Source organism: Salvia splendens, unplaced genomic scaffold, assembly GCF_004379255.2.
Source record: "Salvia splendens isolate huo1 unplaced genomic scaffold, SspV2 ctg232, whole genome shotgun sequence".
Classification (NCBI taxonomy): Eukaryota; Viridiplantae; Streptophyta; class Magnoliopsida; order Lamiales; family Lamiaceae; genus Salvia; species Salvia splendens.
The window spans coordinates 79,201-150,501 of record NW_024598869.1 but is presented as its reverse complement, the minus strand read 5'-3'; the positions used below and the strand labels follow the sequence as shown (position 1 = coordinate 150,501).

The window sequence follows — 71,301 nt, the reverse complement described above, 5'->3', positions numbered from 1 at the left end:
AGGAGGCACTCCGGTGACGTGAGAGACCATTCCCCGACCACTTATTGCCGTCTTTATCAATACGGACCAAAGGGCGTAATTTTCTCCATTTAACTTGTTCCCACCAATGTGGAGGGGCTGTGTGTCGATTCTGAATGGCACGACAGCTGTTTCTGTGGATTTGGTTGGTTCATCGCAAAACTATTGCGCATAAAATTGGCAAACTGCCGGGCAAATTCATCTGCCATAGATGAATCTGAGGTTTCGGTTACTATATAGTTGTCATTTGACATTTTGGCTTATGATTACAGGTACAGCGGAAAAAGGAAAAAACAAAAAAAAAATAAGAAGGGGCCGAGAAAGGTATCAAGGACGATGATGATGCCTTATCTGAGTCCAAACCCGCTCTGATAACATGTTAAATGGTATAGACAACATATTTAGAGAAGAAAGCAATGAGAGAAGATAATTATATTTGATTGAATGATGAAATGGTACTCAACACCCATATATTTATAGGGATGTTGGTGACCTTTGAGATCCTACAATAAATGTATATTCATGAAACTACAATATTATTGGAACAAGGCATGCACATCTTCAATGCTTCTTGGAACTCTATTCTTCTTTAATGCTTATTGATACTTCCCCTTTTCTCAACAGACTAAACTGGGCTCATTGAAATGATAAACATTGAGAACTAGAAACTCGGTCAAGTAATTGGTGACACTAATAAGTCGCAAGTTTTAAAAGTAATTGAAGTATTATTAGTGAATGATAAGTCTTATATGAAGAATAAGTCTTATATAATGTTTTTAATATATTATAAAGTTTTTATTTTTAAGGGACAAACTAAAACGGAAATAGCTTCTATATTTAAAGGACGAAGAGAGTATTTCTAACTGTCTATAACTAAATTGAGCTTAATTTAGACATGTCCGAGTCTCATTGAATCCTCAGTCAAACCTATTAGAGCATCCCCAACCCGGTCCCCAATTCAGGCCCCAAGTCTTCTCCACGTCATCATTCCCTTAAATTTGAGTCACAGGCCACAACTCCTCTAACCCTGCATGCCCCATCACAAGCCACAACTATTAAATTGCACTATTCACAACTCCAACTTATTTTACTCGTAAAATAGAATACGTTGAACAATTAAAACCGGGAAAATTCATTGTTCGAAAAAGAAAATTACAAATTCTAGAAAAAAAATTACAAATCCCAGAAAAAAAATTACAAGTCCTAGAAAAAAAAATGAAAAAACTAGTTCTTCGTTTTGGCGCGAAGGTAGACGATCATCTCATGGTGCAACTCGAGCTCGAACTCCGACATTGTCGTGATATCCCTCAATGTCAACTCCATCAGGTGGCTCATTCGCAACGTAATACTCATATCCGATATAGGCAAATAAAATGAAAAAAATGGAGGGGACTTGCAGCCCGGCCCACAAGACATCCAACGCCTGGCCGAGACTCTTCGTGTGCATCATGGGCACGCCTAACGCCAGGCCGGGACGGACCCCGGGCGTGGCCCTGGGACGCAACTGCGTCACCGGGACCGTCCTATGCCGGAAGTTTGGTGCATTTAACGCGGTGTGCCGCTGGCCGAGACCCAAGTACGGTCTGGCCCGCAGCGTTGGGGATGCTCTTAGTACTATATACATAAGAGAAATGAATCAGTTCATAGTATCTGTTAGAGTATGAGGGGATCGAGTGTGTGTGTGTGTATCGGAGATGAGGGCGATTGAGAATTGAAAATGAAATCTTATTCAATCAATTGAGAGGAAACGAGCTACAATAATCTATCTAACTGTTTCAACTAAACTTCAACAAACTATTTATACAATTTCAATCCCAAGGTCATATGCAATCAACGGCTGAGATTAAAACATCTTTTGGATCAGAGATTGATCCGACGGTCCCTGAAGCTCATCATATGAAATGATCCCTCGATATTCCTTTCCTTCATATATGCAGCTGATCCATCAACACTCTCACAAACTCCACCTTGATGGTTCAACTGCCAACCAACTAATCTCTATGAAGTTTCACCAAACTCATGCACAACTCAAGTTTTGCCTTTGGTACAAGCTTTGTTAGCATGTCTTCGGATTTCCAGCAGTATCAACTTTGAAGACCTTTATCTCTCATTCTTCAATCTTCTCTAGGATGAAGTGTAAGTGCACATCAATGTGCTTACTTCGCTCATGGTATACTTAATGCTTGGCCAGACACAATGCACTATTTGTTGGGGTTTGGTGCCCTTGCACAGCGGAAGTCATGCATAAATAAATAAATCAGATCAACAGATCTATTTGACCGATTATGAGATTAATTAACCACATGTTAAACATTTAATTGCATACAAGAACGCACATAAATCATGCTTAAGGAATTAAAACCTAATTCATGATATTCTACTGTCTAAGGTTACCGATCTGATTCTCCAAAGAATCATCGATTGGTTGCGCCTTCTCAACGTGATGTTCTTTGTACTCAACCACGAATCTTCTAATCTGTATCCCGAACTCAGATAATGACCTTTGGGTGGGCAAAACTTGTTAGAATCGAAAATGACTTGATTAGAAAGAAGACAGAACTTCTTTTATATAGAGTTATGATGAGCCAGATTAGGGATCCATGGAGGTTGGACTTGGGCCAAACCTGTTGGACTTGTATTAAATTGAGCCACAATTTAATACAAGTCCAACAGAATATTATTATCATCCACTATAGTATAATAATATTGACTGCCCATTCAATCCCAAATTACGAGTAATCCGAGCTTTACCTCTTTAATTTATTATTTCCCGTGTTTTAGATATAAATATCCATTAATTAATTTAAGTCTGCTATTTGACTTTATTTAATTAATACCTTTTTCCAAGAGTTGTCTAGTTCAAAATCTTTATTTATTATTCTGGAATAAATTCCAACCGGCCGGGTTTCTGAATAATAAAAAATTTTTCGAACACCTCTTGTGGATATTATCAAACTGGACTCACCCAGCACACGATTCATTGCAATAATTATACTATCACCTCTAGACATTGATCACCACTACCCAAGATATCAGGATTCTTGGATTGCGAAAAATCCGCACCATTTGATAAATCAAAGTAGTGCATAATCAATATCGTATGCTCAATGTTATATCAACAATGATTAAGAAATAACAATCACCGAGACTTCGCCTTTCAGTAAATAGCAAGAAAGACTTATCTCAACTGTTAGATCCTTCAGTGCTGTCACGACCGCCCTCACTAAGGATAGTAAAGACGGGGAACTCGTGACTAGGGGAGGAACTAAGAAGCGGGGAAGAAATGGGGGAAGCAATAAAAGACAACAATAAAGGACGATATTTAATATGAAACTCAATTAACTACCAAAAGAATTATTTTAGTCTATCAAATAGTTAAGTAGCGGATAAATGTCACAAGGTACTTAATGGCATAAAACTGTATAGAGTAATACGGAAAACTTTTAGAAAATACTTTCAAATAGGGCAGCGGAAAACAAGTATCTAGGGAGAGTCATAGGACGACGCCCATGTATGAAGACACGATGCATCAAGGAATTCCTAAGGCTCAACTCAACATCCGCCGCAACATCACTGCTCAACCTGCACATTTTAAAAAGAAATGCAGGGCTGAGTACTTAATATACTCAGTGGGCTCATGCCGAAAACATTTTATAAAAGTTATGTCATCCATACCATAGTGAACTCGAGTTTTATATTTTAGAAAAGAAATATCATCGAGTATCACAAAAACAGTTTCATAGTCTGGCCAGACAAAACAATCTCCCCACTTTCTCAACAATCAATCATTCACATCCTCATACCATAGTGCGACGAAAGTGTGGCCACACTATTCGCCCACGAGACCGGCCGACTAGCAAGGACGGCTCACGATTCCACCAGTGTACACAGCCTGATAGGGTTTGCGGCCCTACTCAGACCCGAATTCGTTTAACACAGTCCTATAGCCTAACGGAGCAAGCTCAAACGAACTAGGCATCAGGCAACAATCTCAACATCAAAATAATCATGGCATGAAACAACACTTTAAACCACCCTTATAACACTGTATCATACTTTTGAAAGCGTAAAAGAGTTTAGTAAAATAAAGCACACCTCGCTTGCTTATACACACAATTCACAACTTTAATGCAGCCTTTGTTCTTCGTACCCACGTACGCACAACAACCCTTGTCAACACCATAACACCATCAGTTTTCCATCAACACATTTATCATGCATGCCCTATCGTTCCTTTCATCGTTTTTCTTTTATTGCCCATCCCAAACGTTCACCAACATAAACCAAACGAACACTCTAGTATACAAAAACGTGCAACACATAGCCACATCATAGGATATGTTCCTTATTCACACATGTATCATGTAATTCACTCAGAACTTGTCAACAAAGCTTATTTCAACAAAACTAGAATCAGGCAAAACAGCGCAGTCTTTTTGTAAAAATCATTAAAATTCCATCCGACCTCATATGACCCTAAAATTTGGTCACCACACAGTAGACACATAAAGGTTTATTCAGTTAAAATTTCACACCAAAATCATGTCTGTTGATCAGTCAAAATAAAACGAAACTCACTGGACGGAACACACAATTCTGGCAGTATTGCGCAGTTCGATTGAAAAATTCATTAAAATTTCGTCCTTCATCAAAAGAAGATGAAGTGTTGACACAACACAGAAGACATCTAAAACTTCATCCAGTTAAAAATTCGTGTCAAAATAAGATCGTTTGATTGGTCAAAAGTCGTCGGAACCTACTGTCCGAACACAACAGTTTTCATGCTCAACATTCACAAACTCTAGTTTGTCTATCATACATTCACACATACATATTAATGCTTCCAACACATATTCATGCTTCAAAATGAGATTACAACCATGCTTTCATAATCACACATAATCATTCACCAATGATTCAACCACACACTTACACACAAGCATACACGCACACACATAAACATTCTTGTGCAATCATCCTTCCCAACCAATTAATTCTTAGATTTACGATTCTCCACTCACTATATGCATGAGGGGTTCAAAAATTATGGATTCAATGGGAAGAATGAGAGGGATGAATCAAAGTATACCTTTCCCTTGAAAAACAATCGGTAGGAATGACGAATGATGCGATTCTTCGATGAATCTTGAGTTTCCAACTCCAAAACGACGCAAGAACAAGGAATTGGTGAAGGATTTGTTGAGAGGGAGAAGAGAGGGAGGGATGCGTGTGGGAGAGGAGAGGGAGAGAGGGAGGCGTGAAAATGAGGGCTAGGGTTAGGTTTTTTTTTTCAATTTATAGTCTAGGATTAAACCCACAATTAAATAAAACAATTAAAATTGTGGGAGAATAAAATAGAAGTCAATGAATAAATCCCACACTTTAAATGAGAATAGGCGTGTAGTGTGGGGGAAAGGGTTTTCGAAATTATGCTATTTAATTAGCATAGAAATTGATTTGGTATTTACTTGAAAGGAAATATACTCACAAAATAGGTAAAAAGATATTGGGCATCCCATAAATAAGGTAACAAAATAATTCAAGAATTCTCCAAGAAGGAAAAGGGAGGGGGGGGGGGGGGGCATTTTTAGGGGCGGAACAACCATAGAAATTTTTTTAAATCCTCAATTAAATAGGAATAGGATTTAAATTTGGTAATTTCTTGTAGAAAAGACTCTCATAAAATAGGTAACAATTAATTTAATCCCACAAGGAAAATGAAAGGCATATGGGGCGAAAATTATATGGTCTTAAAGATGGAAAGAGTCAAATCCTAATTAAAATATGATGTGGAGAGATTTAATTAGATTTTAATTCAAGGAATGAAATAAACAAAGTACCAATTAAATCTACAAAATAATTTCTTCTCCTAAATAATAGGAGATTTTCAAAAATCCCAAGGAATGGGGCAAGGGTCGAAAATTATGTAGAATAAATTAGGGGTATTTTGGTTTTGGATTTAATTTGGATAAATATCCCAAAACAATTAATTAAATCTAAGAAAGAAAATATTATTTCTAATAAGTAAGAGGGCCGAAAATTCCAACAAAAATGGCTAGAACAATTATGCATGATCCCATTTAATTTAATCCACACATTGGAAAATAATTCACCCTTATTCCACATATCTCACAACAACTTATTTCACATAATTAACTCAATTACCTAGAAACAAATAAATTTCATAAAAGAAATTCCCATTCAACATCCACATTAATTAAAACAAAAGTCGCAAATTTTTCGAGGTGCTACAAGTGTTATACCACACCAGTGTCGTTTATTTCCTAAGGTAAGGAAACATGCGGATTGACACTACAACCTTTCACGATAGGTAGCCAAAGCCTATCTAGGTTGTGAAATTCTATTTCTCTTCTGCAAAGGACCGATTGCGTCACCTTCTGTGAACGTCGCTCACGACCAGTCTACTATGCAGAAGAATCAAACTTGTTTGCTTCTTATACATTTAAATGTTTGGGAAACATCTTATAAATGCACAAGCAAACACCAATGCGATAAAATTACTTCTTCTCGTCTTGGGTCAAAAGTGGATTGTAGAGTTTATTGTATACAAGCAATTCTATTCGTGCAACATACTCGAAATATGCTTTTCAGTATACCTATCTTAACACTAGTTTTGTCGCAGCCAATGCTCACATAATCTTGAACTACTCCAAAATCCTTCAATATCCCCTTGAGCCAAGAACTCTCATTTACTGCTGATGTTAGTGACATGAACTCAGCCTCAGTAGTAGATAAAGCAACTACTCTTCCAACTTATCTTTGAACCATAGAGTGTGAATAAGTAGCCTGATTGTGACCTTCTGGTATCTAGGTTCCTAGCAAAGTCAGAATCACTCCATCCCTTCAGTGCATCACCCTCATGTTCACTATTTCCATCAAACAGAATACCAACATTTGTGGCTCCCCGCAGATACCTCACAAGCCACTTTAATGCTGACCAATGTTCCTTTCCATAACTAGTCATATACCTGCTAGTTATTGATATAGCATGTGCTATATCAGGCCGTGTACTAATCATAGCATACATTATGCTACCAATAATATTTGCATATGGCATGTTTTGCATCTCTCTTTCCTCAACTTCATTCTTTGGCTTTTGATCTGCAGTTAACTTGTAATGCTGGCCCATAGGAACAGAAACCTCTTTCACATTTTCCATCTTGAACTTCTTGAGCTATCTGGCTACATAATCAGCTTATGTCAGCCATATTTGTCTCTTCTCTCTCTTTCTTATTATAGACATGCCAAGAATTCTTCTAGCTGGCCCCAGGTCTTTCATCTCAAAAGCAGCTCTGAGGTCTCCTTTTACTTTCTGAATTTCCTCCAAATCAGCCCCTGCTAATAGCATATCATCTACATATAGAAGTAGATAAGCTACAACAGCTCCACCTACACTCTTTATGTAAACACATTCATCATAGCAAGACCTTAGGAATCCACTTTTGATCATATGAGTATTGAATTTCATGTGCCACTGACGGCTAGCCTGCTTTAAACCATGGATGCTCTTCTTCAACAAGCAAACTTTGCCTTCATTTCCAGGCTTCACAAAACCCTTTGGCTGGGCCATATAAATGGTTTCTTTCAGATCACCAAGCAGAAAAGTTGTCTTGACATCTAACTGCTCAAGTTCCCGATCCTTTCTTGCCACTATTGCCAATAGAATCCTTATTGAGGTATGTTTCACCACAGGGGAAAATACTTCATCATAGTCAATCCCATGCTCCTGTGTGAAACCTCTAGCCACTAATTTTATATCTAACCTTATCTTCATCAGCAACTTCTATCTTTTTCTTAAAGATCCATTTACAGCTCACTATCCTTCTTCCATCTGGCTTCTCCACCAGCACCCATGTACCATTTTTCAATATTGAGTCAATTCCATCTATCATAGCTTGCATCCATTTTTCCCAATCTTTGCTCTCAACTGCTTCCTCATAGTTTCTAGGCTCTGAGTATTCAACCTCCTTTGCCACCATCAGGCAGAAGAACAAGAACTCAGCATCAGAATATCTAGAAGAAGGCTTTATGTTTCTTCTAGCTCTGTCCGTGGCTAATTTCCAGCTACTTTAAGCTGCTGGGCTTGGTTGTTGTGGCTGCTGTGGTGACTGTGGGGCATCAGAGACCTCGGATTCTTGATTCTGCTGAGTCTCTTCATGCTCCACCTCAATTTTAGAAATGTCCATATTCTTAGTTTCTTTATTAGTTTCTGCATCTGCCTTCTTTTTGAAATGGAGCATGCAGAAGATGACATCTCTGCTGATGATGACCTTTCCATTCCCAGACTCGATGCACCAAAGCCTGTAGCCTTTTACTCCTGGATGATACCTTATCATGATGCATTTAACAGCTCTTGCTTCCAATTTTCCTTGTTTGATGTGTGCAAAAGCTTTGCAGCCAAAGGTTCTCAAATTCTCATAGCTGCTGTTCCTACCAAACCACTTATTGTTTGGTATATCCCCATTCAAACTAGATGAGGGGCATTTGTTCATCAATTTCATAGCAGTAGAGGCTGCTTCTGCCCAGAACCTCTTCTCAAAACCAGCTGCCAGTAGCATACACCTGGTTCTTTCTACGATAGTGAGGTTTTCCCTTTCTGCCACACCATTTTGTTGTGGATTCATATGAACTATTCTATGTCTCTTGATGCCTCTAGACTTGTAAAACTCATCAAATTCTCATGACAAATACTTCAAACCATTGTCTGTTCTCAAGCATCTCAGACTTATGCCTTTTTTTGCCCCCACCTCAATGCACCATTCTTTGAACTTCATGAAAGCCTCTGATTTCTCCTTTAGTATGTAAATCCATATTTTCCTGGAGAAATCATCAATAATGCTCATGTAATATCTTCCACCTCCAATGGACTTCACCTGAGTAGGTCCTCATAAGCCACTATGTGCATAGTCAAGTGGCTTTGTTGATGTGTGTATGGCCTTCGGGTAACTCAGCTTCTTTGCCTTGCCCAATACACAATCCTCACAATTTACTGAATCACTATCAGCATCATCACAGTGCACAAGTTCCCTTTTAATCAGCTCTTTCACAGTTCCAATGGCTGGATGACCAAGCCTAGAATGCCACACTTTCAAACTTTATGTAACAAGAGCACAAGCTCTTCTGAATCTGCTTTCAACGCAGTGGTTGTCATGTAGTACAAACTACCCTTTCTTTCTACCTTCATCAATATTTTCCCTGATTTGCTGACAGTCATCACCCCAGCTTCAGATACAAACTTACACCCCTTTCTTTCAAGTGAGTCCAATGAGATTAAATTTCTTTTAACTTCTGGGATGTATCTGACTGAATAGAGCGTAATACTGCATCCATTCTCAACTCTCAGCTTGATAGTGTCAACTCCTTTTACTAAACATATCTGATTATTCCCTAGGATAACAGATCCAGATATTTCTTTTATGTCTTCAAACCAAGATAGATTGTGACTCATATGGAAACTGCAGCCAGAGTCCATAATTCAAGACTCATTTTCCTTCCTGTCCATTACATTCAAGGCTACTGGAACCTCATCATCTTCAACCTCCTCGGCTGAATTCACCACCTTACCCCCACTTTCTTATTGTTTCCTCTTCCAGGCATAACAGTCCTTCTTTAAATGGCCATGCTTCTTGCACCAATGGCAAGAACGGGTCTCCTCTTGATCATTGGAGGTGTTCTTGGAGGGCTCATTGAACTTCTTGTATGGCTTCTTCCCCTTGAATTTCTTCACATTCAAGCTCTCAGACATTGAGCTACCTGACTTCACCTCCATACTCTGCAACTCCTTTGATCTCAAGGCCGACTGCACCTCAAGGAATGCCACGGTTTTCTCACGGCCATACAAGATCACATCACGAAGTGGAACATAATTTGATGGGAGGGCATTCAATAACAAAATTGCCTTGTCCTCATCACAAATAGACACATCAATATTCTCCAGATCATCGACGGTTTTATTAAAATCCTCCAACAGTTCTAATACCCCCTTTTGTTCCAAAAACTTATAGGAATACAGTCGTTGCTTCATAATCAACCTATTTGCAAGTGATTTAGTGACGTACAAATCTTCCAGTTTAGCCATTATACCTGCAGCGGTCGTTTCTCTCGCTACTTCCTACAGAACTTTATCACCAAGGCTGAGAACGATCGTGCTAAAAGCCTTCGCCTCAATATCTGCACGTTGTTGAGCACTCTTCTCACCAAGATCCACAGATTCGGTTTCCTTCCCCTTAATCGACAAAGCGGAAGCTAGACCTTGTTGAGTAAGCATCGCACGGATTTTCATCTTCCAAAGTGCGAAATCGTTCTTGCCTGTAAATTTCTCCACTTCAAATCTTGATTCCATCGTTGTTGCAGATCCGTCTCCACCAGAAAAGATTTATCCCCAAATTGATTTTCCCACCGGACGGCGCCAATTGTTAGAGTATGAGGGGATCGAGTGTGTGTGTGTATCGGAGAAGATGGCGGTTGAGAATTGAAAAGGAAATCTTATTCAATCAATTGAGAGTAGTCTATCTAACTGTTTCAACTAAACTTCAACAAACTATTTATACAATTTCAATCCCAACGGTCATATGCAATCAACGGCTGAGATTAAAACATGTTTTGGATCAGAGATTGATCCGACGGTCCCTAAAGCTCATCATATGAAATTGATAGAAATCCATGGGTTCCATCCTAAAACCAATTGGTGATAGGAGGAGGGGCCCATGAGACTTATATACTAGGTTCAGTTTTTATCTTGACACCGATGTGGGACAGTTATATGTTATATTTTTAGTTTCAATTGCCAACACCCTCCCTCAAACCCTTCAAGGTGAACCTTGGAGGGGTTGGACTTTTTTCTAATCGATTGGACAATCGGTCCAATTTTTTTCGATCGGTTGGGACCACTTGGCCCAAATTTTCAGCCCAGTTATACTGCTGGGTCAGTCATTTTTTTTCGGTTTCAGCCCAGATATACTGCTGGGTCAGTTAAATATGACCCACAGTCGGCGACCCGCTCTGATACCATGATAGAAATCCATGGGTTCCATCCTAAAACCAATTGGTGATAGGAGGAGGGGCCCATGAGACTTATATACTAGTTTCAGTTTTTATCTTAACACCGATATGGGACAGTTATATGTTATATTTTTAGTTTCAATTGCCAACATGATCCCTCGATATTCCTTTCCTTCATGTATGCAGTCGATCCATCAACACTCTCATAGTATCACTATCCAATACACATAATTTTCCTTCTCTGTAGTAGGAGAATTCGAAATTGTCACGCTCTCTACAGTAGCTGTGATATATTGTCGTAGAGTTTGATAGGTATGCAATAATCAAACTTTTGTGCAAGTATAATTACCTAAAAGTATTGAGGTTTAAATCTATTGTTGGAGTTATGAGAGATTCAATCTCTCGCCTACAAAAAGAAGAAGATTTTCAAATATGTTGCATGTCTTGTGCGGTTCTAAAATAGAATTAATTTTTGTGAATTAACTTAGGCCATTCACAATAGAAATAGCTCAGCCATAGCCTAGCCACAAACTCCTCCTGCCATATTATCAACACTAAAAATCCTTCTGCCACATCATTAAAACAAGCAAATAGCCCAACCATAGCCCAGCCATAGCCTAGCCACATCACTAGCCATATCACTAATAACAATTATATAAAAATGAAATAATTAACAATCACACAATATACGGAATTTAATTTACGAGACATATACGGGAAACATTAATAATACTATTAAAATTTTAAAAAGTACAATAATTTAAAAAAAGTACAATAATTTTAAAAAATTACAATAATTAAAAAAAAGTACAATAATTCACTCCTCGTCTCTGTCGTCGTCTCCTCCGTCGCTGTCGCCACCATCGCCTCCGCCTCCGTCGCCACCGTCGCCGCCGCCTCTTCTCCCGCCGGTCTCCCTCTGTGCCGCCTCCAAATCCTCCTGCATGCTCAGGAGCAATGTTTGAAGCAATCTCTTCTCCACGGGGTCCACCGCCGCCCGCCATTCGACCATCGTCTTGACCATCTGATTGCGCGTTTGTTGACGCGCGAAGAATTTGAGATCCGCTGTGGATTGGCCAAGGGAGGATGCCGACTGGACCTCTTGTGAACCCCCGGCTGCCCCCCTCGCCTCCCGTTGAGCCCGCTTGTGCCCAACCGGGCGAGTTCGGCGAGCGAACGAACGAGGGGTCGGGACCCTCCTGGGCCGTCTCGGGGAGGTCGTGGGAACCACCGCTGCTGCCGCTGAAATCACCGGTATAGTTCAGTCGTTGCTTCTTCGGCTAGTCAGCGTCGACACCTACTCGGAACTTCTCGGAGTCGTTCAACACAAGATAGCAGTTCCAGTAGGTGAAGTCCTTATACAACCCGGGCTGGGGGAATGCTTTCTCCGCTATCCTCATGTAGTCTTCCTCTGTTTGGCCATTGCTCTGCATGCGGAGGGCGTTGGCGTACAAACCAAAAAATCGGGAGACGACAGCCCTGATTCGGTCCCACCCCTTCCAGCAATCCTCCCCGTTGCGTCGCCTCCCCTCCGGGCAAAATCTCTGGTAGGCTGCTGCTATCTTGCCCCACAAGTTGACGATCCTCTGGTTGTTAGAAACGAGAGGATCGTCGCAAACACTCACCCACGCCTTGGACAGCTCGACGTTCTCCGCATCCGTCCACCTTCTCCGTACCGAGCCGTCGTCCTCACCCGGCTGCGACGACTCCCCGACCTTCTTCCTCTTGCCCTTCTTCTTTGGGGCGCCATGACCCTGCACTGCTCCCTCTTTTGAACGGGAGTATCCGGAACTCCGAGAATATCAAACCCCAACTCCTCTAAGGAAAAAACATCAAATTGCGTGAACTGCGCATCCGTTGGGGTCGATGTGTGCGAAGAAGCAGTCGAAAAATTAAAACTGGGGCGATAGACGTCCTCCTCCCCCGGCGTCCCCTGCGTCGCCGGTACCCCCCTGTCGGGGGTTGCATCGCCGTCCCCCCTCCCCCCCCCGCGGCATCATCTGCATCCCGGGCACCCCCCCGGCATCATCTGCATCTCGGGCGCCTACCCCGACATCATCTGCATACCGGGTTGCATCCCCGGTACCCCCTACCACGCCGGCATACTCCCCCCAGCTGCCATCCCGGGCATATTTCCTTCGGCTGCCATCCCGGGCATCATCCCCTGCCACGGGTACATGTTGTAGTACCCTAGCAACGGACCCCATCCACCTCCCACGGGTACCGGGGGAGTTTGAGACCCGCTCGTCACTGGAGTACCTTCGTTGGTGTTCTCCATTTCTCGGTGTTGATCTTGTACAGAAATTAAGATAGAGAGAGTACTCGTTAAAACAAGTGGTGCGAATGAAAATCACGTGCAAACCGCATATATATAGTGTTTCAAAAAAAAATTCTGCGCACCGCCTAGCGCTAGGCGATTCGGGCGCTGTAATAGCGCCGAGCGCTAGGCGATTCGGGCGCTGTAATAGAGTACTCGGCCGTGCGCTAGGTGATTCGGGCGCTGTAATAGCGCCGAGCGGATCGCCCAGCGCACCGCCTAGCGCCGCAAAACCGCCGAGCGCTCGGCGGTTTTTAATTCTGAAATCCGTTGGGCGGTTGCAATGGACCGCCTAGTGCCGACGCTCGGCTAGGCGGTACGCTAGGCGTCATTGCGGATGGCCTTATAAATTTTGGAATGTCATCCTAGGATATTATCTGGAATTAGGAATATTAGATATATCCCCAGTAAGAGCATGTTACATGATTTTAAGATTGAATTCGTGTGATGGAGTAATAAATTGTTCGTAAAAATGCTTATTAATAAAAAGTACTGTACTTTTGGGGCGTTCCGTTTGTAAGATTGTATCTCGCGATAAAATATGTAGTGTATTTAGTTCATGAGATTCAAATCCAACAATTCAATCATAGATGGATAATTATGGGATAATTAGTCATAACTAACCCCTATGACTAAAATTATCTCACAACTCAATCTTAAATTGCATTTTGATACTCTCTCCGTCCCATAGAAATAGGTTATTTGAGTTTGACACGAGTTTTAATATGTAATTGATAAAGTAAAAGAAAAGGAGAAAAATTAGTTGAAATTGTGTAGTGTATGGTGTGGCCATAAATGATAAAATAAAAAAGGAGAAAAATGTTACCATAAATAGTTATGAACTATTTGTATGGGACGGACGAAAAAGAAAATATGACATATTTCTATGGAACCAAGAGAGCATTATTTTCTAGGAAATCAAACACCACCTCACACTTACTATATAATACCATTACCTATGTTTAGTAGAGCTTTTTTTGGAAACCACTAAATTGTTTGTAAAATACTACTACTAGTAATTATATTGCCATTAAATTTTGTAAACAACTGTATATATGAATAAAGATAAGTCAAAAAATAAAGGAAAATGCTATGCAGCCATAATGTGGCTGGCCATACAGTGGCATTTTAGTAAATTTTGATATTATTGGCTATTAATGATTCAAATAGGTTATTAATTGCTCCAATAACTTTACACTATTACCCTTTCTATTTAATTGTAGTTGTTTTTTAGTTTCATTTCTTTATTCCGATTTTTACATTTCTTTCTTTTATTCATTTATTTTTTACTTTTCTGTTTTCAGTAATTTATTTTTAAAATCAAATAGTCTATAATATTTTTATTATGTTATAGTTTAAGATTATCAAATATACTAAAATTATAGGGTGTATTATAATATAATTATATAAATCAATATACTAATTATTTTGTATATACTATGATATAGTTGTGTTTACATAGTTATTCTTTTCTTTTATTTTAAACACATTACGTAAATTCTAACTTAAATTTTATTTTAAAAATAATAAATCTTAAAATAGAATAAATATTTTTTTAAACATGAAATTCCCATTCCCATAAGTCTCTGGCAATCTCCCACTCTCTTATAAAAATCAAAATCATTCCCATATTGCATTTGTATATTAGTAATCTATAAGCCTATAATATTCTTTCTTCGTCCCTCAATAATATGCATTTTTTAGTTCGTCTCACAAGAATATATACTTTCTAATTTGGAAAACTTTTTTCTTTCAATTGAAGTGAGAGTGTGAGACTCATTCTTTTCTAACAATACTTTAATAATTTTTGTCTTCTTCTTCCTCTCTCTCTCTCTTTCTTTCTCTCTCTTACTTTACCAATTGTGCATTAAAATATGTACAAAAATGTAACGTTATACATAATAGTTTATATGTTTATATACTTCCAATTAAGTTGTGATATAATCTAATTAATAATAATAGCAATTAATATTATTACTGTTAATATAGACTATAATACTATGTGCTACTCAGTTACTACATAACTTAACATCATTACCATCACCATCACCATCACCGTGTACTCCATAAGTATTAGCTTACAACTTTTACTTATTTCAATAATTTAATTTAAAGAATAAAAAAATATTTAAATAATACAATGACACATATATTTTATATTTGAATAAAAAGTAAATCCTGATTTCATATTTTATAATTCATGTAAATATGCTAAACCACTAAATAAAATAAATCATAATAATATTACCTCTGAGAATCCACTCACAGTCTACATATTAATGCATTTATCTTTTATGTAATATTATTTTCATATTTTAATATATTTACTAACAATTAAAGCTAAAAATAAAAATTTGAATTTATCATTGCAATATGCCAATATTTCAATATCGGACCAATACTTTTATTCGTGCGTAAATACTTATCACGATGCGTTGGTATTATAAATATAAGATAAAATTGAATTAATCATGTAACATTATTAAATTTGATTTTGTTTATATAAATTTGATGCAACATGAGTTAATGTATAATCCAATTGAATAAATTATACTAGTTTCTTCATATTTATAGTATGTCATAATTAAGGGTACATTTGTCCAAATAAAATTTATACTTTTTAGAGGTATTTGATTTCACCGAAATGACATTAAATGCACTAACTTTTATTAATTTTTTATTTTTATGGCTGGCTATAACGTGGCCATTTAGCACTATTCAGAAATAAAACCAACCTAAAGTGCCACTTTTTATCATGTAAATATCTTTATGAATGTGCGTGCCCGTTTTAAATGACGAGAATAACCCTCAGAATTAAGAGGAAAAAATCTGTATGATTGTTGCAGCACGTAGAAACCTCGTGGTGAGGAACACAGTGAACACGCACACAAACGCAAAAAATCCATCATTTATTGGAATAAGCTGTAGAAATTTGGAACTAGTTAATTCAGTAATGGATAGACAAATCCTAGCTTCGTCGTCTTCGTCTACCAGCGGTAATTCTGCCAATCCTCCTCCGCCGGAGGATGCGTGGTTCAACACTTATCTGAAGCTAATTCCTCAATGGCAATCTGTTCACACGGTAGGTAATTGCTTTTGGGGCTTTTGCTTTCTTCATTTTTATTTTTTTCGAGGGAAGGAGCGATAGAAATGATGTGCTGAATCGAGGGAAATTTGTAGCAGTAGTCTGCATCGATGTGTGCATTTTTGAAGAATCTGTACCTGTTGGTAGTTTTTTCTTACTAGTGAAATTGCGTTAACTTTTTGTTAATTGTTTGTGTTGGGAAAATCTAATATTTAATCTATCTTCAATCCAACAACTGAATTCTGAGATGTTGGGCTAATTGATGTTTGAAGAATCCCATCTTTATCAGTTTGCTTGTTGCTGAGAGGGGTAGAATTTGTTGACTGAGCTGTCTAGGACGCATAATTCTTCTTGTTTACTTCAATTTCATCACATTTTGACTCTCCCAGTATGCAGGAGTTGACTGAAATTAACAGTTTTTCGATTAATTATTAACTTTTCCAATTAGTTTACATCAGTTGGATAAGCTTGTTAAATATTTGGTGTTGCTTCTTAAGAGGTTTTCTTGTGAATTCTTGACAATGCATATAGAATATAGATGTAGGAAAACACAAGATTGATAGAGCTTGGTGATTCTGTGGGTATTAATGTTCTTAAGAAAAGTAGTGAAACCCTAACGGCAAAAGATCACACCTCGATGTTTTATTTTCCTACCTTCAAATTATTCCGCAAAAGAAGTTGGGAGTTTCAAACCCATTCAAATCAAGAACGTAAGACATTAAAACACTTGACATTCACGGTCTAAATGTTTTGGTTGTTGAAACTGAATTACTTTTAGCAGATCAAGACCTACTGGTTATCAAAAGATATCCTTATTGGATGCTCCCAGCTTTCGCCCTAATGCTGCGATTGTGCTTTTGTGGTTTCTGATAGGAGATGATCCCAGTTGAAATATCTAGAGTTAATCAGGTAGATGCTGGAAGGCTTGACGTTGAAATGTCAGCCATGTTAAAAGAACAGTTGGTTAAAGTTTTTTCTTTACTGAAGGTAAACACCATGCTGTTAATTGAGTTTTCTTGGACCAGAAGCTTTGATAATTAATTGAAAGTTCACAGGCATTTGATTTCCATTCCCTTTTTTGGGGTTAGCCAGGAATGCTATTCCAATACGAGCCTGAACTCGATGCATTTCTTGAGTTTCTTATATGGCGATTTTCAATATGGGTTGATAAGCCTACACCTGGTAATGCTCTCATGAACTTGAGGTATAGGGATGAACGTGCAGTTGAGCCAAGGGTAAAAGGTCAGTGACTATTTACTTATTTTCTTCTTCCGGTACTTTATCTGTTGTTCTGAGTATCCTTATATGGTGATAGTAATTATCCTTATATGGTGATTGTTTACTGCATATGGAAAATGTGCAATAAATTGGTGACTGAATGCTTCAAGATATTGGAGAAATTCACTTATATTATGAGAAGTAACAGTGTTATGTATTACAAAATCGCAAATAACTTCACCCTGTCCCTCAGGCATGTTAGGCTGATTATTAACAACTTCAACCTGTCCCTTATCCTCAGGCATGTTAGGCTGATTAATAACTTCAACCTGTCCCTTATCCTCAGGCATGTTAGGCTGATTAATAACTTCAACCTTGTGATACTAGACTATGTTTACATAATTGTGTAGCTAGTGGTAAAATAGCAGCCTCGTCAATAAGTTAACTACTAGCTAGGAAAACCTTATATTCCTTTAGCCCCTTCGAAGTAGGGCTTAGAATTAATCTTTAGTAAGTGTTTATTAAAGTTGATGTGTTGAACTTAGGGGTCTTGTTGTCTCCCATTTTGATAAAAATACATATTCAGTCAGTAACTGTTATACATTATGCCTTTGTGTCTTACAGAAGAGAGGCATTGGAAGTCTTTTAATTAGGAAAACGATAATTGTTTTTGTTCAGTATACCCTTGGTGTTCTATTGAATTGCGGATCTTTTTCCTATAATGGCGAGGCTTTACACTTATGCTTCTACGTACATTCTTATAGTTAGAATGGGGCTGGAGGGGCCAGGATTAACTGTTTCACAGAAGATCTGGTACTGTATAGCTACTGTTGGTGGTCAGTATATTTGGGCCCGACTTCAATCATTTTCTGCTTTCCGTAGATGGGGTGACACTGAGCAGGTGCTTCTTATCTCTGCAAGATTTAATTCTAGTAGCTGTGCATGATATGCGCATGATATATGATGTACTTACATCTGAATGTACTCGCTCAAATATATGGAAGTCAGCCCTTTTTCGAATATGTTCTAATCATCTCCTTTGTCCAGAGATCACTAGCTCGTCGGGGTTGGTTTATCTTACAACGTATAGAAGGATTTTATAAAGCTGCATCCTTTGGAAACCTGCTCATATTCCTTTTGACAGGAAGGTAATTATTCTTATGCAGCCTTTGTATTTTTCGTACAGCTCAAAGAGAATGATTTGCTTTAATAATCTTCTTTGGTATCTGAATAACATCATACCTTTGTGGCTGACTGAAACACTGAGTCCAATAGCAATTTGTTCTTTTGTCTGAATGGTGGAGTATGTTTGAATAAAAGCTTGAGTCTTGCAGATTTGTAAATATAAAACTTTGAAAAGAACTTAACATGGACCAATCTTACCTTAATTGTAATTGATCTTATGTTTATGCAGGTATAGGAGTCTTACTGAGAGAGCCTTACGAGCGAGACTTGTCTATGGAAGTCCTAATATGAATCGATCTGTGAGCTTTGAGTACATGAACCGGCAGCTAGTGTGGAATGAATTTTCGGTAAATTCTATCATTTCTTGGAAGCATTTGTCAGAAACATTATTTGGCCAAATATGTTAAGATGCTATGTGGAATAAAGCATGGCATTATGTGCAGGAAATGTTGTTGCTGCTTCTTCCACTTCTCAATTCGTCGTCTCTCAGAAAAGTTCTCCGTCCATTCTCAAAAGATAAGTCTTCAAACTCAGAAGGGGATGATGCTTTATGCCCCATTTGCCAGACAACTCCAACCACTCCATTTTTAGCTCTTCCGTGCCAGCACAGGTAGTTTGTTTCTGCATCCTTCCTATTGCTTTATGCACGTCAATCTCCATGTTCACGAACATTTTCAACCTCAATCCTCAAGTGAGGTCTAGAGAAGCTTCTCCTTACTATAAACTTTACTGTCAGGTATTGCTACTATTGTCTTCGAACAAGATGCGCATCCATGTCTTTCCGGTGCTCCAGGTGTAGCGAACCCGTTGTTGCAATGCAACGACATGGGGACTGTGTCTCCAGTGAAACTTGATGAAAGAGTTACACAAGGTGAATGAAATAGTGAAGCACAATTAGAATCATGTAAGGTGTTGGAAATTAAGGAACATTCATTTATAAAGAAAATTACTCAATTTAGTGAATGAAAAAATTGATAAAGAAAATTAAGAAATATTCATACTAGTGCTAAGATCATTATCAGTCGTTTGCCGAGCAGGGATTCTTATTTGCAGCCAATGATTTATACTCCATATGTTGTGATAAAAGGTTTTATTCTCTGATTGATTGGCACAATAAATAGGTGTCTAACCTATATGATGTACTGTAATGCAGCTTCAATGTCTAATTTCTTCCATACAAGAAAATATGAGCCTGTTTTAAAATATTTCTGAATTTTCTATTTGAATATATTGTTGCATGCATGGCTATAACAAGAACATCACATGCATGCAACGCGACATCACATGCACCGAGTTAGTTGATGACGTGGACTAGTTGAGATGCGGTGGCCAATGAGGTGAAGCTATGACGTGTTACAGTCAATGGGAGTCCAACACGTGGGTGTTAGTTAGTTAAGTGAGCTAAGATGAAGAGTATAAATAGTAGAGTTGCTTCTTCTTTTCGGTTATGTGTGTGAGTATAATGTTGAGATTGTAATTGGAGCTTAGATCGTGGATCTAGAGTTCCTCCTCTTCTTTGATTGTTCCTATTGTGCAAACTTGTTGTTCATTCAATAAAAACGTTTCTCTTTGATCATTCAAGTGTTGAATTCGCGTATTATCGCTGATCTCGATTGTCGCGAGCTAAGATAGGAAAGCCGCGGAGTAAGGTCGTAACAATTGGTATTCAGAGCAATCGATCTCCGGACATCGGAACGGTTACTCGGGGCGCGGAAATGGAGAAGAAAATGATCGAGATAATGGAGCAAAAAATGCAGGAGATGCGAGAAGAGCATAAGAGCGAAATAATGGAGTTGTCGCAAACAATTGCGGCACTTAATTTGCAGAATCAGAAAAATAATGAAATGGAAAATGGTGAAGGGAGTAATAGATGGAATCGGTATGAAAATGGAGGAAGATCGACACGATATGAATTTCCTAAATTTGATGGAGACGGTTTTGAAGGATGGATGATGCGAGCTGAATATTTCTTCCAAGTAGCTAAAGTATCAGAGGAGGAGAAGGTTAGAGTGGCCGCGATTCACTTGGAAGGGAAGGCATTACAGTGGCATCGAGGATTTGAGAGCTTGCATGGAGATATGGCATATGCGGACTGGCCGAGCTATAGCTCATCTCTAGCTGCTCGATTTGGTGCGCACGCGTATGAGGATCCATTGGCTGAGCTCAGAAACCTAAAACAAAAAGGTACGCTCCAAGACTATATGGATACTTTCGATGAATTATATCCTAGAGCGGGAATTAGAGAAGATCAAGCCTTGAGCTTCTTTTTATCCGGATTAATTGATGAGTTACAAATGCCAGTGCGTATGTTTAGACCTAAGGCACTAGCTGAAGCTTATTCTCTAGCTAAATTGCAAGAGTTAACTGTTAGAGCTCTAGGTGTTAAAACTAAGATGAGCCAGAGCAGTGTGCAAGCTCACAGTAGCTTTTATTCAAGTAGCAAACCAATGGCTGTGACTGCTACTAATAAGGTGGGAGCCGTGAGTAATTGGAACGGAAGTAATAAGGATGCTACTAAATTTGGGGGGGTTAGAGCTAGCACAAACCTGACTCCTAAAGAATTGGATGAGAAGAGAGCAAGAAAGGAATGCTTTTGGTGTACTGAGAAGTTTACCCCCAATCATCAGTGCAGTAAGAGAAAATCGTATGTTGTGCAATTACTTGAAGTAGGAAAAGAAATGAATAGTGAAGTGGAATCAGAATCTGAGGAAGAAGAAGAAGGAAATAAGTCTGAATTACAACTTTCCTTACATGCGGTTTGGGGAAAAGATAGTCCTCAAGTAATGAGAATTAGAGGAAGATGTCAGAAAAAAACCATAAGAATCTTGATAGATACTGGTAGCACTCATAACTTCTTAAGTGCTAAAATGGCTAGCAACCTCAATTGCAAGCTACTTCCTGTTAACTCAAAGGCGGTGGAAGTAGCAAATGGCCAGATCCTGCAGTGTAATAAAAAATGTAGCAGATTAGAATGGGAGATGCAGGGATCTAAATTTCAAGGAGAAGTGTATCTCATTAATCTGGAGACTTATGATCTCATATTAGGTGGAGAGTGGTTGTCTACTCTGGGAGAGATTAAGTGGAATTTCAATAATCTTAGCATGGTCTTTTGTTTCAATGGTAAAGAGGTAATGTTACAAGGTGAAAGGTGGTCACCAAAGGCTGATCAGTTGAACTTTCTGCATATACTGAATCCAGAGGAAGAAGATTTAGATGAAAGAAAATGGAATCAATGGATACCATCAGTGGAAATTGATGCTGGTTACTGTTATGCAGCTAGTGTGGAGGAAATTTGGCCCAATCTTGGCCGGATTCTTAAAGAATTTACTACTGTGTTTGAAGAACCAAGAGCTTTACCTCCACAAAGGAAACAAGATCACAAAATTGTTTTGAAGGATGGTGCAGAGGCAGTGAACATGAGGCCATATAAATATGCTGCACATCAAAAAGATGTTATTGAGAAAATGATTGATGAAATGCTTGAGGCTGGAGTCATAAGACACAGTGAGAGTTCTTTTGCTAGTTCTATTGTACTTGTGAAAAAGAAAGATGCTACTTGGAGAATGTGTGTTGACTACCGAGCCTTGAATGCTATAACTGTAAAAGACAAATATCCTATTCCTGTGATTGAAGAGCTATTGGATGAGTTAGGAAATGCAGCATGGTTTTCAAAAATCGATTTGAGGTCAGGATATTGGCAAGTGAGGATGAAGCCTGAATATGTCCATAAGACTGCATTCAAAACTCACTCAGGGCATTATGAGTTCCTAGTTATGCCATTTGGCTTAACAAATGCACCTGCTACATTCCAAAATTTGATGAATACCATATTCAGAGATTACTTGAGAAAATTTATATTGGTTTTCTTTGATGATATTCTCATATATAGCAGCAATCAAGAGGCTCATGAGCAACATTTGAGGATAGTTTTGGAGTTGATGGTAGAACACAGTTTGTTAGCTAAAAGAAGCAAGTGTAATTTTGGGTGCAAGAAGGTGGAATATCTTGGCCATGTTATATCTGAAAAAGGGGTGTCAACAGATGAAGGGAAAATTGAAGCAGTTAAGAACTGGCCTCAACCTAAGACTGTTAAACATGTGAGGAGTTTTTTGGGACTAACTGGGTATTATAGAAGATTTGTGCATAACTACGGGGTGATATCTAGACCCTTGATAGAGGTGATAAAAGGAAATGGATTCAAATGGACAATGGAGGCACATGAAGCTTTTGAGAAGCTTAAAGCTGCTATGATTACAGCCCCAGTTTTGGCTTTACCAGATTTTTCTAAGGAGTTTGTGGTGGAGACTGATGCTTCTGGAGTGGGCATTGGGGCTGTGTTAATGCAAGATAAACATCCATTGGCTTTCATCAGTAAAGCTCTGTCTCCTAAATATCAGAAATTATCAGTTTATGAGAAGGAGTTGTTGGCTATATTGATGGCAATTAAGAAATGGTATCATTACTTGCAGAGTAAGAAGTTCATTATATTGACTGATCATCAAAGTCTTAAATATTTGATTGAGCAAAAATTGACTACTCCTACTCAACAAGCTTGGATGACTAAGCTTATGCAATTTGATTATGAGATAAGATATAGAAGAGGGAGTGAAAATTCAGTGGCTGATGCCTTATCCCGGGTGCCTGAGGTGATGACCTATGCCTTAACTTCTTTTGTAATCCCTCTGGAATTAATCACCAAGATTAAAGCTTCATGGAAGCAGGACTCTCTGATACAAAAATTGATTACAGAGAAACAACAAGATGCCAATCTTCATCCTATGTTCAGCTGGAACAATGATGAGTTGAGGAGGAAAGGAAAATTAGTTGTGGGAAACGACTTAGCCCTAAAGGCTCAGATTCTGTCTCTTTTCCATGATTCTGCTGTGGCTGGTCACTCTGGGGTATTGGGAACTTTTAAGAGGATATCTGCTCTGCTTTACTGGCCCAAATTGAGAAAGGATGTTAAAGAATTTGTACGAGTATGCGTGGTGTGTCAAAGATATAAGCCGAGCAACTTCTCTCCAGCTGGATTATTGCAACCACTTCCAGTTCCTACAGCCATTTTTACAAATATCTCTATGGATTTTATTGAAGCCTTGCCTAACTCTCAAAGCTGTGACACTATATTTGTGGTTGTCGATAGGCTGAGTAAGTATGCTCATTTCATGGCCTTATCTCACCCTTTCACAGCTAAGAAGGTAGCTGAAGTATTCATGGATTCAGTCTTTAAACTTCATGGAATGCCAGTGAGTATTGTGAGTGACAGAGGCTCCATTTTTGTGGGAAATTTTTGGAAAGAATTTATGAGTTTGTTAGGAGTTGAGCTACTGTACTCCACGGCATATCATCCGGAGACTGATGGTCAAACTGAGATTGTAAATCGAAGCCTGCAATGTTACCTACGTTGTGCCATGGGTGAGAAGCCACACACTTGGGTTCAATGGCTAGGCTTAGCTGAATTTTGGTATAACACTACCTATCACTCAAGCATTAAAATGACTCCATTCGAAGCTTTGTATGGTTTTGCACCGCCTATACATGTTCCATATCTACCTGGTGATTCAAATGTTGAGGCAGTAGACCTTGCTCTGCGAGATAGAGAAGAAATGCTTGCAATACTCAAGCGAAATGTGCAGAAGGCGGCCGAGAGAATGAAGCGACAGGCTGATCAACATAGAAGTGATAAGGAGTTTGAGATTGGGGAGTGGGTTTGGTTGAAGTTGAGGGAATATAGACAGAAGTCAGTACGAGGAAAACATCACAAGTTTGAGCCTAAATATTTCGGACCCTATCAGATTTTAGACAAAATTGGTGCAGTTGCATACAAGTTGAATCTACCTCCTTCGGCTACAATTCATGATGTGTTTCATGTGTCATTATTGAAGCCGGCATCTCCACCTACCGGCCCTATTATTGATGTACCAGATATATCCCACATCAACGATGCCATTCCTCAAGCCGTTCTAGACAGAAAGATGGTGAAACGGCAGAATCAAGCAGCCACAAAATGGCTTATTCATTGGAAGGGAAAATCACCTGCCGATGCTTCTTGGGAGTTTGCTGAGGTGATAATGGCAAGATTTCCGTGGTTCCGTGTGGACAAGGAACCCTAAGAGGGGGGAATTGTTGCATGCATGGCTATAACAAGAACATCACATGCATGCAACGCGACATCACATGCACCGAGTTAGTTGATGACGTGGACTAGTTGAGATGCGGTGGCCAATGAGGTGAAGCTATGACGTGTTACAGTCAATGGGAGTCGAACACGTGGGTGTTAGTTAGTTAAGTGAGCTAAGATGAAGAGTATAAATAGTAGAGTTGCTTCTTCTTTTCGGTTATGTGTGTGAGTATAATGTTGAGATTGTAATTGGAGCTTAGATCGTGGATCTAGAGTTCCTCCTCTTCTTTGATTGTTCCTATTGTGCAAACTTGTTGTTCATTCAATAAAAACGTTTCTCTTTGATCATTCAAGTGTTGAATTCGCGTATTATCGCTGATCTCGATTGTCGCGAGCTAAGATAGGAAAGCCGCGGAGTAAGGTCGTAACATATATGCAATTAAGATTTTATTTTCTCATAATATTATTATTACTTATATGTTTTTTGCAAAAAAATTATATAAATTGATGGATTTATGTAAAATTCAAATGTATGAAATATTTTTACAAGCGAGTAAGTGGTAATTAACTTATTTTACAATTTTACTCCAAATTGACAATATTGTAACTATCTATCGATATTCAGAAGAATAATTAATTAAATGACTATTCAAAATTGTGTGTGAATCATTGAATTCGATATATAGCTATTTATACACCCTATAGCATTCACCTGTAACAATTACTCAGCTCCAAGAAGATGGTCTGATACGGATTATTAGGACATATAATTATAATAGTATCCTAGCAGTATCTTCTTCTGGTGCGAACACACTATCTCTTTATTAATCAAAATTGCAAATATTGCTAATTTGACATTCAATCACTCTTGCTTTATTTCATCACTCACTTTCCTTTCTATTTTCTCTCATATTTTATTCTTCTTTCCTATTCTTTAACATACTCCCTCTGTCTCAAGAAAGATGACCCATTTCTTAAATAGCACGGGAATTTATGCAACTTTATTTGTGTGTGAAGTGGAGATAGTAAAGTAAGAAAGAAGGAATAAAGTAGAAATAAAGAGGTTCTCGTTTTTAGTAATGAGTCATCTTGATTGGAACAAATTAAAAAGGAAAGTTGTCCATGTTTAATGGGGACGGAGGGAGTATTTTCTTTAACTTACATTGCCAAAAATTGTTTGGGACGGATCTTTTTATCAATAATCCCTTGAAAGTTAGAAACATAATTTTGTACTCTCAAGCACGAAATATTATTGATTAAAGAGTCATAATTTCATTGTGCTGGCCTGTTTTCACATATGACGAAGGCCTCAAGATAAACGATCACCGATAAAATTGTGAAAAGGAAAAAACAGCAAAGATTTAGAGGTGCAGCAATGGTAGACTCAAACTGGAAGAATACCGCCCTTCTTGTAATTGATTGTTGAAGATATGCAAGATTATGGAAGATATGAAAAGATCACGGAATTAATTCTAATTATTCTTTCCTAATTTTAGCTAAGGTAAATCATGGTAATATCTTACCATATGTAAATTTCCTTTGCCTATTTTAGGCGTGTACCTCCACAGTTTGTATACACACTTGAATGAATAAAGTTTATCCCTTCTAACATGGCATCAGAGCCAAATAATCAAAGGCTCAGAAGATAATTTCATCACAGCCCGAATACTTGTCCCGACCAGAAGGCGGTGACGGACGAACCGAACCTGAAATGGCAGACGAAGAAGATGTCAAGACCGGTGATCTCAAACTCAGAGCAAGCAAGAATGTCACAGTAGCATTCAAGTTAAAAGGAAGAAATTATGCACTAGGGGCCCGACTGATGCGGGTGGCTATCGGGAGCCGAAGGGCATTGCGGCACATCACCGGAGTGCCGGAACCCCCGAAACCAACCGATAAGAATTATCTGGAGTGGGAAGAAACCGATTTGGTGGTTTTTCCTGGATCGTGGACAACATGGAGATCGAAATCGTGGCAGATTTCGCACACCACCAAAGTGCGAAGGCCATTTGGGATAGCTTGGCCACAACATACCAAAGCACGACAGATTCATACATGATATACGATTTGGAGGACAAGGCCAGCCGGATTGTCCAAGGGGACACGGATCTGGAGACCTACTGGAGGACACTGCACGGGATTTGGATCGAAATTGATCGATGCCAAACCAAGACCATCACCTGCTGCGATAAAGGAATATGTGAGTATCGAGACATTATCAATCAGAAGAGATTGTACAAATTCTTGGCGGGATTAAATTCCCAATTCGAAGGAACCAGACGGGACATCCTAAAGGAGAGTCCAACGCCTCCAATAGACGTTGCATATGGCTGGGTAAAACGAGAAGCCATACGGCTAAAGATCATGCCATCGGTGAATCCCGACTCAACCACAACATCTAATGGGATAGGACTCGGATTTGGAGCCCGACAAACCAGATTCCAACCACAACAGACACCGCTCCGACCACCACAGCAGACAACACCGCTCCGACCACCACAGCAGACAACACCGCTCCGACCCGGAGGACCGCTCACCGCCACCAACGGCCGCCGCGGAGCCACCAAGCCCGATAAAACAAAATTATGGTGCTCAAATTGCGGAATGAACAAACATACCAGAGAAAATTGCTTCAAATTGATTGGATTCCCGGAATGGTGGGATGAGGGTCAAAAAGGGAAGGCTAGATTAGCCATCGGGATGGAGGAAACCGGTGGAACAGAGGGCACCGCTCGTGGACCGGGAACTGATGGTGTCACTCCACGCGGCGGCGGCGGCGGCAAGCGAGCGGAGGAAGTCGGCCAGGCAGCGGTCGCCGAACGGATCGCAGGAGTGGAGAGCGGCGGGTTCGACTGTGGAGGTAATGGGCTAGGGTTTTCTAAACCTAGCCCATATTCTAATTTGAAGCTTAATCCTCCATATTCCGAAAATTTTCATTTTGATCCCCGAAGTTTACATTCTGCCCCCCATGTTTTGATTAATCCGAAAAAGAACGCCATGTTGTGTGATGACTTGTTCATTAGCCCCAATAGTTTCGAAATATTGCATAAAGAGCCTATTGCATGTACAGTACAACATAAGTCTAGGAGGAAAGATGACCGGTGGATTTTCGACTGTGGAGCAACCGATACTATGACCCATGATAGACAGGATTTTGTGAATTTTTGTGGGACTATGAAAAGTCAGATACAAACTGCAGATGGGGAATTTACTTCAGTAGAGGGGAGTGGAACAATTGAGATCTCCCCGACGTTAAAATTGTCAAATTGTCTCTATGTTCCCAAATTGTCACACAAGTTGATGTCTATTAGTCACGTGACGAAGGAATTAAATTGTACATTACTAATGCATCCCAATTTCTGTGTTTTACAGGATATCAGGACGAGGAGGATAATTGGGCGTGGCACTGAGCGTCAAGGCCTCTACTATGTTGACGAGATGGCTCACCAAGGCAGTGCCGCAATGCTGGCTCACGGATCTGCAACTCGAGACGCTCGGTTGTGGCACAGACGTTTAGGTCATCCATCTCTGGGTTATTTTAAACTACTTTTTCCGAATTTTTCGCATCTTAAAAATTTTGATTGTGAATCGTGTGTTTTGGCGAAAAGCCACAGACAATCGTTTAAGTCTACTGAAACTCGTGTTAAGAGTCTGTTTTCACTTGTGCATGCTGATGTTTGGGGCCCCGCGCCTGTTACTGGTGATCATGGTTTTAGGTATTTCTTATTATTTGTGGATGATTGTTCGAGAATGACGTGGGTGTATTTTTTGAAAAACAAATCTGAAGTTTTTGAAAAATTCGTTCTCTTTTACAAACTTATCGAGACTCAATTTCAGACAACTATAAAGGTCCTTAGGTCTGATAATGGGAGGGAATTTGTTAATCGAGAAATGTCAAATTTTTTCAGGGATAGAGGATTAGTTCACCAAACCTCATGCCCATATACCCCCGAACAAAACGGAGTAGCCGAAAGGAAAAATAGGATCATTATGGAAATAACTCGTGCTCTGTTTTTTTATTCTAATGTTCCAAAATTTTTATGGCCTGAGGCTGTTGCTACGTCTGTTTATTTGGTGAACCGTCTTCCTACAAAAATTTTGAAAATGAAAACCCCGTTGCAGCTTTTATCTTCACTGGCCGATATACCTGCACCCCTTACCTTACCTCTTAAAATCTTTGGATGCTCGGTATATGTTCATGTTCCCAAACACGAGAGAACAAAATTTTCCGCGTGCGCTATAAAGTGTGTTTTCTTGGGGTATGGAATGAATCAAAAGGGCTATAGGTGCTTTGATCCATCGTCTAGGAAGATTATAACGACCATGAATTGTAATTTCTTGGAATGTGAGTACTACTACACCAATCTTAGCGGTCAGGGGGAGAGTAGAAATGCTATTGATAGGTCAAGTGGACCCCTAAATTGGTTCGTGTCATCACCAAGCGAATCTGCTGCGGAACCAACCGAGACAGTTAGTACTGCCGCCGAGCCCATCTTGTCACCAGCAGAGCCTCCTCAATCACCCACGCCTGATAGTCCCCCTCCAGTGATATCTGAGGTAACCACTGAAACTGAAGTCAATAGTACGAGTATTCCTAATGAGACTAATGCAGAACCAACGGAGAGTGCTGCAATTGATGGAGACACAGGACAATACATACTCCCAGACCGGAGCACAAGGGGTATTCCACCCAAAAGGTACAATCCTGAGCGTATATCAAAGAAAAGCAGATATTCAGTGGCAAATCTGGCAACGACAAATCTAACTGAAATGGCAAGGGCCTTCACGACTGCATTATATGAGGAAGAGGAACTCCCGAGGACAGCAGAAGAGGCAATAAAAGTCCCACATTGGAGAGAAGCAATGCTTATAGAAATGAAGGCACTAATGAAGAATAAAACGTGGGAAGTATGTATGAGGCCTGAGGGATCCAGACCAGTGGGGTGTCGCTGGGTTTTCACGATCAAGAGGAAACCAGATGGGTCGATTGATCGTTATAAAGCAAGACTAGTAGCGAAAGGTTATACTCAAACCTATGGGGTCGATTATGCAGAGACCTTCTCGCCGGTAGCAAAGATGAGTACTATCCGTGTGCTATTCTCCATTGCCGCAACGAAAGACTGGCCACTACATAGTTTGATGTAACTAATGCTTTCTTGCATGGGGAGCTAACTCGACCAATCTATATGGAAGCCCCACCAGGATTTGATGGGGAATTCAAGGCAGGAGAGGTGTGTAAACTCAAAAAGACACTTTATGGTTTGAAACAGTCACCAAGGGCATGGTTTGGAAGATTTACTGAAGTAATGAAAAAGTATGGATACAAACAGAGTAATTCAGACCATACTCTGTTCCTAAAAAGGAAGGAAGGGAAGATCACATGTCTAATCATTTATGTGGATGATATGATCCTTACTGGGGATGATGAGGAAGAAATCAGACAATTAAGGGAGAACCTGTTTACCGAATTTGAAATGAAGGATTTGGGCCTATTAAAATATTTTCTAGGTATTGAGGTGATGCGATCCAAGAAGGGGATATTTATAAGTCAACGGAAGTATGTTTTAGACCTTTTGGCTGAGACAGGGATGCTAGATTGCAAGCCCACAGAGACCCCAATGATGCAGAATCATGGTCTTCGACTGACTGAAGGAGCCGAACTCACTCACCAAACGAGATATCAACGACTGGTGGGTAAACTTATCTATCTCTCCCATACTAGACCTGATATTGCATACGCTGTGGGAATCGTCAGCCAGTTCATGCATAAGCCTCAAGTTGATCATTGGGAAACAGCTCTGAGAATTGTGCGCTATTTGAAGGGCACAGCAGGTCACGGATCTTGTTCGAGAATCACGGGAATTTGGAGGTACACGGGTTCACAGATGCAGATTGGGCAGGGAACCCAAATGATCGAAAATCGACTGCAGGGTACTTTACCTTCGTTGGGGGTAACCTGGTAACTTGGCGAAGCAAGAAGCAAAAGGTGGTAGCTCTATCAAGTGCGGAAGCAGAATTCCGTGGGATCAAAAGTGGGATAACAGAGATTCTGTGGCTAAAGAAGTTACTGACAGAACTTGGCTTGATGGCAAAGGAGCCGTGCAAACTCTTTTGTGACAATAAAGCAGCGATCAGTATATCAGAAAATCCGGTGCAACACGATCGAACAAAACATGTTGAAGTAGACCGACATTTCATCAAAGAGAATATAGAGGCAAGAGTGATAGATCTCCCATATGTCCGTTCAAAGGACCAGTTAGCAGATATCCTCACGAAGGCTGTAGATGCAAGGAGTTTTGGTGGAGTATTGGGCAAGTTAAGAATGGGAAATCCCCTTACTTAACTTGAGGGGGAGTGTTGAAGATATGCAAGATTACGGAAGATATGAAAAGATCACGGAATTAATTCTAATTATTCTTCCCTAATTTTAGCTAAGGTAAATCATGGTAATATCTTACCATATGTAAATTTCCTTTGCCTATTTTAGGCGTGTACCTCCACAGTTTGTATACACACTTGAATGAATAAAGTTTATCCCTTCTAACATTGATATGCAGGTCTTTCAATTTTCTTGCTTTTTAACCTTACGTTTTCATAATCTTATGCTATGGATCAAATTCACTCTGCTTTTTGTAGAAAGATTTCATTCATCCCGGCGGTCCGGTGCATGTTATAGGCGGCGCAGCTATTGTTCCAAATGTTGTTAAGGCCGTTGAACAAGCTCGAATCCGTCAAATTCCTATTATTTGGGTGCTCTCTTCTTTTTATCTGCTTCAATTCTTTGTTTTTTCACACTGCAAATTTAGTTGCCTTCATTCGCGTATTGTTCAATTTTTATTCAAATGGAGTTATAAAAGTAGATATTTGTAGCCGATATAATTCCTTGAATTTAATGTAAAATGTGAAAAAAAATTTCAGGCATTCAATATGTGCAAATGGATGATATGTAGAAAGTTTGAGCTTGAGATCATAATGATGTTAATGTGCAAATGGACCTGCACAAATGGATGATAGATATTTTTTTGCTAATATAATACCTTGAGTTGAATATTGTGGAAAGTAAAATTTGTTGTATTCGGAATTTTTTGAGATTGAGAGGAGTCATAGGGTAGTGTTGGATGTCTGACTTTCCATACCGAGTAATAGAAATAGATGATAGATATTTGTTGAGCTTGAGAGGAATCCTAATGTTGGAAGTGTGATAAATGGTTATAGGTTGTGCGAGAGCATGATCCATTGGGGAGAGATATTTGTGTGTTAGTAGCTATACTGGTTATTAATGTGTGATACTGATTGTATAAATGCATAATTATATTCAGTTTGTGGTTTTTGTACCGTGAATTTGGCATAAAATAAGAGTGATTATAAAGGAAGGACAAAGTATGGAAAAAAAATGCATATTGCTTTCATTGAGAGTTGAACTCAAGACCTCCCGCTTACTAAACGGGTGCTCTAACCAACTGAGCTATGAAAGCTGCTTGTTTGGTATCATTAATTAATACTGAAAGCTGCTTTAAATTATTTTTCGCATACTATATATTAAATTAAAGTTAATTTTATGAGGCTTCAAACAAAATCTTAATTGCATTTTTTTCACATTCAAAATTTTGCAGGAAAAATGTAATGCATAAATTGAGATATTCTACATATATCTGCATTGAAAATATTTGATCTTATGTAACTTGAGATTTTAGTAACTTCTGATCAACATTAGCAATCGTTCAAAATATATTTTTCACATATATCTTAGATTAAAAAATATTCATTCGAATCTCCATTTATAATCACAATCACAATCACAATCACAATCACAGTATGTTACAAATTGAGGTAGAAAGTAGTTACACATTTACACAGAATACAACACGGATCACCTCTCCTTTATAATCACACATGTTACAAAATGAGGTAGAAAGTTGTGTGCATCTTCACATTACTGCCCCAATATATCTGATATTGACTTGCTGACTTTTTGAGATAGTTCTTGCCTATATATACAGAGAAAGAGAAGGCAGTAATTAGCATAAATGGCGCCTGCAAAGACTCTGAAAAGATCGTTTGAACACTAAAACGGCGGACTTAAGGATGCATTTCAAATTCTAAGTGATGATATGACAATATATACAGCAAAGATGAAGCAAGGCGAATGTGCTGCCCTAATGCTTCTGAACTTGATGAATCAACAGATATGTGAGGTAACTATCATGGAGTTCATATTACTCATCACAGATGATCTAACTAGCAAAGAGTATACGAATGCAAATATGCAATGATACGACTTGAGGAGTTATCTTACCGGTCAGGTTTGAATAAGAGATATCGGTATGTGAACCACTGAAATCAAAATTCAAATATTAGTAGTTTGAAATATGAAATTATTGATTAGTCTACCTCCCTTCGGATGAGAAGTTCCCTGAGGTAAGACCTAGAACTATGGAAATATTGGTCACTTACCGAAGCAAACAACAGCCCGATGAGCTCAAGCAAACTTGGAACAACAGGAAGTTTGTCAATGGCCTGTTTTAAAATCAGGATAATGAAAATTTTCAACAAAAGCAATGGAAAGCAGTCATATTTTACGATAGAAAAATGAAAGACATGCTAAAAAGAGCAACAAATAGTCTTCTGAGAATAGAAGATAAAGTTAAGTGTGGCAAAAACTACCCATTCTATATATCAACCATATTCATCTAAAAAAATTCTGGAAAACAGAAGTGTCGCATTTATTAAAAATATGAACAAAAGATTATAATTTCACATCTACATAAATGGCGGAATGAAGAAAAAGGAGGAATAACTATAGCTGGCATGATTAAGATTGTTGAAGTTGTGGAAACTATGAAATTAGTTGAAGAATACAGCCAAGTAACCCCTGACACGAAACTGGTGGATTTTACTTCAAACTATTGGCAAATAGTACTAACTGAATAAACCCTCATGGTTGTGTGGGTTTACATTTTTCCCCTTGCCACATCTTTTCTAGTGTCATTATGTAGCAGATATCAGACGGACTACTTGAAAACAAGTTCTTCGTTATCTATTGACAAGAACAGAAAGATGTTACCGTCACAATATTAACCGCTGCCCAGAAACCAACAACACCAGCGAATCCTAGACCAATCAGAGCCACCCGATCTTCAGAATTTTCCCACTAGACAAAGGAGTTGAAAAGTAAAGAAGATCAGCTCCAAAAAGAAGGAAGAGAAAAGATGTGGGGGAATCAGTATATTGACACAGGGGAGCATTCAGGCGATTATGAAAATGACTCACAATATCCTGAATGGACTTGCCAATCGAAGATTCTGAGCTTTCTCCAGTGGCCTTTGCTATCACTCCAAAGCGATGGAGTCTCTCTACTAGACATTAAATAAGAAAATTTAGTTCCATTACAGACACAAGAATAGCTTTTAACAGATATAGTTAATGTCTAGCATCTGGCACGTGACGTGACACTTGGGCAGTTTGGTATAAATAACATTCTAAAATACATTAAATTCATCAACATACAATAAAACACCAATGCAAGAATACAAGTCGAAATGTAGAGTACTGATTTTGAGATGTACCATAATCTTCTACCCATGCCTTCGCATTTACAAATGTAATGCGACACGCGCATAGTTACATGACAGTACTTGCAAGCCTCTAGAATCCACTATGTAAAGAAACAAAAGAACCAAGCCAAAAGCATATGCTAGTTCAAAATTATAACTCCTAAAGTGAGCATTTGATATAACCTTCAAAACAAGAGTTATAACACCATCAGTGTCTATAAGCAGAAAATATGCTTCATTTGGGGGTTAATTTTAGCACTAAAATCATCTTCAAAATCATACTCCTAAATTATCAATAAGCTGACTTGAACATGCTACATACTTTTTAGAGTATTCCCCATTCATACAACTTGATCATCCAAGGACTCCAATCCAGATTGAGACGGAATTAACTTTAATTTGAAGCGTGGCAAGGTTTCAATTACAGCAAAATTATCTTCACCAACTAAAACTACTTCAATTTCAGTAACAATTCAGAAAAGCAAAAGCAGGGGATACCTCTGGCTGTCGGAAATGCGAATCTCTGAGGCGTCCCAGAAATGGGTTTTCTTCCATTGACCACCATCAACGGTGGGGAAGGCATCCTTGTCAAGATTGAAGCCATCTAACCCAGAATTCAGCGGAGTAAAGTGGTGATGGATATTATCAATTATGCGTTGAATTTGTCCCCAAATTTATAGGAAGCTCTAATATTGGAAGTCACCTTGCCGTGGAGAGAGAAGTCAAGACTCAAGACTTTTTGTGGAGAATTTGATTTTATTTAGGCCATCCACAATAGGCGCCCAGCGACCGCCCAGCCGAGCGCCGGCGCTGGGCGGTTCGCTGGGCGATCTATTGCAGCCGCCCAGCGGGCGATTGGAGAGAGAAACCGCTCAGCGCTGGGCGGTCGCGTGGCGCTGGGCGGTCGGCTGGGCGGTCCGTTCGGCGCTATTGCAGCGCTGGGCGGAAATTAATTTTTTTTTTCCGAAACACTATATATACGCGCTTTGCTCGTCATTTTCATTCGCACCACTTGTTTTAACGAGTACTCTCTCTATCTTAATTTCTGTTCAAGATCAACAAATGGAAATGGATCTCAACAACGAGCCTAGTTCCGGGAGTAGCGGGTCACAAACTCCGACGATCCCTGTGGGAAGTGGATGGGGTCAGGTGCCCGGGTACTACAACATGTACCCGTGGCAGCAGATGATGCCCGGGGCCCCAATGGGGGGGAGTCCACCGGGGGGGTTTCCGCCGATACCGGGGTGGGTACCCGGGATGCAGATGATGCCCGGGGGAGCACCGGCGACACAGTGGACTCCGGGGGTCGTACCGGCGACACAGTGGACTCCGGGGGTCGTACCGGCTACACAGGGGACTCCGGGGGTCGTACCGACTACACAGGGGACTCCTGGGGGGTCCCCGGCGACGGCGGGGGATGTCTATCGCCCCAGTTTTGATTTTTCGACTGGGTCTTCGCACACATCGACCCAAACACCCTTGGGGTTTGATAGTTTCTCCTTAGATGAGTTGGGGTTTGATACTCTCGGAGCTCCGGAGACTCTAGTTCAAGGGGGGGCAGTGCCGGGGCGTGGCGCCCCAAAGAAGAAGGGCAAGAAGAAGGTCGGCGAGTCGTCGCAGCCGGGTGAGGAGGAGGTACGGAGGAGGTGGACGGACGACGAGAACGTCGCGCTCAGCAAGGCGTGGGTGAGTGTTTGCGACGATCCTCTCGTTTCGAACGAGCAAAGGATCGTCAACATGTGGGGCAAGATAGCAGCAGCCTACCAGAGATTTTGCCCGGAGGGGAGGCCCCGCAACGGGGAGGATTGCCGGAAGGGCTGGAACCGAATCAGGGCGGCGGTCTCCCGATTTTCGGGTTTGTACACCAACGCACTCCGCATGATGAGCAGTGGCCAAACGGAGGATGACTGCAGGAGAATAGCGGAGAAAGCCTTCCCACTGAAGGGTTTATACAAGGACTTCACCTACTGGAACTGCTATCTTGTACTGAGCGAGTCCGAGAAGTTCCGAGTAGGTGTCGACTCTGGCTGGCCGAAGAAGCAACGACTGAACTACACCGGCGATTACAGCGGCAGCAGCGGAGGTTCCCACGACCTCCCCGAGACGACGCAGGAGTTCCCCACGCCGCGTTCGGTCGGTGGCCGACCTCGCCCGATTGGGCGCAAGCGCGCTCAGCAGGCGGCGAGAGGGAACGCCGGGGCTTCCCAGGAGGTCCAGTCGGCATCCCCCTTTGGCCAATCCACCCAGGAGCTCAAATTCTTCGCTCGCGCCCAAACGCGCGCTCAGTTGATCAAGACGATGGCCGAATGGCGGGTGGCGACGGATCCCGTGGAGAAGAGCGTGCTTCAAACCTTGCTCATGAGCCTGCAGGACGAGTTGGAGGCTATACGGAGGGAGACCGGTGGCGGCGGCAGCGGCGTAGGCGGCGGAGGCGACGGCGATGGTGGCGGCGGCGATGGTGGCGACGAAGGCGACAGCGACGGAGGCGACGACGACGGAGACGAGGAGTGAATTGTCACTCTTTTTTATTAATGTATTTTTTTTAAAAATTAATGTACTTTTTTAAAATTATTGTACTTTTTTAAATTTTAATAGTATTATTAAACTTTTCCCGTATATGTCTCGTAAATTAAATTCCGTATATTGTGTGATTGTTAATTATGTCATTTTATATAATTGTTATTAGTGATGTGGCTATTGATGTGGCTGAGCTATTTATGATGTGGCTAGGCTATGGCTGGGCTATTTATGATGTGGCAGGAGGATTTTTAGTGCTGATGATGTGGCAGTGGCTGGGCTATGGTTGGGCTATTGCTGGGCTATTCCTATTGTGGATGGCCTTAAAACTTTAAAAATAAATTAGTACTGGTGTGGTGACGTGATCCATAGGCATACCAAAGAGCAAGCTGCAGACGTCCCGGCGGACGTCGGACCGGCGTGCCGGACACCCGTGCGGGACGTCCGCTATTAGGCGAGCGCGAGGCAGATGCGGGTTCCCGACGGACGTCCCGATTTTTATATATTTTTTTATAATTATTGTGGATGTCCGTCGGGATGTCCGGCATTGTGCAGTGAGATGTCCTTATGACGTGGTAGTGCATTGGGATGTCCTTATGATGTGGCCGGAGGTGTTTTTGGGAAGATTAGTTATTACTATTATGATTAATTTTCAAATATGGAATAAATGACCAATAGTAATGGGACTGGACTCCTCAACTCAAATTATAAATTCTAATAAAATATTAATGTACACCGTATATATGTGTATAGTATGTTAATCGTACTATTTAATGCGCATGCCATGAGTACATACATGAATATTGAATATAAATAGGTCAAACTCCAATTATATACTCTTATTTCAATAAAATTCAGATGTGAGATAATATAAAAAATAATTGTGCAAAATTGCAAATAATCTAAAAGTGAGTTATTGTGGAATACTACTCCCAAATAAGGTTCTGGAAAAAAGAAGAAATAAAATTGGTTAGTACAAATCAATTTAAAATGGGAAGTACATGTGTACACTAATCAGTACTCCACGATGTAAAGCACGAGTGAGTGTAAATTATTGTCTGCAGATGGAATGAGGGGATAGGGTTATCCAATGGAATCCACGTGGCAAAACATTAGCGCAACCTAGAGAAATATGTGCAAAGCTCTTGTGTTTTCATAGTATTCAAGAAATAAGTTTCATTCCATGCAAAAATGTGGAAAACAGGTTTTTTTGTTCTTATTTTTGATAAAGGATTTTTAATATATGATGAATAAGCATCACTACCATGTCAACGTGGAATTACAAGTTGGCTGAGAATGATATGAACATGGGTAGGGCTCAGTGGCGGATCCAGAACTCGAATACAGAGGGGACGGAATTAAATATTAAAAAATTAATATAATTTTTAAGAATAAAATTAAATAATATATTTAATTAAAAATAAAAAAAATAATACTACATTAAATAGCAAATATTTAAACTCCATAAATATTTCAAATGTTTATTTTGATATACTAATAAGATGCAATAAAAATTAAATAAAATAAGTATTTTTTAATAATAAATAGTAAAATATAGTATTAAAAAAATATTTAACTAAAAAATTAATAGTATAACAAAATAATATGTGTAAAGTAATAAAAATATAGATTCATAAAGTATTTCAATGGTTTAATTTGGTAATAAGAAGTCATATGAATTGATAAAATAAAGAAAGAAAGGTCAAAAGAATAGAAAATGGTCTTATTGAGGTCAATCCATGGACCTCTTGGTTAAAAGTCCAAGAACATAACCACTAGGCTACTAACTAAAATACAATATTTATTGAAAACTCATATTTTTTTATGCACGGAGGGGGCGATTTTTGCTATTTCCGGATCGATTATAAGGGATATTTAGGCTCTCCGAACGGCCGGGAAGGGGCGGTCGCCCCCTCCTGCCCCCCCTGGATCCGCCGGTGGTAGGGCTAGAAATTTATACTATTAAGGGCAAAATTATATACGATTTTTTTTGGGAATTTAAGAAGAGACATTTAGTGAAAGGTTAACACTAATAAACACTATGATAACAACTAATATAGGGTTGTTAACTTGCCATGAATATAGAGATTATCCCTTAAGGGTCTGTTTGGTATTTAGGTTGGGATTAACTAAATAGGAAATATTATGTTAAATTATTTAGTTTTAGATGACCAATTATTATTACTCAGTAATTGGTATGTTAAATAAGTGAAGTAAACAACTTAATTCCTCGTTTAGAATACTATTCCCTCCGTCCCACTTTAGGGATCTCAGTTGAGTTGTGCGTTGGTTTCAAGAAATTAAAAGGAAAGTTGGTGAAAAAGATAAGTGATTAGTGAATCTCATTTATATATACACTTTAGTTTATAATAAAATGTGAGATGAATAGAGTTATTGGAATGTGAGACTTATTATTATTTATCGAAAATTCTAACTGGGACTTTTAATGTGGGACAGACAAATATTAAAAACTGAGATTGCTGAAGTGGGACGGAGGGACAGGGGAGTAGTTTGTATTTTTGTTTAAAAACTCTAATAAAAAATCATTAATTACCAAGAGCTTGCACATAATCCAAATCAGCGCAACCTATGGAATTTTGTTCATTTTGAGTAGCTACAACTTGAAGGGAAATATATTGGACGACCGACTCAGTCTTCTTTCAAATTAACACATTCCACAAATTAGCCCAACCTAGGAAATTTAATTGAACTATGTAGTTTAGGAACTATTCATGCATTGGATATATTTACATAAATAAAAATTAGCGCAACCTAGAGAAATAGATTGAACTATATATGTAATAGGAACTGCTCATGCATTGGATCGATATATATCATTGGTGCCTGCTATAAACCAGAAAGATAAACTTACAACAATAGTTGCACTCTTCTGTACAATGAGTTGCTTGGATAGTTAAAATCCATTTCTTTGTGGTAACATATGAAAAAGGTGAAGAAAGTAGAAGTTTGATTAGGATTTTAGTCCCTCTAAGTTAATGTTATATATACATACATAAGTCTGAAATTGAAAGCAAATGAGATTTAGCACTAATGGCGCGAGGAGGGACTTTTCAGGCCACTCAAGGTCTCAAGCTTATCTAGGAATCTCTTGTTAGTGATAATGGTGGTTGCCTTGACGGGAGGAGGAGCATCGCCATTGCCATTGGCATCAGCATCGGCATTCTTGGTGTCGGGCTCCCAGTCCATGAAATCCAGCAGCGTCGTCTTTGCTTCTTCCTCGTCCCCGCCCCTAGCCTGTGAGTCAATGAGCATCACATCGTCTATTCTAGAGAGCACGGTGAAGGCCAGGCTCTCGATGATTCTTGAGTAGCTCTCAAGGATCGCGTGCCCCACGTTTCTGTTGTATTGGATCTTGCTTATGTCTAGATCAGATTGAGGGATTCCTGGGAACCTATGCTTGAGAATGAGCAGGATTGTCTCTGCTCTGTCTTCAATGATCTCTCTCTTCTCCATGCTCACAGCTGATCCCCAAGCAGACTTGTTGTCCTTGGCATTCATCTTCCTCTCCCATATCACCACCGATTGCTCGATCTTGTTCTTCAGGTCAACGATCTTGTGCTCCGATGACAGGTCCACCGACTGGAGGAACACGTCCGGGTCAAAGAAGTCGTCCGTGATGCTCTTGTACATTGCGTCCCCGAGGCTCGCTCTCCCGTTCTGCACACACCACACCAAATCATGCAACAAATGTAATGAATGCCTTAAACTACCAATCCTACCTTTGGAAGAGCTTCTATGTAGCTCTCGGGGATCTCCATCTCTGTCAAAACCTGCGCGTTTATGGCCATCGCTGCTTTCAGAACTTGGTGCACAGAGTCCTTCTGATACTGCAGCCATTTTCTTGTAACCTCGGACAGGCCGTTGGGAGGCACCTTTGGTGTCGGGATCCACCATTTTTCGTTGTTGCTAGGTCCCTTCTCGTAGTAGAACTCGTTCTGGTCCTTGAAGTTGTCCAGGCAATCCTGTTCCACCATCACAAGAATCAATGTCGTAGAAAATTGAGGAATTGATGATGATAATAATTGGTCCTACTTACAAGGAGCATGCCATCCAGCTTCTTTAAGGCAGGAACATTCATGTGAAGGTCAGTTCTCTGTCTTGTTATCATGATCTGGTGAGGAGTAGTCAAGCATGTGTTTAGCTTTCAAATACGAGAGAGAAGGAAAGGAGGAGAAAAAGATAATAGTGAGACCTCCATGTTGCTACCATCTTTAGCCTTTTGTTTAGAAGGAACAAATTCAACAATATGATCAGTGACAGATAAGAGCCAATCAATCTCTTTTTTCCACCTTGCCTTTGTGTCTGGTGCCATTGGCTCCAATCTCTTTTGCTCTCCAAATGCAGAAGCTGAATTCAATCAACATAAATTATGTTTTGGAGAGATATATATATTTGTATGGATTGATTTAAGTACCTGCTAAGTTTGTAATAGCGTTAGACAAAGCCAAAGCCGAGGAGACGCCTTTTCCACCCCCAGACATGTCCTCTCCTAGAAGCAACTTTGCAAACTTTTCCTTCATCATGTCCAGATCGGACGGGGGCCCTCTGGGCTGAGGCGCGGGGGGGTCACTGGGAGGTGGGCGGGAAGGCTCAGCCCGTTCACTATCAGAAGATGGGGGGACGGGTTGTTCCTGCTGCTGGTCATTAGGATCGGTCTGGGGGCTCGAAGCCTGGCTCTTGGAGAGGCGATCGCTGGGCGAGGAAGGTCCTCCATTAGTCTCAATGACCAAACTCTTAGTTTGTCTGATCCCATCAAACATGCCCTTAAACTGGCCGAGCTTGGCTCGCAAATGCTCCTTCTCCTCCTCTAGCGCGCGCACCATTTTTGTGTTTTTTAGTTTTACTATCCAAGCTCGGACCAACCACAACTTGTTAATTTTGTTTGCTTCTCTCACAATAATCTTGGATTAGAGAGATGATGATTGATTGTTGTGCAGTTGGGAGCAAGGATTTAGGGGGGAATGAATGTGTTGTTGGTTTGTGTTTATGTTTATGGTTTTGATTATTATCAAACTTTGTTTTTCCATTGTTGTTTATGAACGTGAGATGATGTAGGAACGTGGGGTGCATGTTACAGCTAATTCAGATTAAGACAGCTCATTTTTTAGGCCTTCTATTCTTGTGATTTTTATTTGTAATTCTAATTCTGTTTTTCTCCATGGTTTTACCCATCTTTGTAAAACTAGTGGTGGTTTTTGGTTTCACAAGATTTGTGCTAGAGGAAAGGCAGAGAGCCAATAATATTTTGCATCATCCAACTCCACAAGCTATATAAGGATCATTTCAAATTATTGATGTTATGTTATTTTTAGATTTTTTTAATGGATAGGGGTGGATTTGCATAGTTTAATTCAAATTAGGATATTACCTTATCAGAATCTATCATTTGAAATATCTATAAGACATTTGATTATTATGCAAAATCCAATCTTTTTGAAAAGGTCATAGTTCATTTGAACTTAATGTACAGTTGGGAACTCGAGCTGCGTGTAATTGGATCGAGAGCTTGGGCTTGCTGGTGCTGATCAAAGAGGTTCCAAAGATCCGAACATAACATACCGTTACATTTTGTTCATCAACATGGGAAGAAGCATATACATTTCTTGTTCTTGATTCCAAGAGAGTTAAATTTATTATAGTATGTTTCCATATCATAAAAATCATAGTAGTAGTTAATTTTCGCCCGTGGATGTATGTTCTTGAATCGAACCACGTAAATCTCCTTCGCACTTTATCGTTCTTGCTTCTTCTTCAATTGTTCGGAATTCATAAAAGTTAAAAACAGTTCATAGAGTATTCAAGTTTTGTCCAAAAAAAATGTCTCATTTTTGGTCATCTATAATTTAAAGTCCTGTTTATTTATTTCCCTTTCTTTGTAAATGGACTTGACTAGAGTGCTTAGCTAATTGTTTCAATTCTAACCAAAACAAAAATGTCGGCTAATCGACTAAGAAAAACATCCTCCCTTGAACATAATTGAACAATACTATCAATTAGTCTATTAATTGATCGGTTATAATTCATTAAAACATAAAGAATGCTTATATTTATAACTAAACCGTTCTATCTTATATTCGTTTATTAAAATATAATAAACGAACATAAGATAATTCTAAAAGGTAAAAGAAAGGAGAAAAATGAATAGAACAAAATACTGGTATGAGTTTAGGTGTAAAAGGCAAAAGACATCCACTAGGCTAGATGAGAGATTTTAATATACTAGCCGTTTATTCATCCTTGGATTTTACACTACACTAAATTATTACACTTACATTCCATTATGAATTAACATATAAAATGAAATTAATACGGAGTATTTTGTAATTTTTTTCAATTTTTTTTACATTTTGTAACATTGTATTATACTAAAAATATACTACATCTTTATTAGTATGTCAAAATAAGACTTTAGAAGAATGAAATACCAAGGGTGTTTTTGAATGGAAAAAAGGGAATCCATAAAATCAATACTGATATTTGTAATAGGTGGAAGTAGTAATTTTCCGTATAATCAAGCTGTGTTTTGCAGTGCAGAGGGAAAATGGAGAACGTGGGAGTGATGATGACCACTCCAATGTCAGCCTACCTTGAGCAACAGCTCCAGCAGCGCTTCACACTCTTCAAGCTCTGGGAATCATCTCAGTCCCTCGCCGACTCAGTGAAAGCGGTGGTCGGCGACGCCAAAATCGGCGCCGATTCCAAACTCATTGACTCTCTCCCCCGCCTCGAGATCGTCTCCACTTACAGCGTCGGCCCTCGACAAAATCGACTTGGAAAAGTGCCGAGAGAGAGGAATTAGGGTTACCAACACCCCCGACGTGCTGACGGAAGACGTATCCGACCTAGCAATTGGCCTGGCTCTCGCCACATTGAGGAAAATATGCGCGTGCCATGCGTTTGTCACCGCTGGATCGTGGAAAAATGGGGATTTTCAGCTGACTACTAAGGTTTGTGAAATTGGGGCATTTTATGCCTATTTTACTTCTTTCGATAATGCATTGTATTTAATTAGTTATACTTTCAAATTTGTGTTTCTGTGTAGCTGAATCGCGTCCCTTAATTGTGTTGCTCTAATTTTTTTAATGCATGTCTAAATGTGTTTCTGAGCTTGTGGATTAAAGCTGGGGTATGCTTGGATACAGCCAGAAGCTTGATTTGATACAGCCAGAAGCTTGATTTGAGTTGATAAGCTTTATGGATTATGTTAAATTCGGTGAAGAAATATGAAAGTTAGAGATTATGTTTGAGTTCTTTCTGTGTTGAGCTTTGGATTATGAAAGGTAGAAATGTGGTCAAGCTTTTCTGATAAAACAAACTATGTTCATCACTGTAGTTTGGTTTGATTTTTATTCTTATTACATGATCTGCGGTGGACTAGACGAACAAGTCTTGATTGTGCTTCCATGAATTGCAAAGTATTGATTATGATTAAGATATTAGTTAAGTTCATGATTATGTTTGAACTAGTTTCGGAAGCCTCTTCATTCTCGAATTTGAGAATCAAAACAAACTTTTTGTTCCTGGTTTATTGATTCAACAATTACCACCATGATCTTATGCTACTAGACTTCAGACAGGGAGAGTTGATTTTGTGAGTTATATGGGAGTACCCAAATTTCAGTAATGGTGGCTCAAATTCCTTGTAATTGTTGATCTTTTACAAGCAAACGAATGATCAACGACCCAAAACACCTCTTTAACATTCACAAGAAAATCACGAGTGTGTTTACGTGATATTCTTTCTTACCTTATTCGCATTCTTTATCTCTTTTTTGGTAAACTATTGTTTGTGTTCATGTTTGTCTATTTGATTTACTGTCTACATTTTCAGTTCAGTGGAAAATCAATCGGCATACTCGGGCTAGGCAGGATTGGTTCTGCTATAGCTAAAAGAGCTGAGGCGTTTGGGTGCACCATCAGCTACCATTCCCGGACCAAGAGACAGACGGCGAACTACAGGTACTACTCCAATGCTGTTGATCTGGCTGCTAACTGTCAAATCCTGTTTGTGGCATGCTCCTTGACAAATGAAACACAACACATTGTGAATCGGGAGGTTATCAATGCATTGGGTCCGCAAGGGGTCCTTGTCAACATAGGACGAGGTGCACTTGTTGATGAACACGGACTTGTGTCTGCATTATGTGAAGGGAGACTGGGTGGCGCCGGACTCGACGTTTTTGAGAATGAACCTGACGTGCCTGAGCCGTTGTTGGAGCTTGAGAATGTAGTCCTGCTGCCTCATGTTGGAACTGACACAGTTGAGACGAGCATGACTATGGCTGATCTCGTTGTTGCCAACTTGGAGTGTCATTTCCTCGGGAAACCGCTGCTGACTCCGGTGATCTGACCGGAATAAGCCATCTTCTGTTGATTTACTGATGACATAGGTGCAAAAATATGGGCAAGGATGGTGTGCTGCGCAGAAAATGCAGTATTTTGGCCAAACATCTTTCTTTTCAATCCTTTAAACATTTTTTATTCTTGTGGCCAAAAATCTCTCTTTTCAATCCTTTATAAACATTTTTTATTCTTGTTTAGAATAATTTTACTCCTCAAATACAACTACAAAATCCATTCATAAAAGATGCACTCTATTTATATAGATTAAAAAACTTAAAATTTTGATTACCATATTCTAAAATAAATGATTACCTACATAGAGTAAAAGTGAAAGATACTCCTTTCGGCATTTGGGATAGCATGGATTCAATGAAAGAAAAAGTAGTTGGAGTACTATCAATGCCTAATAGAGAAAGAGATTACCAAAAATAAAATACTACTTTTATGGGATGAAATAAAATGGAAAAGGCCTCAATTTTTATAAGATGAAAGGAGTATTAGTTAGTATGAAAAAATATATCTTACAAAATCAATTAACTATGAAAGTCAAATTACAAGTAAATTAAAACTATAATGTTGTCCCATCCATCCAGTTGCCTACAAATTGGTGCGGAAAATAGTCACTAGTCCCACCGGTGGATACCCTTGTAACTACTAAAAATATACTCCATAATCCAGATATTAGTAGAGTCCAGTAGGATTGGGAAATTGACACAATCTAGTACTCCTAAAATTCAAGCATAACTTCATTTTCCATTTGAATGACGCAGTCCGGAAAATAAATTTTATAAAAAATGTATACTAAAGTTGAAGTCCAATAGTTAAGGCCCATTAATAACCCATTATTCTTCAGAACCCAAACCCTAATACCCTTCTTCTTAATCTACTTCATATAGCACTTCGCTACTCTATATATTCAAACGCCGACCTCCGCACACGCACAATCTAGGCTTTTTGCAGCAGCGCGACAGCAATGGTCATATTTCAATTTCTGTTTCTATTATAATTCCGATTGATCTGTGCAATTATTAGAGCCACACAATATGCTTATCGCTGCCTCTTTGCGCGTGATGTTTTCAGACGAAGGGAACCGGGAGTTTCGGAAAGAGGAGGAACAAGACACACACACTCTGTGTGAGGTGCGGCCGCCGCAGCTTCCATTTGCAGAAGAGCCGCTGCTCCGCCTGCGCTTATCCCGCTGCTCGCAAGAGGACATGTATGTCATTTCTCATTTTTTATACGGAGCTGTGATTTGAATTTTTGCAAATTGTATATGAATAAAGTTTGCTGATCCTTTTCCATGGCCTGATTAGTTTTAGGAATTCGCTATAATTGATATACTTGAGCATTAGGTTAGAGCTCTCGCTGCACTATACCATTGGTTAGGAATTAAATTGTATTGTTGCATAATAGTGAGATACACTATATGAGATAAGGCAAAATAAATTTCATCATAGGGGTGTAGTTGAGATGTATACAATATGGTGGTGTTCGGTTTGCTAGATAAAATTATACTCCCTAAGATATAATATCTAGGATTGAGTTATGAGATTATTTTAGTGAAGGGGTTAGCTATGACTAATTATTCCATGATTATCCATTTAGATTAAGATTTAGATTGAGTTGTGGGATTGAATCTCATGAATCAAACACACTAAATATTTAATCCCGAAATAATTACACGGCTTGAGAAAGAGGAAACCTAAAGGGAGATAAGATTAGACATGATCTTTGTTTACTAGTAAACATGTCAACCTAATGCTTCCTTTGTTAATTAATAGAGCTAATGAAGTTATTCGTCGTATTATTGTTTTATTCAATACTGTTGGAGATGCATCTTTTCTTGGTGATCTTGACGATGATGTGTACAAATGTTCAGACAACTGGAGTGTGAAGGCCATCCGTAGAAAGACCACCGGAACTGGTCGCATGAGGTACCTACGCAATGTACCCCGCAGATTCAAGACCAATTTCAGAGAAGGTTTGAACACTTCCATTTTTACATTTGCCTTCTCTGTTTCCAGTTTCCAGTCTTTGTTGTTGCTTGTTATTTATGCTTACCAATATAGGTACCGAGGCTACACCAAGGAAGAAGGCCGCAGCTGTCTCTGCTTAAGGTCAAGGGTGCATTTGGTACTCCTTATCTTTATTTCGATCTTAGAGGACAGTTTGATTTTTGGGATTGACATTTCAGCACCTTTTTTTATATAAGTTGTTACATTTTGTGGTTTTTCTCGCAACTATTTTGATACATATGAATCGAAGACCAGTTCGCTTGAATGTGCATGTTTCTTGGTGTGTTTTTTTCATCCTAATTCGTGCGTCTCCCCTTATAAAGAGTTGTCGATGTCTATATTCAGAGTCTCGGCGTTGCTTTTTTTTGTTGGCCAAAATGGCGGGGAATTGTCAATATTGGTACTATGATTCTGTATATTAATTTGTTCATGGCATGAAAGTGTTTTTGATGATACGACTTAAACTGGTTTTATTTGGCCTGTCTAATTATTAATTTGTTCATGGCAATGAAGTGTTTTTATAAATGCAAAGTATTTAAAAAAAGAATGCTTACTACAAGTTTATTTGACACATTTTCAATTCTTTTCCTGTTTGTATTCAACTTATCCCATGAATTCAGATTCTCTACCTGGAGATTAAACTTTCACTGGATTGGGTAACTCTTACATTTGAACAAAAAAGTTTTACTAGTTTTATTTTTTGATCAATTGCTACTCCTATAGAGAGAATGTCGCTATACATAGTTACTTTAGGATTACATAACTAGTATTTCTCAAACTTTTATTTCGAGAGACTTGACCACTTTATCTTCACTTCTGGGTTTATCTTCAACAAGTGTGCGATATTCCAAACTTTCTTAAAATACAAATTGGAAATAGGATAGAGTGATCCGAAACTAAAGTAGTACTCCTATCCACGAATAAGAGTCTCAAGTTTCCTTTTTCGTCTTTTCCCAATTAAGTTTCTCATTTATTTTTTACTACTTTCGGTAATGGACTTCAACTTTCACTAACTCATCCCACTCAGATTTTATTTTAAAACTAATATTCTCTCTTATCTATTAAAAATAGACACATTTGTCATTTTGAGATGTTTCTTAAAAATAGCTTAGTTTTATTTAAGATTTTTTTTTCAAATGAGGTAGGTCTCATTCTTCGCTGATAATACTTCAATAACTTTTTTTCTCTTTCTATTACTTTATCAGTTATGCATTAAAACTCGTGTAATTTCCAATGTTGTCTATTTTTTAAGGACGGATGGAATATATTTCAAATGTTGTCTATTTTTTAAGGACGGAGAGAGTATATAAAAGTAGGACTCATACTCCACTAACTTTTCAACTCACCTTTATTACATTTCTTAAAACTCTTGTCAAATAAACTTAGGACACTTAATCATGGACTGAAGGAGATCCATGACTCCTAGCTCAACTGGAGAAGGGAGGCAAGGATACCGCCCATCCAGGAGGTCTTGAGTTCGAATCCTGGATGGTGCAACATGAGATTAATTTCCCCTGTGGGCATTTACAAGGCTTGTTGCCTTGGGGCTTGGCAAGCTGATAAGCCTTGACCCGTGCGGGACAGCGCTGGTCTACGGGCCGAACTCGTCGGAGGGTGGCTGGTCTACGAGCCTGACCAAGGCTAGTTCACGAGACCGAATCCGGCTAGAGGGAGGCTAGTTCACGAGCCACGAGGGTTGGGAAGGGCTAGTTAGCTTGCCAAATGTATCACGAACTCCGATGTATGTGTGTGTTAAACCTCCTGGATGGTGCAACCTGGGATTAATTTCCCCTGTGGGCCTTTACAAGGCTTGTTGCCTTGGGGCTTGGCAAGCTTATGAGCCTTGACCTGTCCGGAACAGCGCTGGTCTACTGGCCGTACCCGTCGGAGGGTGGCTGGTCTACGAGCCTGACCAAGGCTATAGTTCACGAGACCGAATCCGGCTGGAGGGAGGCTAGTTCACGAGCCACGGGGGTTAGGAAGGGCCAGTTAGCTTGCCAATGTATCATGAACTCCGATGTATGTGTGTGTTAAAAAAAAAATCATGGACTGAAGGAGTAATATCATAAAACAGACTCCAATAATTTATTTATCAATTTTCCTCATACAAGTCCGACCATGATTAAATACGTGGAAGGCGACGAGCGAAGAGACTGGTCTGCTACATATGGGGAGTGGATCCAGTCTTTTGTTGTATGGACAGTGGGAGAAACTAAGAGCATCTCTAATAAGAATAGCCCAGTCATAGCCCAACCACAAACTTCTCATGCCACATCATCAGCACTAAAACTCCTCCTGCCACATCATCAGGATAAGCAACTGGACAAGCAATAGCCCAGCCACAATAAACAAAATTATTAAAAATAAATAATTAACAATCACACAAAATACGGAATTAAATTAACGACACATATAAGGGAAAATTCAATAATAATATTAAAATTTTTAAAAGTACATTAATTAAAAAAATTACAATAAAAAAATTACATTAATTTTAAAAATAACTCCTACTCCACGCACGAGCCCCCCGCTTCCGTCTCACGCCTCGCCGTCGTCGCCGCTATCCGGGACCCCCAAATCTGCGGCATCTGAGCCCGCGTCTGAGCCCCCCACCTATGTCGCGGCGGCAGTCAAATCAGCTCGCATACTCACGAGCAGTGCGTAAAAAAACTCTTCTCCTCGGGGACAGTGGCATTCTTCCAGTCAGATATGACCTTGTACATCTGAGTCCGCGTTTGTTGACGCGCCAAGAAGACGAGGTCGGCTGTCGAGCTGCCAACAGTGGGGGATGGAGACTGGACCTCCTCGGACCTCTGGCGAGCCCGTTGCGCCCGCCTTTGACCAACCGAGTGAGTGCGGCGAGTAAACGCGAGCCCGGGCATCAGACCCCATCCACCTCCCGCGGGTACCGTCGGAGTTTGAGACCCGCTTGTCATTGGAGTAGACTCGTTGTTGTGCTCCATTTCGCGTTGTTGCTCTTGTACATAAATTAAGATAGAGAGAGTACTCGTTAAAAACAAGTGGTGCAAATGAAAATGAAGTCCAAATCGCGTATATATAGTGTTTCGAAAATTAAATAAATAAAAAAATCCCGTTCGTTGATCGCTCACCGATCTGGAGCCTGCAATGGCGGCCAGGAGATCGCCGAGCGGCGTGCGCTCACCGTTTTTCTCTCCGATTTGGCGCTCGCCGGCTGCAATGGTTCGGCTAGCCAGTGCGCTCGCCGCTATTGGAGATGCTCTAAAGTAGGGGAGGCATTTAGGAGTGAAATGTGAATAGCATAATAAGTTGAGGGCAATTTGGAAGTGAATAGTATGGAGGGCTGTGCTAATTGTAATTGAAATTGAAATTAGAAAGAAAAGTGTGTTAATGAAAAATATAACCCATTTCTACAGAAGAAATTTTCTTAAATAGAAAATTTATAATTTAAGTAAACGGACCAAAAAGAAAATAGTCTCTATTTTTAGGAGGGGATGAAAGAAGAATTTTTTTGACTAAAGAAGTATTTTTTTTATATCATTAGTAAACGCATATCCAATAATAATAGTTAGAACATGTTATTAACCACTGGGTCACAAACATTCGATTAATTGTTAGGTGGTTGAGGCATTAGAGCACCCGCAACGCGGGCCGCGGGCATTCCGCGTTTCGTTCCTTCGGAACGAAATCGTAGCGGAACGTGTTACGGCGCTGCGTTTCGTCGCGGTTCCGTTCCCATGCCGTCCCGGGCTGCCCCGCGAGTGGGCGTCGTCACGGTGACGCAATAATTCGTTTTTTTTAAAAAAAATTCGAATTTAATAATAATAAAAAAAAATTGCAACGATATTGTTACCGTTTTTTTTGCCGTTATTTATTTATTTATTTTAAATTTATTTACTCTATAAATACTCCTATTTCATACTCATTTCACTCACAAACACACATCTATTCCTCTCAAATCCTCTCTATTTCCACCCCAATTTTCATCTCAAATCAACTATGTTTTTCTTCTCCCAAATTTAATCAAACTAATGGATCCTTTTGAACAAATGCGTCAAATATTGGAACAATCCTTGAAGAAGATCGACGACGGGAGGAGGAAGAATCCGCGCCGCCCCAACGACGCTCCCAACGAATACCTCCACATCGGAGACAGCACTGGGCGAATGTGCTTGCTCAAATTCTGCAAAGGCGTACAGGCAGCCTTCACCGACGAATTTCTCCGGAGGCCAAGCACGACCGATTGTCAGTTCCTGCTCGACCTTCACGAAACAATGCACGGATTCCCCGGGATGCTCGGCAACGTCGATTGCATGCACTGGCAATGGAAGAATTGCCCGGTGGATGAAATTGAGCACATTTGGGCAAACTTTGGCGGATGAAATTATTAAAATTGTGTACTTTTATTTTTTTAGGATTTTAATTGTGTGCTTTTTATTTTTTTAAGTTTAAGTTGTAATTTTGTTTTAATGTTGTGTGTTTTTTAATAAAGTGTGTGTGTTTGTTTTAATTGAATTGAGTTGGAAATAAAAATAAAAAATGAAATTGAATGAATAGTAATTTAAGGAACGGTTAAGGAACGGAGGATTGCAGGTTCCGTTCCTTAGTTAAGGAATGGAGTAAAAAAGTACAGTGGGCCCCGCAAATAGTAGTTTAAGGAACAGTTTAGGAACGGTATATGAACAGCGTTGTGGATGGCCTTATTTATTTTATGGGCACAGCAACACAATGTATTTTATAGTACAATATTTTGTTAAATTCCTGCAATTTTGTCAGGCAACATGTATATGTCCAGCTTGTCTATTTTTGGTGGGTGCTATTACAACAAGTGATCTGAAATGAGTTTTTTTCTATGCAACGCTCAGATGTGTAAAGTAAAATTCAGAGACTATAACCAAAATCCTATCAATTTTTATCAAAATCAAAAGACCATACGTTAAGCTATTTCCATAAGTTGCAGGTGATGAACGGTATAAGTTAAGAGCTCAAATTGTCCTAACACCACCATGATCATAGCCAGCCATAATGAGTCTCAGCATATGAACTGTAGGAAAATGACAGCACCAAGCATACATTAAAAATTGGGTTTCATTTCCAGTTTCAATCAATTTCTGGTCCCTTTTTATCCTATTTTTCAAACAATGTGCATCATCTAATGAGGTAGGGGCCATAATAACTTCCTACCTCCCAATTTAAATGCTGCAATTACGCTCAAAATTCCTTCCCCATTATAATTCCAGACAAAATTATATTCCCTAAGCATTTTTAGAATAACCAGTTAGGACAATGATTAGGTCTGCTCATTTATTGTGTTAAAATGGATCATTCACTGATTCCAAGATCCCATTTGCTGCACACATGTCTTAGGACCTGCTGCACAGCCATTACTACATGCCATTGCCACCATTTCTCCTTCATTCAATACCCACACTTTGCATCTAACCTCAACACACTCTTATTACATCGATCTTCCCTGCCCTTTTGCATCTCGTATCACTACTACAGCTTCTTGCTACCCCGAGAATCTGAAGTTTCGTGTCGCTGCAGACATAAAGATGAGTGGCGACACTAGCACAACGAAACAGAAGCAGGTTAAAGAAACGTTTCACGATACCAAGACATTCTTTCACAGAGCTTTCAGAAATGTAAGGTCCTTACTTCTAAGAGGGTACGCGAAGCTGCCTACAAATGCTTTCGCTAATCCCATCTTCTCCGGTAGCAGCAAGATCGGCCCCAAGTTGCAGGAGACCGACAGTTCGTGCAAAAGTTCCTCTCAACACTGGGATCCCAGTGAGGTGGCGAGTAGGAGAGATGCCCTACTTGCACTGAAGGGGCAACCAAATGGAGAACAAGGCTCCATGAGTGTTCGTCGATCAGCTGACCAGAAGGCAAGAGCACGCCTTCAAGGGAAGGTGCAAGAGTCTAGTTTCTTGGCAACGGAGGACTTTGCAAAGAAGATGGAAGAATTGGAAATGATGGATGAGAGTGACGGGAATCATGTGCAGGACATAGATGAAGTTGTTCATTGCTACTCCCTCCTCACCAGCCCGACTTATTTAGATATTGTTGACAAATTCTCCAAAAATGTCTACCAGGAACTCAATCTTCCCCAGCCATCAAGAAATATCAACAACTCAATGAAGAAACTCAACTCAGCAACAAGCATTCACGGTTCGATGAGGAAGTTAGGTTCAGCCAGTGTTCACAGTCCTATGAGGAGACTGAGTTGCTCAACCAGTGTCCACACTTTAGTGGGAAAAGTAGGTTCAGACAATGCTCACGGTTCAATGAGGAAACAGAGTTCAACCAATGTTCACAACTCAATGAGAAAATTGGGTCCAGAGAACAATCATGGTTTGGTGAGGAGATTGAGTTCGGACAGTGCTCATGGTTCAATGAGGAAATTGGGTTGCAATAGCATTCATGGTTCAATAAGAAGATCGGGCTCAGACAATGTTCATGGGTCAATGAGGAAATTGGATTCAGATCGCATTCACAAGTCAATGATGAAACTGGGTCCAGAGAGCACCCATGGTTCCATGAGAAAACTGGGTTCAGAGAGCATCCACGTTTCCATGAGGAAACTGGGTTCGGAAAGCATTCATGGCTCCATGAGGAAACTGGGTTCAGAGAGCATCCACGGTTCCATGAGGAAACTGGGTTCGGAAAGCATTCATGGCTCCATGAGGAAACTGGGTTCAGAGAGCATCCACAGTTCCATGAGAAAACTGGGTTCGGAAAGCATTCATGGTTCGATGAGGAAACTGGGCTCAGAGAGCATCCATGGTTCCATGAGGAAACTGAGATCAGACAGTATTCGCAGTTCAATGAGGTGTCTGCCCTCTTAAGCTATATGTAGGTGAGTTGAGTATATTTTAAATGCTTAGGGGGTTCATGGTTTTGTCTTTATTTACCTGTGTGTGAAGCACCTTCACCACAAACTATGATGTATTCGGGTACCATTATTTTCTACAGATTACAATAACTACTTTTATGTGTCCCTATTTCAGATTGAAACCGCCTCTACTATACCATGTTACTTTTATCGCATCTCGATGTTCGTTCATTGCAAAAAGCAAGCACCATCTTCCTACTTACAAGAGTTAGTTTACAAGCCTAATCATGTTTCTGGAAAATTACAAGAGTTAGTTTACAAGCCAGGAGTTATTAAGGATAGATATGAACAAATCAATTTCAATAACAAAATGCAGTACATTTAAATTTGATAGTACAAGATTCGACAGGGGTTGTGCAAAGTGATGAACTAGAACTATATTCCCCTATCAGTTAAGCAGAGAATCATACAAGCCAAGGTCAATAACTCTTATTCTTTCATCATGCAAAGAAGTAACATCAATGTAACAAGGCAAATTGTAAATCACAAACATTATACTTACACCATTTCTCATCATGCTCGAAAGCTAGGAATCAAAAGCATTAGAACTCACAGAATCAGTAAGCATCTCCAGACCCAAACTCGACCCTATTCTCATCGAGATTCAATCCTGCCATTGCGTGGTCCAAACCACTGCTCGCCTGCGCCAGCTCCATCGGGTCATTGTAATTCCTAACTGCCTGCACAATGGATCTAACCCTCTTGTAAGGATCATCACAGTCGAAAACCTCCTGCCCCAAGAACACCCCATCACACCCCAATTGCATCATCAATGCAGCATCAGCCGGTGTTGTGATCCCTCCGGCAGCAAAATGCACCACCGGAAGCCGCCCCATTTGCTTCGCCTGCACCACAATATCATACGGCGCCCCAATTCGCTTGGCAAAGGCAAACACCTCATCTTCATCCATGTTATTCAAAACCCTAATTTCCCCCATCACTTTCCTCACACTCCGCACCGTCTCCGCCACATTGCCGGAGCCCCTAATTTCGCCCTGCGTCCGAATCATGGCGGAGCCCTCCCTCACCCGCCGCAGCGCCTCCCCCAAATCGCGGCAGCCGCAGACAAACGTGACGCCGAAATTGTGCTTATTGATGAAGTGGCTCTCGTCGGCGATCCCCAATTCCTCGCTCTCGTCGATGTAATCGACCCCAATCTGCTCCAGGACCTGCGCCTCGACGAAATGGCCGACGCGCACCTTCGCCATCACGGGAATCGACAGAGCCTGCTTGATTTCCTTGATCAGAGAAGGGTCGGCCATGCGGGAGATCCCAGCGCGCGGCGGAGGCGGATCGGAGACGACGACGCAGCAGGCGCCGGCGGACTCGGCGGTCTTGGCCTGGTCGAGGGAGGTGACCTCGACGACGGCGCCGCCGCGGAGCATCTGCGCCATGCCGACTTTGAGGGAGAAGGGGTTCTTCTTGGTGTCGGTGATGGTGGCGCTGCTGTAGAGCGTGACGGCGTGATCATCGGCCATTGGAGAAGAAATTGATTGAAGAGGAAATGGGGTTGGATTGAATTAATAAGATTAAGGAGGTTGGGGATTTGGTGGGTTCGAGAAGATTCTTGGATGGTATCGTTGCCTGTAGAATGTTCGATGCTTTGCCGGAACGATGACTGATTATGTAACCAAAAGTCAAATCGTCAACGATAATCTATAATCAATTATCAATATTCAATTATCAATAATCAATTCAAATATACAATACTACTAAATTTATGATTTAACTGTACCACCACATCAACCTATATAAATAAATAATTGTATTATCAATTTATTTGTTAATTTCTTGCCGTTGATTGATGTTTCTGATCATCATCATGCCACGTTCTGTATATTTACATGTTGGCATCTGACTCTAAAAATTAAAATTATTAATAAGACTGTAATTTTACTAAATTCTAAACTTTGAATTTCTGATAGCATAAATGTCGGAGTTAGAGGTCACCAATCCGAACCGAACCGGACGAACCGGCCCGGAACCGTCACCGGCGGTTCCGAACCAGAACCGGAACCGTCGGCGGCGGTTCGAACCGGCACCGGAACCGCCGGTTCCGCCGGGCCGGTTCCGGGTCCCATATTTCGCGAACCGTACCCGGCGGTTCCGAACCGCCGGTTTCGCCGGAACCGCCGGTTCGGCGGTTCCCGACACCTTTTCAGACCTACTTCTTAGCCTTTTCAGAAACCGCTTCCCCGGCCGCCGGTTTGGTCAGAAACCGTTGACGGAAACCGCCGGTTTCGGCTGAAAAAACCGGCGGGTTCCGGCGAAAACCGGCGGTTCCGGCGGCAAAACCGGCGGTTCCACCGAAAACGGTCCTCAAAACCGCCGGTTCCACCGAAAACCGGCGGTTTCGCCGTGATTTTTCAAAATTTGATTTTTTTTTATTCACAATTTCCCCCTATAAATACCCCCCATCCTCTTCATTTCTACTCACCCCATTCTTGTGTTAATAAGAATTTCTCTCTCAATCTCAATTTCTCTATTCTCCATCCTCATTCTCTCATGTTGTTTACGTTATTTGCGCTACTAATTTACTCACGTTGTTCACGTTATCATATTCACACAATCACACTACTCTCTACTCTCCACTTTGAATTTCCATAAATATCATGTCTTCATCTCGTCGTGGCGGAGATCGGGGAAAGGGACTTGCCCAAGATCAAAGTGATACTCGTCGTCGTCGTGCCCCTACTAGAGCACAAGTTGCGGAGGAGGTGGGAAGGCGAGCCGCTCTTCGAGCACAAGTAAGTTCTAATGAGTTTTATTTTTATGTTAGTATTAAATTCATTTGTGTTAGTATTTTTACTTAGCCGTATCGTATAATTTTCGTAGGAGGAAGAAGATAGAAATGCGGCCTTGTTACTTGCCCTCGGCGGGCCCGACGACGACGACCAACAAGGGGGGCATTCACATTCGGCTTCCCGGTTCGAGTACGATGTGAATCTATCGTCGGACGAAGGCGATGATGGATCGCATCAATTCCCCCCTTCTAGCACCGGCCAAGTAAGCGAAAATGATGATGAGGAGGCCGATGCTCCTCCTCCTTCCGCAGGACGACAAAAGAAGAAGATGCCTCCCAAGTTGAAATCCGATATCTTCACCAAACATTACAAGAAGGTACCGGTTGTAATTTCAAATCCCAATGATCCGACCACTACCGTGGAGACAAGTGAGTTCAAAGCATATTGCAATATTGCGATAAAGTCTATCCCTTTGGAACCGGTGGGGGATATGGTACTCTCCATAAGCATTTGAAGACAAAACACCCCGTGGAATATGGGCATACTAAGTCCCAAACCCAAATCAACTTCCCCTCCGGCTCATCGTCTCAAACAGGTACGCCACTATTTAAATATGATCCTTAAAATGTTACCGATACCATGGTAAGATGGGCGGCAATGAAACATTTGCCGCTCAATTTTTTTAATGATAGAAAACATGAAATTACTATGCAACAAGCTTTTAATGTTGCTGCAAAAAGAATTCCCCCCACTACTGCTCAAAGATCTAACAATCGTCAGTTTTTTGACAAAAAAAGGGAGATTGGAAAATTTCTATCCACCTTGGGGCACAAAGTTAATATTTGCTCCGATGTGTGGACGGATTCTTTCCAACGAAATTCCTACATGGGAATTTCATGTCATTTTATAGACAATAGTTGGTCTTTAAATAAACGTTTAATTGGTTTTAGACAATTTCCTTCCCCACACACCGCACAAGCAATTGCATCTCTAATTATTCAAGTTTTGAATGAGTATGAGTTATGCAACAAGATATTTTCGGTTGGTTTTGATAACGCAACCGCCAACACCGCAAGTATATCCGATTAATTGCGGCTTGTTCCCCGGTGATAAGTGGTAAGTATTTTCACCAACGATGTATTTGTCATATTTTAAACTTATGTGTACAAGATGCTTTGTCTTTATGGCAAAGACATATTCAACCTATTACTACAGCTGTATCATTGATCCACTGGAAGCCTCAAATTGGCAAGGCGTGGAAGAAGTATTGCCACTCGAAGAAAATAAGGTACACAAAGTTTACTTTAGACGTGTCTACTAGATGGAACTCTACATATGACATGTTGCAATCTACATTAGAGCATATAGATTATTTAGTTGATTTTTATAGAACTTACCCTGTTGATGATTTGTATCTAACATCTTCTTGTTGGGAACAAAGCATGAGCTTATTTAAATTATTCAAAGGTTTTCGAAATGCCACTATGGAGTTATCGGGTGTGTATTATTGCACATCCGTTCGTGTTTTAGAACATTGCATGATCATATCACTTGGTTTTAAAACTGCAATGAAAAATTCCACAAACAATCTTGAGCTAATGTGTGTTTTATATTACATGGTTGAAAAATGACTCAAGTATTTCAATGAGATCCCAACTGTTTTTTTGCTTGCCAAAGTTTTGGATCCAAAGTGGAAACTAGTTGGTACTTTCAAAATTTTAGAATTTTATTACAACAATTTAGCTTCTATTGATCTTGAACCACTCCGAGCTTTGCAAAGTGACGAAGGCGACGACAACTACATAAACCTTGCCCAAACATTCCAAATAAACCTCCCCCACCTCCCAAGCCTCCAAAGAAATTTTGAGTTCGACTTGCGGGCTCTCTTTCACGATTACGAAGCCAAGTACAACACTACCCACGACGCCCCCGTCAAACACATAACTTTGGCTTCTTCCAAGTTGATGACCCCGACGCCCAATCCCAATTGGCGGACCTATACGGCTTCAGCAGCGGAGGAAGGATGGCACATTCGACAAGTGAGTTAGATTTATATTTTGACTCACTTTTTCATTAAATGAGGAAGAAGGAGGTCCCGTTCCCCAACAAATCGACGTCTAGAATGGTGGGGATCACACGAGAAAGATTTTCCAATCCTTGCATCAATGGCCAAGGAGATCTTTGCGGTTCCGGCTTCCACTGTCGCCGTCGAGTCCGCCTTTAGTATTGGAAGCAACGTCTTGGACGACCGAAGAAGTAGACTCACCGGGCAAAACATGGAAGCCACCATGTTACTTGATGATTGGTGCTCCGCCGAAATTAGAGACCAAGAACCGAATTGGGACAATCAAGTAGTACAACCCGACCAAGACTACTTCCCCGACGAAGAAGAGTAGGCGCCAATTCCTCCAATCAAGCCAAATAGGTAAGCAAGGTAAGAGAACTACGTGGACTTTGATTCCAAAATGCAATTGAGCATTGAGGATACGTAGGCATCTCAACTTAAATTTCAACTTAAATTTTAAATTTAAGTTTAAATTTAATTTGAGCTCAAGTCCTTTTCCTTTATTTCTTTTTTCTCCCCTTTGTTTCGAATATGTAATTTTGTAAATTGTAATTAAGACTTTAAGTTTTTGTAATTTATAATTTTGAAGTTGTAATTTCTAATTTTTATGTTGTAATTTGTAATTTTAAAGTTGTAATTTGTAATTTTAAAGTTGTTTGTAGTTTGCAATTTTAAAGTTGTAATTTGTAATTTTAAAGTTGTAATTTGTATCAATAAAATTGCATTTGAACATCGCTTTATTCTAATTTTATTTATGCAAATATATCTACATATTTTACTTGAATTACAAATTTAAAATGCAAAAAAAAAAAAACCGCCGAACCGGATGAACCGGCCCGGAACCGGGCAAACCTAGGCGGTTCCGCGGTTCACGTGAACCGGCGGTTCACGGTTCCGGAACCGGAACCGCCGATCCTTGGCCGGGCCGGTTCCGGTTCCACTTATTTTCGAACCGGAACCGGCGGTTCCGAACCGTGTACCGCCGGTTCCCGAACCGTGGTGACGTCTCGGAGTACATAAACATATTTTTTAAAAGAGGGAACATCATTTTTGTCCATGAACTTTGCCAAAGTATCATTTTAGATCCGTGAACTTTGAAAATATCATTTTAGGTTCGTGAACTTTGAGTTAGTATCATTTGAGGTACTTTTTACTATTTTCAAGTTTTTTTGGACGAAAATACCCTCAATACCTTAAAGTGTATATATTTTTAATAAATTTATCATATACTCATAATATTTTATAAATATCTTTACAATATATTTTTGACAAATTTTCTTAATATAATTTGACCTTAAATATTATCACTTAATTTTGTGACATGCAAGTAAAATTGCTTCTTCAATTTTTTATATTAATTTTTTTAAATTGAATAAAGAACTTTTCTTTAATAGTTTGAAATATTTGAAATATTACTACGTATTCCAAATTTGTGAACTTTAAGTAACTCATGGTAATTGATATTGATATTAATATTCATTTTACATTAGTAAGTGACGTGATATAATGAATAAAATGTCATGTAAGTGTGATGCGTCTGCCTATCGATCGCAATTGACCACCATCTATATTTGGTCATCAACACGTGTTTATTATTTATGTGATAATTATTGCATCTAATTAGTTTATGTTAATAATATAATATTGTGGTTAAAACGTTACTAACTTAGGATTAAACTTTAGTTAATTTTAACTAATTAAGATTATACTAAAAGGATGTTATCAATTGCTAACTAGCTTAATTTGTTAACTTTGCTAACTTATACTGCATTTTAAAAATATTAACACGATAACATAAGTATGTCAACTAGATTTGTGTTGACATACTAACGTCAATAATTGACATTTTCTATATGAAAAACTGACAAGTTAGCAAATTAAGCTAGTAAACCCTTATGTTGAATTCATTTAAATGTAGCTATGTTAATTTAAAAATTTTATAGTAGAACTAACACTACTTTTTTGGTATACTCGATATAACAAATAAACAATCTTTTTTAGGATTAATTTGATAAATAGTTATCATAATATTTGTATGAAATTAATCATGAAACTTTAATTTATTTTAAAATAAGTATTAAACTTATACTTATCAGATTTTAACTTATTTTTTCTTATTAATTTTTTATCCTATATGGCAATTAATATTCTACCCAAACTTTTTGAACATATGTTTACTCAATGATGGATCCAGAACCGACAAATAGAAGGGGCGGGATGAAACGAGAATGAAGACGGGAGTTGTCTTGTCCTCCTTATATAGTTTGAGCGTTGAGAAGTCTTCAATGCCTTCTAGTTCAGATCTACTCGACAATAGCTTGTTTATACTTAACTATTCTTCATTAGTTTCTTCGTACACTTCTTCTATGCTCGAGACTTTAGCTTCTAAGCTTTCACCTTAAAATGGAGATTCTTATTTGCTAACCATATAAAAATTGCGAAGCAAATTATATATTTTGCATTTCGCCTTTCCTTTTTAATTGATTTCCTCACTTTTGAATTTCCATTTCTTCGTATTTAAACTTCATAAAAAGTCAGCTACTGAAAATGAGCTACTTAAACGAGTATTTGCAGATTTAATTTGAATTATTAGAATGTATACACAGTACTTAATTAATTCAAAGTTTTAATTAATAATTTATAATTAGTCATTGTTATTTCATAACTAAGCTATAAAACTATAGACAATTCATAATTGATATATGAAAAATGTAGTATTGCAATGTTTATATAAAATGGAGTACTTCATATAAACGAGATGAGGGTCCTATTTCAAATAATCTAGGAGCATCCACAGTAGTGTGGACATCTCAATAACATAGCACTAAGACAATCTAAAAACACCTAATGTCACGTCACTAGGACTGCACTGCCACATCACTAGGACATCTCACTGCACAATAGCGGACTAGCACTAGGACATCCCAATAGCCTAGCACAATAATAAACAATAAACAAATTCACAAATATGGAATAAAAAATTCGACACGAATACGAATGGAGAAAGTGCAATAATAATTTCATTAAATAAAAAAAATTAAAATAGTACAATTCAACAAAAAAAACAACGATTTAAACAAATTACATTATAAATATCACTCCTGTGTGCCCATAACTCTTCAATTATATCTTTCTGGAGTCGAATATGGGCTTCTTGTTGTCGAAGATCGACAAATGCACTGACCCGTTCGGCGTCCCCATGAGGTATCCCCATTCGTACATTGGCGGTGGCCACGTCGTGGCTTGGACCGACAGCATCTTCATTGGCCCAATCAGTCAGTTCTGGACCTTCATTTTCGACAATCATGTTGTGCATGATAATACATGCATACATGACATCAACAATGCATTCCTCATACCACAAATGTGTTGGACTCTTCACCGCCGCCCATCGAGCCTGGAGCACACCAAATGCCCGCTCCACATCCTTGTGTGCTGCCTCCTGTCGTTGCGCAAAGTAGATCTTCTTTGGATCTGTTGGGTATCTGATCGTCTTCACAAAAACAGGCCACCTAGGGTACATCCCATCCGCCAAATAGTAGCCCATATCGTGTCGGTTGCCGTTGGCGACGAAACTGATGGCGGTCCCAACGCCCATGCACTGCTCGTTGAAAAGGGGCGACGACTTGAGGACGTTGATGTCGTTGTTCGACCCACCTACCGAAAATACTGTTAGGGTTTTGTATACTAGAAATCGCCTATCGAGTGATTGGATACTGTAAAACTCTAATTGTTATTTTCCAATAAATGCAACAGATTATTTTTTGTCATAATGTTGTTATGTTTTACATTTAATGGTTGTTTATTGCATATTTAAATGTATAAGCAAACGTAACAAAGTCTAAGTCTTTGTTTTAGTAGACCGGTTGTGGGCGTCGTCCAATTTAAGGTAACACGGTCAGTTCTAAACAAAGAAAAATAAGAATTTCACAACCTAGATAGGCCTAGACTACCTATCGTGAAAGGTTGCAATGTCAGTTCGATTATTTCTAAGCCTTATTGAAATAAGATGACGTTGGTGTAGTATAGCACTGAATGGATCTAACAGCAAGACGAGTCTTTATGCTATCTACTGAAAGACGAGGTCTTGATAATTAATTTCTTAATCAATGTACGTTAGCATTGAGCATACGATATTGAGTATCTACTACTTTGACTTACCAAAGGTGCAGGTTTTTCGTCACCCAACGATCCAGGTATATTGGGTAGTGGCGATCATTATCTAGCGGTGCTAGGATTGCTATTACGTTGAATCGTGCGAGAGGAGAGTCTCGTTTGACAACATCCACAAGAGGTGCTCGAAACAAGGTTTTATTATTCGGAACCTAGCTAGTTGGAGTTTAATTACTCTATGAATAATAAATAAGAGTTTCTTGCTAAGTCCACTCTTGGAGATTAAAATATGTTAATTAATTAAGTCCATAGCAGACAATAATTAATTAATGGATGTTTCTATCTTAAGCGCGGGAAATAAATTAAATGCAATTAAAGGAAACCCGGAATACTTGTAATTTCGGATTTGGAAGGCAGTGCAATATTACTTCTGTAGTGGCTGCTTGTAATATTCCAATATAAGCTTATATTCAATTGTGGGTTCAATTTAATTAGTAAAAAGCTAATTGGGTGAGGCGTGTTCCAAATTCTTCCTTAGATCCCTGACTGGGCCCAATATGTGACTTAATATAAATAGGAGAATAAATGAGACAGAAAACACAATAATTTTGTTGAGAATTTTCGTCCCCCTCAGAGAAAGAGAGAGTTCGAAATTTTGCCTCCTCCGTGAGCTGAGTTCTGTCTTCGTTATTCAAGTCCTAGTACGTTGGTGAGATTTGCCCACACAAATATCAGCGTATAGTCCAGGACACCAGTCAGAAGGTCCGAGGTCGAGTACTGAAGATCTTCACGTGGAGAAGACGCAAGCCATCATCGATTATTGATTGAATCAACAAGGTAAATTGGCTAATTCCATAGTAAGCATGTTTTAGGGATTTTATATGCTAAAGCATGATTTAATTCAAGTTATGAGCATAGATACATGTGATAATTACGCAAATAGAATTTGTCTAAATAATCTGCTAAATATATCAAATTTATGTGATCGGTAAATTCATGCATGCTTCCGCTGCCAACCCCTTCAATTGGTATCAGAGCCAGTCTTCGGCTCTGATTATTTGGATTAAAGTTCGCGAAATTCATGTATGCATGTCCAATTTGATTGCGAAGCATGTTCTTGGTGTTTTGTTTAATTTATTATGCATGATGAACTCAAGAACTATCAAATCAAAGAACTTGAATTGCCTCGATCGTACGAGACGTGCAATCCGTCGGCGCTCGCACCGAGACTGATCGCACCACGCGCGACCGAGGTAGGGATGTCGAGACAGTGGGAGCCGGGAGCCACGATCACGTGGCGACGCGCGGACGAGCGAGGGCTCGTGCGCGTCGCAGGCCGAGATCGCACGGCCCAAACGCACCCCGTCAAGACCGACATAGATGCTGGCGTGGTGCGGCGGTTCGACCGAGAACCGGCCGAGACACCGAGACGCGAGGGAACTCCAATCCTAGGCGGAAGGTCTGAGACGGAGTCCCGGGCCACTGGCCGAGACGGACGCGCTGAGTCGCGCGCCGTCGCGCGGTGGCCCGGGACCGAGAGCGTCAGCATCCGACGGCCGAGAGCAAGTTGCACCTGGTGGCGCTACGCTGGCCGAAGGACGGGGCGACAGCCGGTGGCCGAGACGCTGGCGCGTCACCTAGCACGCCGGTGGCTGAGACGCTGCGTGCGTCGTGATTCGACGACGAACTCGTCGGATCTTCGTCGTTCCATAGTTCGTGCAAACCTCGTACGATGAGATAACGATTAAGGATTATTTTAATGATTATTTAATTATTTTATTAAAAGATATTATTAAAATATTATTATTTAATGGAAATAAAATCTTTTTGGAAGATTACCTAGATTTTAGGAATATTTTTATTATTTTCTATATCTATGGAAAATAAATAATATTATTTTAATTCCTAGATGATATGGATGAGAATAATTTAATAGTTTCCTAATATTTATCTAGATTTAAGGAATATTTTTATTATTTCTATATCTATGGAAATAAATAATATTATTTTGATTCCTAGATGATATGGATAAGAATAATTTAATAGTTTCCTAATATTTATATATCTAAGATCCTAAAAAGGATAGACATGTATGAATACATTAAATAATGCACTATCTCTTCCTAATCTTGAACATGGAATTAATTTGAATTTAATTTTTCATGTCTTATTAAGAAGTAAATAATTTATTTATTTTAGACATATTTTATAGTAGACATGAATAAGAATTATATTCTAGAACAATAATTTCCTAAAGGAAGATACCAATTAATAAAAGATTTAATTATCCAGCAAATTAAAAACCAACAGAATTTAATCAAACCTTTCTCTGCCTCAAGGCTAAGGATAATTAAAGAAAAACCATAACCCAAAATATCTAAGCTATAATTACGAACTCAATGTTTGTATATGGTCTCCACTAATTGGTCTGCAACTTATGAAGTTTTTTTCTAATATTATCGTCACTTGCACTGTGGGGACAATAATCCTAAGAAATAGCAAGTTCATATGGCGGACTTCTCAAATATAAATGGTATGAACTAGAATGTGGTTTCCAATATTATCGCCACCTGCTCTGTGGGGACAATAATCCTAAGAAACTACGAGATTCAGAAGTTCACACAGGATTTATGAGATAGTTTGATCTTGTTAGCAGCACATAAGCATTGTTATGGAAGTGTGTTGTAGAAATGAGATTCTGTAATGCTAAATTCGGTGGTCTTGCTAAGGCAACATTAGGCGGCCATGCCACTCTGTGGTCTCTGGACTATTCGTCGGTGTTGTAACCAGTAATATTGTATGATTTTAATGCGTATTGACTTCCTCTGGAGGGTACAAAATTTAATTTTACATTGTAAGATTTTGAAAAGTTTTATGGTTAATCTAATCAAACCTCTTACATAAGTTTATGACAATAGTAAAATACTATGTTTTGCAGTGCAAATCAAATCGTCAATATGTCGTTCAATCCTCTTCTGCAATTCTCAAAGAAACAAACTCGAGGGCCAAAATTACATAGAATGGAAACAAAATTTGGACATCGTTCTTACAGCTAAAGAGTACAACTTTGTGCTCACAACCCCGCGACCTCCAGTACCGGCGGCTAACGCTGCGGTAGGACTCAGAGATGCACATAGAAAGTGGCATAAGACGAATGAGATGGCTAAGTGCTACATGTTGGCATCTATGTCTTCAGTACTCAAGCATCAGCATTCTGCCATGGAAACTGCCACTGAAATTATGCAGAATCTCAAGAATCTTTTTGGTACTCAGAATCGAACGGCTAAGTCTCAGAGTATCATGTCGAAGACAATGAAGGAGGGCTCGTCTGTGAGGGACCATGTCCTCGAGATGATGGGCCACCTCAACCATATTGAGGTGTTGGGAGGGACGATCGATCTCGAGTCCCAGGTAACAATAATCCTTCAAGTCCTTCCCCCTAGCTTCCAGCAGTTCAAGCTCAACTTTGAGATGAACAAAAGGAATTACACATGGCAGAACTATTGACTGAACTTCAGTCAGCAGGGGACCTTATGGTCCAGGCTAAGGCTGCCATGATGACTTCGGCACCTCGTTCCTCTGGCTTCAAGCCTAGCAAAGGAAAAAGGAAGGCACCGAACTCAGAATCGGGCAAAGTGGCTAAGGGAAAGAAGAAGAAAAGGGAAACAAGAAGCCCTCGGGGAAGTGTTTCAAGTGCGGAGAAAAGGGGCATTGGAAGCCAGACTGTCCTAAAAGGGGCAAGGCTACAGGTATGCACCAAGCTTTAGTAGTTGAGTCATGTTTGACTTTGACATCTACTTGCACTTGGGTTATTGACACAGGAGCCACTGATCATATTTGTTTTGATCCTGACTTAATGCAGGTGACAAGACGGCTACATGATCGTGAGATCGAAGTCCAGCTGGGCGACGCTACCAAAGTGGCGGCCGTTGCAGTGGGAGACATTTATTTGCGTTTTAGTAGTTATAGATTTTTGATTTTGAAGAATGTTTTGTTGATACCTTCTTTTAGAAGAAATTTAATTTCAGTTTCTAAATTGGTTTTTGATGGATATTCGATTTCTTTAATGACAATTGCGTTATTAAGAAAGATGGTTCTTATATCTGTCGTGGTATCATGGAAAACAATCTGTACACAATCACTTCTACACAATTTAATAATCGCAAATCAGAACTTAAGACAACATCGAAAATTTCAAAGAAACGAAAGGAACCTTCAAGTTCAATGAACGAAACGTACTTATGGCACCTTAGACTTGGCCATGCAAATGAAAGGAGGATCCATTCTCTTGTTCAACAAGATTTTATCAAATGTCTAGAGGAGGAACCTTTTCATGAGTGTGAGGTCGTGCTTAGAAAGCAAGATGACCAAGAGGCCTTTAAGGCTAAGGGAAATAGGGCCAAGGAAGTACTTGAGCTCGTTAATTCTGATGTATGTGGACCAATGTCTACGGAGGCAAGAGGTGGTTTTCGATACTTCATCACATTTATTGATGACTTCTCGAAAATTGGATATGTCTATTTGATTGCGTCACAAGTCGGAGTCTTTTGACAAGTTTAAAGACTTTAAGACTCTTGTGGAGAAGTATCATGGAAAGAATATCGAAAGCCTACGATCTGATCGTGGAGGCGAATACCTCAATGCCGAATTTTTGGACTACTTATCGGAGTCGGGAATTGAATCCCAACTGACTGCGCCGGGCACGCCCCAGCAGAACGACGTGGCTGAAAGAAGGAACAAGACCTTGTTAATATGGTTCAATCGATGATGAGTTATGCACGTCTGCCTATTTCGTTTTGGGGACATGCCTTGCTTTCTACAAGCCATATTTTAGATAATTTACCATCAAAATCCGTACCTACTACTCCTTATGAGTTGTGGACTGGCCGCAAGCCCAATCTAGCACATCTCATGATTTGGGGTTGCCCGGCTCATGTATTGGAAAGGATCCAACTAAGCCAGGATCAAGGACAGAGATATGTTTGTTTATAGGATACCCCAGAGGGACGAAAGGCTATGAATTCTTTAGTCTCCAAGACAAGAAAGTCATTGTGAGTACTCACGCGACATTCTTAGAGGAAGACTATGTAATGAATCATAAACCCAGCAGTGAAGTGGCTCTTGATGAGCTAACTTCTGTCACAAGTTCCATTAACCAAGAACAAGTACCAAGTGTACAAACAATCCCCAAAACTTCAACTTCTACTCAAAATATTGTAGTGCCGCGCCGCAATGGGAGGGTCTCGCAAGAGCCCGACAGATACATTGGTTTGGGAGAATCTATGGATCACTCCTCGGACAGCAATGTAATAGATCCCTGGAACTTTGCGGAGGCGCTGTCGATCATTGCGAATGGGTGAAAGCAATGGATTCGGAACTACAATCTATGATAAACAAAGATGTCTACGATTTTTCCGTCCTACCCGAAGGCTGTACTGTCATTGGGAGCAAGTAGATATATAAACCTAAACGTGGACCCGATGGACGAGTTAAAGTCTTTAAGGCAAGACTAGTGTCCAAGGGGTATACCCAAAAGGAAGACGTCGATTATGACGAGACCTTCTCCCCAGTGGTCATGCTCAAATCGATGCGGACACTATTGTCTATTGCAGCTTATATGGATTGGGATGTATGGCAGATGGACGTTAAGACTGCGTTTTTAAACGGCGGTCTTGAGGAGACCATCTACATGGAACAACCCGAAGGATATGCCATAAAGGGCAACGAACACATGGTTTGGAGCTTAAGAAGGCCATTTATGGCCTCAAGCAAGCATCTAGATCGCGGAACCAATGTTTCGATCAAACTGTTCGCAAGTTTGGATTCAAAAAGTGCCCAAGTGAAAGCTGCGTGTATAAGAAAGTTGATAAGGGGAATGTGGTGTTCTTAGTTTTATATGTAGATGACATTCTCCTAATTGGAAACAATAAAAAGATGTTGTCATCAGTACGAACATGGTTGTCGAACCAGTTCGAGATGAAAGATATGGGAGACGCGGGACACATCCTCGGGATCAAGGTTCTTCGGAATCGAGAAAAGAAGATGTTGTGCTTATCTCAAGAACCTTACATCAACACAGTACTTAGTCGTTTTAGCATGCAGGACACCAAGAAAGGTTTCTTACCTTTTAGACATGGCATCCATTTTTCTTAAGAGATGTGCCCTAAAATGCCGTCTGAGATACAAGCAATGAGAAGGATTCCATATGCTTCGGCAGTTAGAAGTCTCATGTATGCTATGCTTTGTACTAGACCAGATATTTGATTTGCTGTTGGCATGGTGGCAAGATATCAGTCGAATCCGGGCCAAGGACATTGGAATGCCGTAAAGAACATACTCAAGTACCTTAAACGGACTAAGGACTATGCTCTAGTTTACAATGCAGCCGAGCTCTGTCCTTTGGGATATACTGACTCAGACTTTCAAGCTGATCAGGACTCGAGAAAATCTACTTCAGGATATGTGTTCACCTTAGGAGGTGGAGCCGTAATTTTGAAGAGTGTGAAGCAGAAATGCATCGCGGACTCTACCATGGAAGCCGAGTATGTGGCCACTTTGGAGGCTGCAAAAGAGGCTGTATGGTTCAAGAACTTCCTTATGGATTTAGGTATGGTTTCGAATCTGCCCAAGAGCATCACCATTTATTGTGACAATTCTGGTGCTGTGGCAAACTCGAAAGAACCAGGAGCTCACAAAGCGAGCAAACACATAGAGCGGAAATATCATATCATCAGGGATATAGTGCAGAGATGAGACATACAAGTGGTCAAGATTGCGTCAGAGAACAACCTGACAGATCCTTTTACAAAGGCTTGGCGGTGAAACCGTTCGAGTGCCACGTTGAAGAGATGAGAGTTCGACTCATTCAAGACCTCAACTCGCTTTCAGTATAAGTGGGAGAAATTTTAGACGTGTGCAGTACCATTTTGTATACTCGAAAGCTGCTTTGAGTATACGTGGGAGATTGTTAGGGTTTTGTATACTAGAAATCACCTTTCGAGTGATTGGATACTGTAAAACTCTAATTGTTATTTTCCAATAAATGCAACAGATTATTTTTTTGTCATAATGTTGTTATGTTTTACATTTAATGGTTGTTTATTGCATATTTAAATGTATAAGCAAACGTAACAAAGTCTAAGTCTTTGTTTTAGTAGACCGGTTGTGGGCGTCGTCCAATTTAAGGTAACACGGTCAATTCTAAACAAAGAAAAATAAGAATTTCACAACCTAGATAGGCCTAGACTAGACGTCACCACGGTTCGGGAACCGGCGGTTCACGGTTCGGAACCGCCGGTTCCGGTTAAAAAATAAGTGGAACCGGAACCGGCCCGGCCAAGGATCGGCGGTTCCGGTTCCGGAACCGTGAACCGCCGGTTCACGTGAACCGCGGAACCGCCTAGGTTTGCCCGGTTCCGGGACGGTTCCGGGCCGGTTCATCCGGTTCGGCGGTTAAAGTTTATTAATTCAAGTAAAATATGTAGATATATTTGCATAAATACAATTAGAATAAAGCGATGTTCAAATGCAATTTTATTGATACAAATTACAACTTTAAAATTACAAATTACAACTTTAAAATTGCAAACTACAAACAACTTTAAAATTACAAATTACAACTTTAAAATTACAAATTACAACATAAAAATTAGAAATTACAACTTCAAAATTATAAATTACAAAAACTTAAAGTTTTGATTACAATTTACAAAATTACATATTCGAAACAAAGGGGAGAAAAAAGAAATAAAGGAAAAGAACTTGAGCTCAAATTAAATTTAAACTTAAATTTAAAATTTAAGTTGAAATTTAAGTTGAGATGCCTACGTATCCTCAATGATCAATTGCATTTAGGAATCAAAGTCCACGTAGTTCTCTTACCTTGCTTACCTATTTGGCTTGATTGGAGGAATTGGCGCCTACTCTTCTTCGTCGGGGAAGTAGTCTTGGTCGGGTTGTACTACTTGATTGTCCCAATTCGGTTCTTGGTCTCTAATTTCGGCGGAGCACCAACCATCAAGTAACATGGTGGCTTCCATGTTTTGCCCGGTGAGTCTACTTCTTCGGTCGTCCAAGACGTTGCCTCCAA

General features: G+C 39.8%; 6 protein-coding genes, 1 non-coding gene and 1 pseudogene across 8 annotated transcripts; 4 read left to right on the top strand and 4 right to left on the bottom strand.

Annotated features, from left to right (window-relative positions):
* The first annotated feature begins 16,204 nt into the window (after positions 1–16,204).
* On the top strand, positions 16,205–20,032 carry LOC121789408 (peroxisome biogenesis protein 2-like). Its single transcript, XM_042187882.1, has 8 exons — positions 16,205–16,439; positions 17,316–17,429; positions 17,531–17,684; positions 18,425–18,561; positions 18,708–18,808; positions 19,075–19,192; positions 19,289–19,455; positions 19,582–20,032. Exons 1-8 carry the CDS (start codon positions 16,311–16,313, stop codon positions 19,697–19,699), a joined length of 1,038 nt encoding a protein of 345 aa, XP_042043816.1. The 5' UTR covers positions 16,205–16,310; the 3' UTR covers positions 19,700–20,032.
* A 12,335-nt stretch (positions 20,033–32,367) lies between these two features.
* Positions 32,368–32,441, bottom strand: TRNAT-AGU. The gene has a single exon. It is a non-coding gene; the product is annotated as a tRNA-Thr (tRNA).
* A 271-nt stretch (positions 32,442–32,712) lies between these two features.
* LOC121789412 (protein CURVATURE THYLAKOID 1C, chloroplastic-like) lies at positions 32,713–35,255 on the bottom strand. Of its 2 annotated transcripts, none has more exons than XM_042187886.1 (6): positions 35,019–35,255; positions 34,237–34,322; positions 34,031–34,117; positions 33,421–33,483; positions 33,263–33,300; positions 32,713–32,954 (listed from the first exon to the last, which is right to left on the bottom strand). In XM_042187886.1, the coding sequence occupies exons 1-6, from the start codon at positions 35,122–35,124 to the stop codon at positions 32,900–32,902; spliced, it is 435 nt and encodes a 144-aa protein (XP_042043820.1). In that variant the 5' UTR covers positions 35,125–35,255; the 3' UTR covers positions 32,713–32,899. The 2 variants fall into 2 exon arrangements, with proteins under 2 accessions (XP_042043820.1, XP_042043821.1); XM_042187887.1 differs by having other exon boundaries at positions 34,237–34,319.
* Positions 35,256–39,943: 4,688 nt separating this feature from the next.
* Positions 39,944–42,047, bottom strand: LOC121789413 (rop guanine nucleotide exchange factor 12-like). The gene is made up of 5 exons (XM_042187888.1): positions 41,473–42,047; positions 41,251–41,405; positions 41,095–41,169; positions 40,778–41,020; positions 39,944–40,715 (listed from the first exon to the last, which is right to left on the bottom strand). Exons 1-5 carry the CDS (start codon positions 41,879–41,881, stop codon positions 40,086–40,088), a joined length of 1,512 nt encoding a protein of 503 aa, XP_042043822.1. The 5' UTR covers positions 41,882–42,047; the 3' UTR covers positions 39,944–40,085.
* A 1,459-nt stretch (positions 42,048–43,506) lies between these two features.
* LOC121789410 lies at positions 43,507–45,538 on the top strand (annotated as a pseudogene).
* A 732-nt stretch (positions 45,539–46,270) lies between these two features.
* On the top strand, positions 46,271–47,681 carry LOC121789417 (60S ribosomal protein L37-2-like). Its single transcript, XM_042187890.1, has 4 exons — positions 46,271–46,377; positions 46,482–46,617; positions 47,281–47,382; positions 47,471–47,681. Exons 1-4 carry the CDS (start codon positions 46,375–46,377, stop codon positions 47,515–47,517), a joined length of 288 nt encoding a protein of 95 aa, XP_042043824.1. The 5' UTR covers positions 46,271–46,374; the 3' UTR covers positions 47,518–47,681.
* A 4,421-nt stretch (positions 47,682–52,102) lies between these two features.
* On the top strand, positions 52,103–54,485 carry LOC121789418. The gene is made up of 2 exons (XM_042187891.1): positions 52,103–54,254; positions 54,406–54,485. Exon 1 carries the CDS (start codon positions 52,951–52,953, stop codon positions 54,241–54,243), a length of 1,293 nt encoding a protein of 430 aa, XP_042043825.1. The 5' UTR covers positions 52,103–52,950; the 3' UTR covers positions 54,244–54,254; positions 54,406–54,485.
* A 77-nt stretch (positions 54,486–54,562) lies between these two features.
* On the bottom strand, positions 54,563–55,911 carry LOC121789419 (pyridoxal 5'-phosphate synthase-like subunit PDX1.2). The gene has a single exon (XM_042187893.1). The coding sequence runs from the start codon at positions 55,766–55,768 to the stop codon at positions 54,848–54,850; it is 921 nt and encodes a 306-aa protein (XP_042043827.1). The 5' UTR covers positions 55,769–55,911; the 3' UTR covers positions 54,563–54,847.
* Positions 55,912–71,301: the final 15,390 nt, after the last annotated feature.

Bases quoted from the DNA above. Each gene is read 5' to 3' on its own strand.
- LOC121789419 (XM_042187893.1), bottom strand. From the start codon at position 55,768: ATGGCCGATGATCACGCCGTCACGCTCTACAGCAGCGCCACCATCACC.
- LOC121789417 (XM_042187890.1), top strand. The intron at 46,618-47,280 runs GTATGTCATTTC...ACAAATGTTCAG, and splicing joins CGCTGCTCGCAAGAGGACAT to ACAACTGGAGTGTGAAGGCC. The intron at 47,383-47,470 runs GTTTGAACACTT...TTACCAATATAG, and splicing joins CAAGACCAATTTCAGAGAAG to GTACCGAGGCTACACCAAGG.
- LOC121789418 (XM_042187891.1), top strand. From the start codon at position 52,951: ATGAGTGGCGACACTAGCACAACGAAACAGAAGCAGGTTAAAGAAACG.
- LOC121789413 (XM_042187888.1), bottom strand. From the start codon at position 41,881: ATGGTGCGCGCGCTAGAGGAGGAGAAGGAGCATTTGCGAGCCAAGCTC. The intron at 41,170-41,250 runs GTCTCACTATTA...ACTCCTCACCAG, and splicing joins AAGATGGTAGCAACATGGAG to ATCATGATAACAAGACAGAG. The intron at 40,716-40,777 runs GTAGGATTGGTA...TGGTGTGTGCAG, and splicing joins ACATAGAAGCTCTTCCAAAG to AACGGGAGAGCGAGCCTCGG.
- LOC121789408 (XM_042187882.1), top strand. From the start codon at position 16,311: ATGGATAGACAAATCCTAGCTTCGTCGTCTTCGTCTACCAGCGGTAAT. The intron at 16,440-17,315 runs GTAGGTAATTGC...GGTTTCTGATAG, and splicing joins AATGGCAATCTGTTCACACG to GAGATGATCCCAGTTGAAAT. The intron at 18,562-18,707 runs GTGCTTCTTATC...TCCTTTGTCCAG, and splicing joins GATGGGGTGACACTGAGCAG to AGATCACTAGCTCGTCGGGG.
- LOC121789412 (XM_042187886.1), bottom strand. From the start codon at position 35,124: ATGGCTTCAATCTTGACAAGGATGCCTTCCCCACCGTTGATGGTGGTC. The intron at 33,484-34,030 runs GTAACATCTTTC...ATTTTAAAACAG, and splicing joins CAGCGGTTAATATTGTGACG to GCCATTGACAAACTTCCTGT. The intron at 33,301-33,420 runs GTAAGTGACCAA...TTTTGATTTCAG, and splicing joins TCGGGCTGTTGTTTGCTTCG to TGGTTCACATACCGATATCT.